Source organism: Saccopteryx leptura, chromosome 4, assembly GCF_036850995.1.
Source record: "Saccopteryx leptura isolate mSacLep1 chromosome 4, mSacLep1_pri_phased_curated, whole genome shotgun sequence".
Lineage (NCBI taxonomy): Eukaryota > Metazoa > Chordata > Mammalia > Chiroptera > Emballonuridae > Saccopteryx > Saccopteryx leptura.
This window is the reverse complement of record NC_089506.1, coordinates 68832272-68904360: the sequence shown is the minus strand read 5'-3', so window position 1 is coordinate 68904360 and position 72089 is coordinate 68832272. Positions and strand designations below refer to the sequence as shown.

General features: G+C 35.7%; 1 non-coding gene and 1 pseudogene across 1 annotated transcript; one reads left to right on the top strand and one right to left on the bottom strand.

Moving 5' to 3' along the window:
- Positions 1–24458: 24458 nt before the first annotated feature.
- On the top strand, positions 24459–25699 carry LOC136404172 (elongation factor 1-beta pseudogene; annotated as a pseudogene).
- A 32333-nt stretch (positions 25700–58032) lies between these two features.
- TRNAG-GCC (transfer RNA glycine (anticodon GCC)) lies at positions 58033–58108 on the bottom strand. The gene has a single exon. It is a non-coding gene; the product is annotated as a tRNA-Gly (tRNA).
- Between the last annotated feature and the right edge of the window lie 13981 nt (positions 58109–72089).

The following is a 72089-nucleotide window of genomic DNA, read 5'->3' as shown; positions in this document are numbered from 1 at the left end:
CCGTGGTAGGGCCATCTGTGCTTAGCTCCCATGACTCCAGTAATGCAGGCAGCCACCCAGACTGCCTTGCGTCAGCACCCAGCGTGGGCAATCTCAGGCTAAGCCCTCTGACCTGTCTGTGGGCCCAGTGCATCTGATTCCAAGAGGAGGTGGAATGCATGCAGATGCTTGCAGGCCCACGTGGTTGCCCAGCGTCCACAATCTCAGGCAGAGCGATGCATTCTTTCTTTTGTTTGAGCACCTCCCCTAACTCAGCTCCTTCGCCTCTATTTCAGTCTTTCCACTTCACCCGGCTCCAAACAGAAGTGCCTCTTCCTCAGATCAATGAAGAAAGCAAAATATCCTGTCCTCCATCTTTTTTCCTTCTAAGTGGATTTTTTTTTTTTTTTTGTATTTTTCGGAAGCTGGAAACGGGGAGGCAGTCAGACAGACTCCTACATGCGCCAGACCGGGATCCACCTGGCATGCCCACCAGGGGGCGATGCCCTGCCCATCTGGGGCGTCGCTCTGCCACAATCTGAGCCATTCTAGTGCCTGAAGCAGAGGCCACAGAGCCATCCTCAGCGCCCGGGCCAACTTTGCTCCAATGGAGCTTTGGCTGTGGGAGGGGAAGAGAGAGACAGAGAGGAAGGAGAGGGGGAGGGGTGGCGAAGCAGCTGGGTGCTTCTCCTGTGTGCCCTGGCCAGGAATTGAACCCGGGACTCCCCCACGCCAGGCCGACGCTCTACCACTGAGCCAACGGGCCAGGGCCTTCTAAGTGGATTTTATCTTTAGCCACCTTTTCGCCCAATGATACCTTTATCTGGTGTGTGTATATTTCAGGTGCCCCTTGAGATTTTTTCTTTGTGTTTAATTGTTGAATTTGTTGAAATTTCAAGGGTAGAGATTGGGAATATCCCTCACGCCACCATTTCTTGGACGTCACTTGGAGAAGCATAATTGATCTATATTGACGTACAGGATTTGGACAACAATCTTGGGAAATGCAATTACCGTTGAAAATCGAATAACACAAATTTCCACTTCAAATGTCTTTCCGAGGGGATTCTCCATGTGGATAGATGTATGAAAGAGATTCACTCAAAAGAAAAGCCACACGCATGCATGCATGCACACACATGCACACCCACCCACATGTACACACACCATGAAGATTCAGAGTATGTAATCACTGGTGGTGAGCACTGAAAGTTCCCACGTTGTTCCGAAATTTGCCTTAGAATCACGAATGTGAGTTTTAATGATTCAAAGTCAAACTCCTTATATAAATCAATTTATCCTATCATGCTGGTTACCTTTCATAAAAAGCCAAATAAAGTGAACAAAGATGGGTGAAACACCAGAGGAAATTGAATGGAAGGGACTCAAAAGCTCACAGAAGTGCTGACATCATCCCAGTCTTTCCCAACTGTCATAATACCAAGAGTTCAGGTTTAGGGTGAGAAGGAGGGCAGAATAACAGAAAAACTTGGCTTTAATTTACCTTGTTAGAAACACAAATAAATTATTAATAAGGTAATAGTGGGGCAGAGGTGAGGAAAGAGCCAGGCCATGTAGGTGCTGGTAAGAAGAAATAAGGGAATATTTCCTAATAATTTATTATACATGAGTAAAATTTTAATTAAGCCAAATTATTGGAAACTTTTTACTGGATTTACATTTTTATTAAATGTGGCTTTAGTAACCTGTAGGAATATTTTGCATATATTGGCATAGATTTTTTGGTAGGATTTCAAAATTACTCTATGTGGCTTTTCATTAGCTAAAGGTTTTTAAATTTCCAAGTTATATTTGAAAACACAGTAATATTTAAAGAAATTATTGACTTTTTAAACTGATACTTTGATAAAATGGAATTCCAGACCTAAGAAAAATTTGTAAAGCAAAGACAAGGTGAACATACTGAATAGAGAAAGATTTAAAGAAATTCAATTGATTCTAGTGAATTTGGAAATAGATTGAGCAAACCTGTCACGTTCCTCACCAAAGCACCTTATCTTCTCCCACTCCCAGTTCTGAATCATCATTATTATAAAGAATAAATAATATATCTGCACAATGTCCAGACCATTCAGATTGATCCGTACTTTACTTTCTCAAGGTTACCCAAACCCCTTTCATTCTTACTCCCAATCATATCTGCACATCCCCTACATTCATGGGTATTTCTACCCAAACGGTATTTTTAACAAACACATATCTGCATATCCCTACACTTTTATCCAACACCCTATTTTTTAGTGATTTCTACAGGCCAGACATTGTCTTAGACACTGGAAAATTTGTTGAGATTCTAATAAAATAAAAGTTGACTTATTAAAACTATTAAACTACTTTTTCATCATCAAGATAAAACTGGTATCTTTGTGGGAAATGGATGATAGAAATAAATCCAGTTGTTTTAAAAATAAACTAGATGTAGGCAAGTTTGGGAGTAATACCTGACATATGAATAAGTCCTATTTGGAGATTCCAATAGTTCTTGTTCATTTCTCACCTTTCTCCACTATTCAATAGCATTTTATTTATTGGTCAATACTTTCTGGAATGTGCTCTTTTCTCTTAGCTTCCTAGGAGATACCCGTTCAAGTTCTTCTTTGACATTTTGCACCTATTTCATTTCTCCTTTTTATAATTCCTTTTTATTTTTATATTTTATTTTATTTTATTTTATTTTATAGAGAGAAACAGAGGGAGAGAGTTAGATGGGGGGGAGAATAGGGAAGCTTCCTGTATGTCCCTTGACCAGGCAAACCCAGGGTTTTGAACCGGTGACCTCAGCATTCCAGGTCAATGCTTTATTTACTGCACCACTGTAGGTCAGGTTCATAACTCCTTAAACAGATGAATTTCTCCAAATTTCTCTCTTTCTTTACTCTCAGTATTAAGGATTACATTATAAATTCTGTAATTATCACCAATTTAATTTTACTAGCATCTCAAATGAAATCCTTCCATAGTTAAATACTTCATTTTCCCAGGTAAACTAACTCTTACCATCCCCATTCTTCTATTTGTGTCTGCTCAACCTGAGAGCCTTATTTAACTTATTGCTCTGGTTTTTGCTCTCTTTCAGAATTAGTTCAGTCTTTGCCCGTTCCATTATTTAAAGAAGTTCTGAAATATTTCTGCTCATCTCTAAAACCCAGTGCTCTTTAGTTTCATGTTGATATTCTAGGACTGGTCCCCAACATCCATTTTTCCTATTGAGCATCCCCATATTTGTAACTCATCTTGCTTGTTTTTTTTTTTTTTAAGTACTTTTCTTAAAACCTACAACTTGTCACTGTACTGCCCCTGAACAAACACAGGTCAGACTATTGATGGTTCCCTGATGTCCACAGAATTAACTTCAATCTTTTGGCACTGCATTTAAGATGCTTCATTGTCTAGCCAAAACTTAAGGCATGATATGTTATATCATAGTACTTGTGTATGTCTTCTCTATTCCCAGGCTAGAATAAAATCTTGGAAGGCATAATTCCATTTTAATCAATCATTGTTCTTGAGTAACATAATGCCTTCCCTGGGATGGTTTGCCTACTAGGTGCTCAATACACATGTGTTGAACAAACAGTTGCATTGGAAAGTCCGAGCCAAGTAAATGCCTCCATCTTTGTGTCCTTCACCTCTTCACTTTAGTAAAAAGCATCTTATAGAAGAAGTACCTTCTTTTTTTTTGAAAACAAATTTAGTGATAAGACCTTTAATTCAAGATATTTTACCTTAATTAAATGTGAGTGGAAATAATTTTTGAGGAAATGTCTTCCTAGCCTTTTAAATTAGAATTAGAATGCATTTTTCAAGGAAGAAAAAATGCATATATTGGTTAGGTATAATTGAAATAATACAATTAATATTATATTTCCAGGCACATAAAATTATAGGTACCATTCAGGGCTCTGGACCCTGAAAACAAAACTGCATGATTTCTATAGAGATATGTTTTCCAAACGTAAAAAAAAATTTACAATAGCTTTTTAATACAACATAGTCATAATTTGGATTCCTAACATGCAGCTGAGATAAATAAAGGGAAATGAATTTATTACAGTGAGTTTTTTATTTTTAAAAAACTCATCAAAGGCTTCTATAAAAATTTGCTGAAAATATTAAAGATTTTTATATGATTTCTATGATACAGTTCTTTCAGGTTTTCCAACTATGTGTTGAAGTGCAATATCCTTACATCATTTTCAGTTTTGTAAGTTTCTAGTATTTAGCTTAAATATAATTTTTAAATTTTTATGTCTTAGCACAAATTTGAAACAGCTCATTGCTTGCAAAAATAGACTAATAAGGTAATAATACTTTTAACATATTTAAACCAGTTTGATGTGAATTTCGTTTAAAATTCTGACAACAATTTAAACTAGTTTCTTTTGGTACACAGCTCATATCTCCTACTCATTGATAATTTTATAATTTTTATTCTTTTTTCTTTAATAATATCATAAATATGAGACATAATTTTTGTAAATAATGTTCCAGATGTTGCCCTACCAGTTATCGGTATAAATGCATTTGCAGGAGTTTAATTGGTACTGTTAATTCGACTCAGGATCCTGTTTATTTTCCTAATTGCTGCCAGACATTGAATGGGTGGTTAATATATTAGAAACCTCCTGTTTTTCTGAACCTTTGCCTTACCCACTGGCAATTTTGTTAGGGAGAAAAATCTGCTTTTCATTTATTTTTCCCTACCTTGAAAGCACTTGCATAAGCTCTGGCAACATTACTTCTGAAGATAGTAGTTAAAATTTTTTTTCCTCTTGCATCTGTCTCCCTGTATGATAATACTGCCTCATCCCATTTGTCACAAATGTGTGACAACTATTATTATCATGTGTTTTATGTAACAGTATAATTCTTATGACAAAAAAGGTACTTTTAAGTTTAATAACTTAACATTGTGAGATACTCACTATAAGCTCCGCATCATGATAACGGAGGCGTGGTTCTGTTGGGGGCAGGCTGATAGATATGTGAAGGGTCAATAGCACAATAAGAGGAGCACTGTAGGACAGATGCCACACAATGGCCTGAAGCATCCAGGAGACTTGGGACATCACAGTGGCTATCCTAAATGTTCTATCTTATAAATCTATCAAGAAGATCTTTGCTTTATGTTTTTCCTATAAATAGCTGATAAGTTAATGTGAAGAAAAAATAATTTAATATCTTTTTTGCACATATTACTTATTTCTTGTCATTTCAATGCTTTTTGATTTTGAAATCATACCTTCAAAAAAAGAATGTTCCTTTCTCCCTGTCTCTCTCATCTCTGTCAGATGAATATTTTGCAAGATATTTAAAAATAATATATGAACAATGTTTTAGTTCAGATACTCAACTTAATAAACTGTATTGTTGGCCTGACCAGGCGGTGGCATAGTGGATAGAATGTTGGACTGGGATGCAGAGGATTCAGGTTCGAAACCCTGAGGTCGCCAGCTTGAGCACGGACTCAGCTCGTTTGAGCAAGGTTCACTAGCTTGAGCCCAGGGTCACTGGCTTGAGTAAGAGGTCATTCAGTCTGCTGTAGCCCTCCAGTCAAGGCATATATGAGAAAGCAATCATTGAAGAACTAAGGTGCTGCAACGAAGAATTGATGCTTCTCATTTCTCTCCCTTCCTGTCTGTCCCTATCTGTTCCTTTCTCTGCCTCTCTCTGTCTCTGTCACACACACACACAAAAATTGTATTGTTGTCTTTGTTTATTCTAAGAGAGAAGTAAAATTGCAATAACCTACTTGGCTACATGCTCCATGTCTACCCAATTAATCTGTACAGATGAATTCAGTGTTTCCGCAGTTTTTAGCAAAGCTTATTTCTTATATGAGAAACTATAAAAAATTAGTCACTAACTTATCATATTTGCTTTTTGATGATTTACTGCACTTTTGATCATTTTCTTATTTTGATTCTTTCTTATTTTCCATGGCCTACTATACTCTCCATACCTTTATTGTAAATGATTTATTACTCCTCTTTCACCCATACTTAATTCTTTACCAGTTTCCTTTATGTCTGGAACTATGATAATATTGCACCTGTCTTATCATCTCTTATCACAATTTCAAAAAAGTTCTGCATTTATTTATTTATTTATTATTACTATTTTTTGTATTTTTCCGAAGTGAGAAGTGGTGGGGGGGTGTAGACAGACTCTCCTATGTGCCCGACTGAGATCCACCTGGCATGCCCACCAGGGAGCGATGCTCAGCCCCTCTGGGGCATTGCTCCACTGTAATTGGAGCCATTCTAGCGCCTGAGGCAGAGGCCATGGAGCCATTTCCAATGCCCAGGCCAACTTTGCTTCAGTGGAGCCTTGGCTTCAGGATGGAAAGAGAGAGATAGAGAGAAAGGAGAGGGGGAAGGGTGGAGAAGCAGATGGGCGCTTCTCCTGTGTGCCCTGGCCAACAATCAAACCCAGGACTTCCACATGCCAGGCCAACACTCTACTGCTGAGCCAACCGGCCAGGGCAAGTTCTGCATTTATTAATGCTAAAAACATCCTCCAAACCAACCCTTCTTTTTGATGTTTCCAGCTCTGTGATCTTGAAACAATTACTTCACCTTCATGACATCTGTGACTTTTATTTGTAAAAACAGGTGTGAACTGGTTGACACCTAGAGACCATTCAAAATGTAAAGATTAATTTTTACCCTACATTACCTGTCTTTTCCTATTTTCTATAAAATCATTCTATAAAGCTATATAATTGATACTGATTTCAGGCAGAAATACCCAAAAGTAGCTATTTTATTACCTAATTTAATACACTGATAGTTTATAATTAGTATCTCTTTTTTAAAATATTTTAATTTGATTTTTATTAACAAATATTGATTTATTCTTTAACATATACTATTTCTAGCTGATGCAAATGAGTAATTTATATTTTCTTAGGTTCTATTACTTCCCTTCTTATTTCTAAACCCTTGGTAAAATCTTGCCCTTATTTCAGAAAATAATGTTTTATAGGCCTCCTGTTTTTATTCATTGTGCTAATTAGATTTTCAGAGTCCTGTATTTTTGTGTTATGATTTAATAAAAATATACAATCTTTCTCTTAAACACACACACATTATACAAGTCTTACAGAGACATATTCAGGTTGTGCTTTTATTTTTGCCACAGTAACAATCTTAATATAAAATAAATCATTTCCTTTCCCCTGCATATGTCAGTGCTTACCACTTGTGTCATTTTCTTCACACCCTTTCACTTTAGAAACAGATGTTATACGCCAACTGGAAGAAAAAGTGCTAGCAGGCATTTGCAGACCACCTGGCTACCTGGGCAGGGTTTTCTGCTTCAATGGCTTGTTTTTCTACCTTTGTGATTCACTTAGTTTTGCTTCTTGCTCAGCACTATAATAATTTCCAACAGCCAAAACCAATTGACTTTGTGCAGTAGAATTAAAGAGGGATGTGATGGATTATGTCACAGGACAACAAACCATATTGACCCTTCTCCATTGAACATTTAGCCTGAAGAATGTTAAATACTTATATGTCAGCAAAGTTCCTTAAGGTTAAATATATATTTACAGATGCAATTGCAAAATGTTCCAAAGAAATAGGATATCCCTGACAATGCTTTGTGAAATTTGTTTCCAATATATGCCCAACCACCTAAGGAATAGAACCTAGGAACATAATTTATATAGCATGGCATATTGTTCTTTACGTAAACAACATGAGCTCTCTTTTCCCTGGTAATAGGAAGCTTGAATGTATTTTGTCTATGTTCCATTCTTACTTTCTTTTTAATCATTTGTATTTCTATTAAGATATCTCCCCAGTTTCCAAAGCTCTTATCTTTTCTCCTTTCTTCTCCATATTCAAATAGTCACCAAATTCTTTGAAATCACTGTTGTATACTTTGTTATATGTATTACTTTCATGGAATATGGCTGTGCTTCTTTATGTAGTAGTCTTTTGTCCTATTAGATATATACAACATTTTGATGGCACAATATCATCTAAAGTTTAGTTCTGGTATCAGTTTATTGTTTGATATTTACAATAGTGCAGACCAGAGATTGCAGGATGTTTGAGTTCTGATTCTATTATGTGTGACTTTAAGCAACTTAAACTCTCTGTGCTGCAGCTCACCCAACTACTAAATAAGAATAAGAGTGACTTGAATACAGTTTGTTAGGGTTAAGTCAATTGGTATATTTAGAGCTTTTAAAATGGTGCCTAGCACCCATCAAATACTAGATAGGACTTTGTATTGTATGAAAACTATCGATGAATTGCCATTGGTTGTAGGACATTGGTTTTTAACCCTCTTACACTTAGAGACCAGTGACCTAGCAGGCCCAAAATGAAAACATACAACAAATAAAGTGCAATCTTACCATGCATAACAGGGCAACATGATACAAGCTGGTGTTTGAAATTTGAGCTTCACAAGTACGATACATTGACTACTACATAAGTTTGTCCAAACGCTTTTTGTCTATTGCACATGATTTGTAAATGCTCTGTACAGTGTAAAAAGGTTGTTCAAATGAACCTGTGAGTTCCAAAGACATGTAAGACAACCTCAATATTATTTTCATCCGTAATACAGGCTGATAAGTGGCAATTGCCCTCAGCATAAGCAAATTCGACTAACATTAGGGTGGTTAACTCTTTTATAGACCAGCAAGAAATTTCTAGCCAGTAGTTGAAAGACACTGCTCTAGGACACCTTAAGGAAATAGTTAAGATTTTTTTGAGATTTCTGCAGCTGTGGTGATGCCACACACACAATTTAAGGTCTGGATGAGAGAAGATGCTGGTTAAAGTTTAATTGCCATTTTAGATACCAAGTGGCTGCCCTAGCTGGTTGGTTCAGTGAATAGAGCTTTGGCCGGGCATGTGGACATCCTGGGTTTGATCCCCGGTCAAAGCATACATGAGAAATCCCATCTGCTTCTCTTCCTCTCCCTCTTTTCTTGATCTCTCTCTTCCTGTCTTGCAACAAGGGCTTAGTTGGCCCAAGTGTCGGCCTCAGGCACTGAGGAAAGCTCATTTGTGAGCATGGCCCCAGATGGGGCTTGCCGGTGGAATCCCAGTCAGGGTGCATAAGGGAGTCTGTCTCTCTACCTCCCCTCCTCTCACTTAGAAGAAAAGATACCAAGTGGCCAATTTGGACAATTTATGAAAAGATATGTTAATGCTTAGATTTTGTTTTTGTTCATTAAATGTATACTAGTGCTTTTACTATTGATTTAAGAAGGAGCAGAGCGCTTAAAATCTCATTGAAACATATATTTCAAATGGTTATATCATAGTTATTTCAAATGTTCAGTTGTTTGCCTCTCCCACTGCACTGTGCAACCTTAAAGGGCCTGGCTGTATAATAGTCCAATCAACAGACACCCTCTGTAGCATAATGCATGGCGTGGAGCAGGTGTGCTGAGAATACCATTGTCAAACATTTGTAAAGTAGACAATTGTCTTACCTTGCCAATCAGCTTTTGCTTGCCTCTTTTAGAAAGTTATCTTCATGTATATTTACTTCCAAGATGCAATGAAGTTGATTGTGAAAGGTACTGAATAAGGGCCTTTTTTACCCCCTCAGCAGGCATTAAAGCAAGATTTGGGACTGGGGATAGCATAATGACTATAATTTAAGCTACTGCATTAGTCCTTACGAAGCGTCTATACATTTAACACTCCATATGGTAATTATAACTTCCCTAGAATGAGTCAGGGTTGTTTCTGCCTTCATAAATCAAGCAGCTGCAACACAGCAGACAGACTCCATCTTAGCACTTCCTCCTAAGACCATGAATGTGCTTAAAAGATTTTTGCAAATTTCTCTTGAATTCAAGTTGTTTGTTAAAAGTGATAGTTTTATGAGACTACCACATGGAAAATGTCTTTCATTCTCAGATTTTCCATTTGTGATATAAATCCACTTTTAGCACCATTTTTAGAGAGGCATTAAAGTTGATATAATAACCCCCAGCTGAGTTTGATAAAAGGAGAGCTTAATTTACAGGTAAAGTACGATTATATGAAATGACAGCTAGGGAAGTTATGAGTAAGACTTGGAAAAAAATACCCACTAACTGCTTGATAATTTATTTCCTGCATTCAATCTTCTGACTTTACAGGGAAAATCTTGCTATAACAAATACTAGTTGTCCAACTACTCTCTTTAACATAATAAATAGACTGTTTTGAAATTACATTAAAATATGTAAACCTACATCTGTATTTTAAATATCTTTTATTTAAAGTGTTAGACAACTTGAGGTGACTATTTGTAATAACTAATGCAGAGACTATGTAATTATACCTATATATATTATCGTTGATGGGACTTAATCATGCCATCTTTTGTGAATTATTTTATATCTCATGACTCAGTTTTATCAGCCATAAAATGAGAGAGTTCAACTCCATGATGATGTTTTGGACAAGAGAACTGGAAAGAGAAGCAGCTTTATACTGTATATGAGAAAACAAAGACCCCCTTTAAGAGAAAAAAAAAAAGTACATTTAGAAATTGTTATGCTGAGTATGCTTTAAGTAAATAGGCAATTAAATGATTTAGAAAATATTAACCAAGTCTTCTTTCTTTTCTCCTTCTCCTTTTTCCCTTTCTCCCTTTTTTATTTTTTTTATCTAGAAGGGATTTAAAACAACAACAAAAAATTTTTTCCTTTGTTTCTATTTGAGAAACTGAAAAGCATAGAGGTTCTGTGAATTTTCTGTGGCCATATACCAACAAACAGTAAAGCTGCCGCTTGAAAGCAGTTGTCCTGACTTCAAGGTGACCGCCCTTTTCATGCCTTCGTTCCAAGACCGTGTCACATACGAGCGATGGGACAAATGTGTTATCTACAAAAGTAGTGAAATAGTGATCAGACAGAAAACAAACAAGCAAGACAATGGGTACAAAATGCCAAACAATGATATACTTTATAATTTTCTGTCTATAAAATATAAATGTCTAATTACTATGTTGTAAACTTGAAACTAATATACTGCTGTATGTCAACTATAATTTAAAATAAATTAAAAATGTACTCTATTTCTAAGATGTATTACTAGCTTTCCTGTGTTTTATTCATTTATAGTTTTGTTTTTTTGAAACTATATTAAAATTACCTAAATGACTCTCCGCCAAGTACTGTAGTAAGTATGGTTCATTTTGATTTAATCAAGCACAACACTTTGTCATATTTAGGATGTATGTCCTAATCTGGATCATCACACATAACTATAAAATTCAAAATATATACCCTGTTCATTCTGAGTGCTTATTGAAACAGTAAAGGGAACGACTATTCTAAATTGACCATAAAGTAAAAAAAATGCATAAAATACATGCCTTTAGGTGTGAAAAATTTTTGAAGAAATATATTAAGTCAAGAAAGAAACTACTGGAATGCATATTAGCTATTAAAAGAAAAGCTTGCTGCCTTCTCAGCCTGAGTCACCACCTTCCTGTGCTGGTGTGGCTTGTGCTCAGTTCTCTGTCTTTCTCACTCCTCAGTCCTCCTGTCACTTACAGTAGATTCTAAGCTTCCATGTCAGCCCACACATAAAGATACATTCATCCTTACCAGGAAGTATATAAAATTTTTATAACTAAAGCAAATTATTTAGTAAACAAGATAATTTTTTTTTGCCAATCAAATCTATTCTTCTATTTGTGTTGCCTCGTCCTCAACTTGTTCAAAAGGCTCTTTCTCGACTGACATTAAAACTACCTTCCTATCCTACCTTGTGGTATCCACATACATCTATTTTATTATCATAGTCTATCTTGTTTCTGACCCTTAAGTTTCTCTGACCCTCAAGCTGTATGTAATTACCCATAGCTAGTTTTGAGTCACAGATTTATTCTAAATAACTCATAACTCTTCTGGCTTGACTAAGAGTTTCCCATCCTTGTCCTAAATCCACAATTATCTGCATTCCATGATTCAGCAGAACATTATCAAATATTTTTCCTCAATGGAGTTGAAGAAAAATATCTCAATATCTTATAATTGTAATAATATATATTTTATTATATATATTTATAGTTTATAAGCATAATAGTGTATTGTAATTGTTTTACAATGACCTAAAAATTTATCAGCTTATTTTTTAAAAACAGCAGTCATTTATTGAGCACTTATTATGTGCCAGGCACAGTAAAACCTTTTTTACATGTCATTTTTTTTAATGTTTTTTATTTATTCATTTTAGAGAGGAGATAGAGATAGAGAGAGAGAGAGAGAGAGAGAAAGTGGGGAGAAGCAGGAATCATCAGCTCCCATATGTGCCTTGACCAGGAAAGCCCAGGGTTTTGAACCAGCGACCGCAGCATTCCAGGCTGATGCTTTATCCACTGCGCCACCACAGGACAGGACTACATGTCATTTCTTGTGATCATCATAGCATTATGACTTGTAGCTATCATGGCCTTAACATTTCTTTTTTTTATTTTTTTTTATTTTTTTTATATAATTTTATTTTTTTAATGGGGTGACATCAATAAATCAGGATACATATATTCAAAGATAACAAGTCCAGGTTATCTTGTCGTTCAATTATGTTGCATACCCACCACCCAAAGTCAGTTTGTCCTCTGTCACCTTCTATCTTGTTTTCTTTGTGCCCCTCCCCACCCCCTATCCCTCTCCCATTCCCCCCTCCCCCCCGTAACCACCACACTCTTATAAATGTCTCTTAGTTTCACTATTATGTCCCACCTACGTATGGAATAATACAGTTCCTGTTTTTTTCTGATTTACTTATTTCGCTTCGTATCATGTTATCAAGATCCCACCATTTTGCTGTAAATGTTCCGATGTCATCATTTCTTATGGCTGAGTAGTATTCCATAGTGTATATGTGCCACATCTTCTTTATCCAGTCATCTATTGATGGGCTTTTTGGTTGTTTCCATGTCCTGGCCACTGTGAACAATGCTGCAATAAACATGGGGCTGCATGTGTCTTTACGTATCAATGTTTCTGAGTTTTTGGGATATATACCCAGTAGAGGGATTGCTGGGTCATAAGGTAGTTCTATTTTCAGTTTTTTGAGGAACCACCATACTTTCTTCCATAATGGTTGTACTACTTTACATTCCCACCAACAGTGTATGAGGGTTCCTTTTTCTCCACAGCCTCTCCAACATTTGCTGTTACCTGACTTGCTAATAACAGCTAATCGAACAGGTGTGAGGTGGTATCTCATTGCCGTTTTGATTTGCATTTCTCTAATAGCTAAAGAAGATGAGCATCTTTTCATATATCTGTTGGCCATTTGTATTTCTTCCTGGGAGAAGTGTCTATTCATATCCTCTTCCCATTTTTTTATTGGATTGTTTGTTTGTTTGTTGTTGACTTTTATGAGTTCTTTGTATATTTTGGATATTAGGCCCTTATCTGAGCTGTCGTTTGAAAATATCATTTCCCATTTAGTTGGCTTTCTGTTTATTTTGTTATCAGTTTCTCTTGCTGAGCAAAAACTTCTTAGTCTGATGTAGTCCCATTCATTAATTTTTGCCTTCACTTTTCTTGCCATTGGAGTCAAATTCATAAAATGCTCTTTAAAACCCAGGTCCCTGAGTTGAGTACCTATGTCTTCTTCTATGTACTTAATTGTTTCAGGTCTTATGTTTAGATCTTTGATCCATTTTGAGTTAATTTTTGTACAGGGGGAGAGACTGTAGTCCAGTTTCATTCTTTTGCATGTGGCTTTCCAGTTTTCCCAGCACCATTTATTGAAGAGGCTTTCTTTTCTCTATTGTGTGTTGTTGGCCCCTTTATCAAAAATTATTTGACTATATATATGTGGTTTTATTTCTGGACTTTCTATTCTGTTCCATTGGTCTGAGTGTCTATTTTTCTGCCAATACCATGCTGTTTTGATTGTCGTGGCCCTATAATAGAGTTTGAAGTCAGGTATTGAAATGCCCCCAGCTTCATTCTTTTTCTTTAGGATTGCTTTGGCTATTCGGGGTTTTTTATAGTTCCATATAAATCTGATGATATTTGCTCTATTTCTTTAAAAAATGTCATTGGAAGTGTGATGGGAATTGCATTAAATTTGTATATTGCTTTGGGTAATATAGCCATCTTGATTATATTTATTCTTCCTAGCCAAGAACAAGGTATATTCTTCCATCTCATTATATCTTTTTCGATTTCCCTTAACAATGGTTTATAGTTTTCATTATATAAGTCCTTTACATTCTTTGTTATGTTTATTCCTAAGTATTTTATTTTTTTTGTTGCAATCGTGAAGGGGATTATTTTTTTGAGTTCCTTCTCAGTTGTTTCATTGTTGGCATATAGAAAGGCTATTGACTTCTGTATGTTAATTTTGTATCCTGCGACCTTACTGTATTGGCTTATTGTTTCTAGTAGTCTTTTTGTGGATTCTTTGGGGTTTTCGATGTATAGTATCATATCATCTGCAAATAGTGATACCTTTATTCTTCTTTTCCGATATGGATGCCTTTTATTTCTTTGTCTTGTCTGATTGCTTTGGCTAGAACCTCTAGTACCACATTAAATAAGAGTGGAGAGAGTGGACAACCCTGTCTTGTTCCTGATTTAAGGGGGAAAGACTTCAGTTTAGTGCCATTTAATATGATGTTAGCTGATGGTTTATCATATATGGCCTTTATCATGTTGAGATATTTTCCTTCTATACCCATTTTGTTGAGAGTCTTAAACAGAAAATTGTGTTGTATTTTATCAAAAGCCTTTTCTGCATCTATTGATAAGATCATGTGGTTTTTGTTCTTTGTTTTGTTGATATGGTGTATTACGTTAACCGTTTTACGTATGTTGAACCATCCTTGAGATTCTGGGATGAATCCCACTTGATCATGATGTATTATTTTTTTAATATGTTGTTGTATTCGATTTGCTAGTATTTTGTTTAGTATTTTAGCATCTGTATTCATTAGAGATATTGGTCTGTAGTTTTCTTTTTTTGTGCCATCCTTGCCTGGTTTTGGTATGAGGGTTATGTTGGCTTCGTAAAATGTGTTTGGAAGTATTGCTTCTTCTTCCATTTTTTGGAAGACTTTGAGTAGAATAGGAACCAAGTCTTCTATGAATGTTTGATAAAATTCGCTGGTATAGCCGTCAGGGCCTGGACTTTTATTTTTGGGGAGGTTTTTAATGGTTTTTTCTATTTCTTCTCTACTGATAGGTCTGTTTAGGCTTTCTGCTTCTTCTTGACTCAGTCTAGGAAGGTTGTATTTTTCTAGGAATTTATCCATTTCTTCTAGGTTGTTGAATTTAGTGGCATAAAGTTTTTCATAGTATTCTACAATAATTCTTTGTATATCTACGGTGTCCGTGGTGATTTCTCCTCTTTCATTTTGGATTTTGTTTATATGAGTTCTTTCTCTTTTTTCCTTGGTAAGTGTTGCCAAGGGTTTGTCAATTTTGTTGATCTTTTCAAAGAACCAGCTCCTTGTTCTATTAATTTTTTCTATAGTTTTTCTGTTCTCTAATTCATTTATTTCTGCTCTGATTTTTATTATCTCCTTTCTTCGGCTGGTTTTGGGTTGTCTTTGTTGTTCTTTTTCTAGTTCCTTAAGGTGGGAAGTTAAGTGGTTCACTTGGGCTCTCTCTTGTTTGTTCATATATGCCTGAAGTGATATGAACTTCCCTCTTATCACTGCTTTTGCTGCATCCCATAGATTCTGATATGTCGTATTGTCATTTTCATTAGTCTGTATATATCTTTTGATCTCTGCACTTATTTCTTCTTTGACCCATTCATTTTTTAAAAGTATGTTGTTTAGTTTCCACATTTTTTGGGGATTTTTTTCCTCTTTTTTGCAGTTGAATTCTAGTTTCAAGGCTTTATGATCAGAAAATATGCTTGGTACAACTTCAATTTTTCTGAATTTGCTGATGTTGTTTTTGTGGCCCAACATATGGTCAATTCTTGAGAATGATCCATGTACACTGGAGAAAAATGTATACTCAGTCACTTTGGGATGAAATGTCCTGTAGATGTCTATCATATCCAGGTGCTCTAGTGTTTTGTTTAAGGCCACTATGTCTTTGTTGATTCTCTGTTTGGATGACCGATCTAGAGCTGTCAGCGGTGTATTGAGGTCTCCAAGTATGATTGTATTTTTGTCAGTTTTTGTTTTAAGATCAATAAGTAGCTGTCTTATATATTTTGGTGCTCCTTGGTTTGGTGCATATATATTAAGAATTGTTATGTCTTCTTGATTCAGTGTCCCCTTAGCCATTATGAAATGGCCATTTTTGTCTCTGAGTACTTTTCCTGTCTTGTAGTCAGCATTATCTGATATGAGTATTGCTACACCTGCTTTTTTTTGGATGTTATTTGCTTGGAGTATTGTTTTCCAGCCTTTCACTTTGAATTTGTTTTTATCCTTGTTACTTAGATGAGTTTCCTGTAGGCAGCATACAGTTGGATTTTCTTTTTTAATCCATTCTGCTACTCTGTGCCTTTTTATTGGTGAGTTTAATCCGTTTACATTTAGTGTAATTATTGATACTTGTGAGTTCCTTATTGCCATTTTATATCTTGCTTCCTGTTAGTTTTGTGTCTTGTTTGATCCTTCTCTTTTGTTTTTCTATCTTTTGTTTTTATTTGGTTGTATTCCATACATCTTTCCTCTGTTGCTATCTTTTTTATCTCATGTGCTTCTGTGGTGGTTTTTTCAATGGTGGTTACCTTTGAATAATGAAAAGGGTCCCTACCCTGTTCATTGTAGCGAACTATTTTGTGAGTACTTTTGCACTCCATCGTCCTTTGCTACTGTTAATCTCCATCTTCTCCCCCCCTTTCTTTTTGTTGTTGTCACAGTTTAAATTTGGTTTTATTGTGTTCTTCTTGGAGCTTTTACTTGTGGCTCTGTTTTTTTTTGTTCTTTGTATCTGATTGGAGAACCCCCTTTAGTAATTCCTGGAGTGGGGGTTTTCTGATGATAAATTCCCTCATCTTTTCTGTATCTGTGAATGTTTTTATTTCTCCTTCATATTTGAAGGATAGCTTTGATGGGTATAGTATTCATGGCTGAAAGTTCCTCTCTTTCAGGACTTTAAATATTGGGGTCCACTCTCTTCTAGCTTGTAGAGTTTCTGCTGAGAAATCTGATGATAATCTAATGGGCCTTCCTTGATATGTTGTATTCTTCTTTTCCCTGGATGCCTTGAGAATTTTTTCTTTGCTGTTGGTTTGTGTCAATTTCATTATGATATGCCTTGGAGTAGGTTTGTTGGGGTTAAGAAAACTTGGAGTTCTGTTTGCTTCTTGAACTTGAGGCTTTAGTTCTTTCCACAGGCTTGGGAAGTTCTCATCTATTATTTGTTTGAGTGTGTTCTCCATTCCATTTTCTCTCTCTTCTCCCTCTGATATACCTATTATTCTTATGTTATTCTCTTTGATGGAGTCAGATAATTCTTGTAGGGCTATCTCATTTTTTTTAATTTTTGAGTCTCTTTCTTCTTCTCTCTGTTGTGCCTCAAGTTGCTTGTCTTCTATTTCACTAATCCTCTCTTCTATCTGACCTGTTCTATTAGCTAAGCTTGTTACTTCGTTTTTCAGCTCGTGAATTGAGTTTTTCATCTCTGTTTGATTTGTTTTTATAGTTTCAATTTCCTTGGACATATATTCTTTGTGTTCATTGAGTTGTTTTCTGAGCTCCCTAAATTGCCTTTCTGTGTTTTCTTGTATATCTCGGAGGATTTTTAGGATTTCTATCTTGAATTCTCTGTCATTTAGCTCCAAGGTTTCCAATATATTAAATTTTTTCTCCATAGATTTTTCCTCATCTAGCTGTGTTACCTCTCTTTCTTTTGTATCCATGATATTCGATTTTCTCTTCCTTAATGGCATCTGAGGGTGGTTTTGTTGATAGTATTAATGAGATTTAATAAAGAATAAAAAGTTTAAAAAAATAAAAAAAAATTGAAAAGAGTTTTTTTTTAAAAAAAATTAATAATGAAATAAAGAAAAATAAAATAAAATAAAAATTTAAAAAAAAAAAAAAAAAGGAAATTATTCCCCCCCTCCTTTTTTCCTCTCCTCTCCCCTCTTTCTTGATAAAATCTTGTGGTGGACTGTGAATTATAACAAACAATGCCTGTGATGGAGGGCCTGAATTGGGGAAAAGTAATAAAGGGGCAAAAAAAAAAAAAAAAAAAAAAAAAAGAAAGAAAAAAGAAAAAAAAAAAAGAGCGTATGGACCCACAAAAAGCAAATAAGGAAAAAATTTGGGTCAAGAATAAAATGATTTGCTTTTAGGTGTTGGTTGTCTAAGAGTTATGATGAGAGGATTAAGAGGAAAACGGAAAAATGGGGGGACAAATTAAAAAAATTACTATTGTATTTAGTGGAACAAGAACTAGATAATATGGAGAGCCAGGGATGGGAGCACTGCTAGTGAGTTAAAAAGGTGAAGTAAAAACCCCCCAAAATGCCACAAACATAAGTTTGAGTCCCAGATAAGATAATTTGTTTGTTATTGAGGTTTGAATGAGAGGAGATGTAAAGGAGAAAGGAAGAAACTAATATAGAGGGAGAAAAGAAAGAGAGAGAGAGAGAAAAAAAGAGGGAACCACTAAAAGAAGAAAAAAGAAAGGAGAGAGAGAAAGAGAGAGTTAAGGGTTTTGGAGTGCAACCCTTATAGAGAGAAAGGAAGAGAAGAGAAAAGATAATGGGAGATGTAACACTTATGGGTAGTGTAGTTCAAGGAGAGGAGAGAGTAAGACCGGTAGAGAGTTAATTGGCCAAATTGGAGGAGGAAAAAAAAAGTATCAAGAATGAAGATAAGAGAAACAAACGAACAAATATAATAAAATGGGATAGGTTATAAAGTCTGCAGATTATTCTTGATTTTGAGAGGTTATCTTCTTGCTTTTTCTTTTCTCTCCCTCTTCCTGGTCGGTGACTCTGTACCCCGGGTTTTGCCCCTTTCCCACGCTCAGGTGGAGGTTTGCAGTTGATAAGTCTCTATGGCAATGTCATGTATTGTGCTTTAGTCTCGTTGGCAGTCAAGGCTATTAGCATTTATAGGCTCCGACAGTGAGAGAGTCCGTGTTCCTGGAGCCTTTCTCCTAGTCTTTCCTTCCTCAATTAGTAGCCTGATAATCCAGCTATGGGGTTGCTGCTGCCTCTGCCTGGATAGTAAGAGGCTCAAAGAGCTGGCAACTCCCCACTCTATTTCCACTCAGCACAGGGCTCTGGGTAAGGCTCAGTCAGTCAGAGCTGCTAGCATAATCAGGCGGGCTTTCCGGCCATTCAAAGACCTCTGGCTCTGCCACTCTGTCCGGTAACACAAGCGGGCGCCCACTTCCGGGGCGCTTGGAGGAAACTCTCACTCACTGGCTGCGTGCGCAGACCAGGATATCCGGCCAGCAGTCTCACGCTCTGAGTGAAACCCCCAACCGCAGGGAAAAGTTGCAGTGTTGGAATTGAGTCTCGCTCCGTCCCCGTGCGCGGCTTTTGCAAGGCACTGGGGCGGCCCGAGATTCCGCTTTGGCCCACACAAAGGCCCCTGACTCTGCCCCTCTGTGCGATAACACGGGTGCGCACTGCCGAGGCACTCGGAGGAATCGCTCACTCCTTATTTGCATGCGCAAACCAGGATATGAGGCCGGCCGCGATTCCCTCTGAGTGAAACACCCTCCAGCATGGAAAATCTCCACCGTTGGAATTAGTTCTCACTCCCTCCCGTGCGTGGCTTTCCCAGGGCGCTGGGGCTGCCCAGAGACTCTGCCCTCGGCCCACAGAAAGGCCTCTGACCCTGCCTCTCCGTGGGGCAACACGGGCACCCACTTCCGGGGCTTAGGAAGAAATCTCTCGCCCACTAACTGCGCACCAACCAGGAGACCGGGTAAAATGTCCGCGCCGCTTGTCTTTGTTTGGGTTTGGCGCGAGTGTTAGCTTGTATTGCCCGGGTTGCCACAGGATCAGATTTTCCTTGGCTTGGATCTCCGTGCCACAGCCTGGTTCAGCCGTTTGTGTCGCGGCCTGGATGTATTCACCCCCTTTGCCTGCCTCAGTTTCTATATTCACAGTTACCAGAGAAAGCCGCCCTGTTTAGGTTAGTGAGGAAGGCGGAGCATTTCTTACTTCCTATTTCCTTCGGGGTTTGGTTATATATTTAGCCAATTTTTCACTCAATCATACCTTTGGGTGTATTGCGAAGCATCTGGAAGCTCCAAGTATAGGTTTTTCTGTTTCTGGTTGAAGATCTTGTTGAGTTTTGGGGGAGATTTATCGGTATCGCTTCCTACCCCGCCATTACTCTGACGTCATCTCCGGCCTTAACATTTCAAATTAGGATACAGAAGCTGGGAGGGGTTAAATTGTTTAGGTTAGCTCTCAGTTATCAAGTGGCAAAGTTACAATTTAAATGCAAGTGCTCTGAACTCAAAAGTTATGTTATGCTGCTATTTATATTGCAGTACCATCCATTTAAATTTTGGTCTAATTCACCGAACAAATTTATATAGTTACTTGGCCTCATTTGAGAACACTTTATTAGTGAAATTTGTGAACAGGTATAGTGCATCCCTGTATCTTTTTGCCTCATCATTATGTAGTTCTTGGAAAATCCTTAACAATATTTATTAACCACCAAAAGTGTGCATTAATTACACCAACAGAAGGAAAGCAGATCATTATCCATTTCTTAATTTATTTTTGATCAAGATTTATAGGTTGGAGTTTTTGAGCCTGTATGAGTTTTAGATGTTCTTTAAAACACCTGAAAATAATACATGTATATATGCACATGTATGTATATCCCATGTGAATTTTAATAGATATATTTATCTCTGTATATTCATTGATCTATACAAATATGTATTCCTTTTGTTGACATATTCAACCAAATCTTGAAGTGGTCTGCGTTCTCAGATAGGCTTAGAGTCAATAGTTCAATTTCCAACTACCCACTATTAGGTGTAAATCAATTCCATTGTTACGTTTTTTAGGCATAAACAACTGGCAGTGAACTTTCTAAATTCATTATCATTTAGTTGCTTTTTCCCACATTATATGGAATCTTAGAGTAAGTTATTGTAATAGTTGTCCTTTGAAATCTTTCTGTGAACACAAATCTTGGTCATCTATCAATCTGAGAATATTTCTTAGAAAGTGAGATGATGTAACTAGAAGAAAGACAGTCTTTTCTACCTCCTTTGTAGCTAGACCACATGAGTGCTCTCTATGCACATTGAATCTACTGCTCACAGGTATTTATGTCTTTTTTAGCCTCAGTTAAAGCGTAGAACGAGCAACAGATATTTCAGAATTTGGTTTGCCGGTAGGTAATGAAGAACACAGAATTTTTTTCTCCTTTTATTCAGGGAAGGTAAAGGAGAAAGCAGATTAAAGTAAGTAGATAAAAAAAAATGGTGGCTTAATATCACTGCAGACAAGCCAAAGGACTTCTAAGAACAGATATTAAATTTTAATGTGTTTGCTTTGTCAACTATAATGCAACAGTATTGGTAACTAATATTTATTAGGCTCTTAATTTGTACCCATTCATTGTATTAATGCAACATGTGTTTGCTCATTAATTTTTCATTATAATTATTTGAGGTAGTGCTAACATTGTACAAGTATGTGACCAAGATCATACAAGCAGTAAGTAGTACCAACCAAAGTCTAGGTTTAAACTGTAATCCATCTTTCTTTCATATTCTTCTGTAAATCCCCCTAGCTCCTCTGCTCTTAGTGTCTGGTCTACAGATAACTACTACTGGTAGTAATAGGAGTAGTGATGTGTTTATGTTCTTGATTTGGAGGGAGCTGTTAGCTTATTTAGCTTAAAACTAAGGGTGAATGGTTGATTTTTCTATTTGCACCAATTCCGGTTGCAGAGATAAAGAATTACTTTCAGAAGTAATAAGAAAAAACAAAAGGGGGTCCTAGCAGGTGGAACTTTGGTGTCAGAAACCTGGAACCAGAGATGACTAAGGTAGTGTAGACTCTAGACTACCCTGAAACCACTCTGTTCTTAACAATCAAGGTGATTGTTAAAAATACAAGTCATACTTAACACTCTCCAAATACCTTCCCACTGAGAATAAAATCCTAAATTCTTTCCAAAGCATCAGGACCACATATAATCTTATGTGTGTCACATTTCTAATCTTATTCTAATTAATAAAAAGATACATATTAGAAAATTTCAGAAACAAAAGTAAACCCTTTGTATCTGCTTATAAATAAATACCTTTCAACACATAGTTTAAGAATGTTTTTTTAGATTTTTATTTATTTATTCATTTTTATTAGAGAAATAGAGAGGAAGAGGAGAGAGAGAGAAAGAGAGAGAGAGAAAGAGAGAGAGAGAAAAGGGGGAAGAGCAGGAAGCATCAGATCCCATATGTGCCTTGACCAGGCAAGCCAGGGTTTTGAACCGGTGACTTCAGTGTTCCAGGTTGATGCTTTATCCACTGTGCCACCACAGGTCAGGCTCAACACATAGTTTAATGTTTGTTTAAAAGCATCTTTTTTTTTTTTAAAGCTAATCATCTTTGAAAGATATTTTCTGAATTTTAGAAAAATATTCTCAATTTGTAAATCTTTGCATCTCATTAGATTTTAAATTTTGTACTCTTATTATATGTCAGATTTCTGTTTTTTAAAAACTACCTTATTGAGGTATAATTTATATACTTAAATTCATCTTTTTTTAGTATACAATTGAATGATTTTTAATAAAAATGCTAAATTTCACCATTATCACCTTATTCAGGTTTAAAACATTTTCATCACCCCAATACCACCCTTTCAAATTTCTTTATAGTTAATCCCCACTTTTACTCTAACTTCAAGCAAAAATGTTAGATTTTAAATAAGCAATAATGCTGGGATGTTTCCCCTATCCCAAGGCCAATGTGAGTCAAGAACAACATTAGGAAAAGAGGATGTGACACCCATTCATTAAAAAAGTGAATTAGGGTAGGAGCAGACTCTGTCTAAATGGCAGAGGAGAATCGGAAAGTGCTGTGGGCAAAGTGTAGGGTAGGAGGTGACTCTGACAGCACTCAGTTGGAATTCAGCAGAAACCCATACCCACTTAAGATAGCAGAAATCTGAAGACTTCAGTGAAAGTCTCTGCCCCAGTGATTATTTAAATTTCAGCCTTGTCTCATAATGCTTAGTATATAACATATTACAATTTGTAAAATATTTCAAAATTGGTTATCAATAAAAATACTATTCAACCTGTATAATGTGCTTTGATTCCATTTATAAGCAATTATATTTGTTCTCTACCTGAACTTTATCCTCAGGATAAAATGGATAAAAAACCTTCTAAGTTTGAAAACAAAAAATTTGAATTCTGATTTAACTTTTACCTTTCAACAGTAAAGTTTTCCATCTATCAAAGGAGTTGATAATATTTACACTTTTGAAAAGATTTTGTCATCTAGATCATTTCTAATTGTCTCTCATTTGGACGACAGCTAGTAGCTTCCTACTTTCTACTCTTTCTGACTCAAAACCAGTTTGTTCTTAACAATCAAAGTGATTTTTAAAAATATAAGTCATACTTCAAACTCTCCAAATCCTTCTTATTGAGAATAAAATTCTAAATTCTTTCCAAAGCATCAGGACCACATATAATCTTATGTGTGCCCACATTTCCAATCTTACCATTTTAGTCTTTGTTCTTACACTCTAGCCACATTATTTATTATTTTCTTTTTCTCCTCTCAAAGATATCTTGATCTCCTTTTATTTTCATATTAATTGTTATTCATTGTCTATATCCTTCACTGAAATATAAGGTTGCTGACAGCAGAAAATATGCTTGCCTTTCTCCCTATGATACCTTTAGTACCCGTGACAAGTGTCGGTACATGGTAGATACTAAGCACAGGAGTATTAAGTGACCCAGCTGTCTGTGAACATATTGATTATTCTCACAGAAGAAATGAAAGACAAAGAATAAGCTCAAGGAGCTTTTTCTGTTTTTAAAATTTCAGTTTATTGAGAGAGAGAAGAGGGAAGGTAGAAAGAGAGAGAAAGAGAGAGAAAAATATCCACTCACTGTTCCACTCAGATGTTCTATTTAGTTGTGTACTCATTGACTGCTTCTCTTACATGCCCTGACTGGGGATCAAAACTATGACTGTGCTATGACCAGATGACACCCTATCCACTGAGCCATTGGGACAAAACCTAAGCTCAAGTCTTTTTAATATTTATAACTTAATCTCAGGTTAATCTACTCACTTTTTAAGTCTCAAATAAATTTAATGGGGGTACTCCTGGCATTGTAACTGGGATAATGTTTGTATTTACATCAGACAATGTGATATATAGATTTTGTGTGCTGCTCTTATCTTATTCATATGTAAATGAAAGCCTCTAGATAACAATAAAGTAATGTAGAAAAGAAGAGTTATAGAAAAGAAGAGCCTGTTTTATCCACTTAGCTCTCGGCCCCGACTGAGTGTGCTTCTCTTTCCTTTGATGCTGCTCAGCTCAAGGATTGGCCCACACCAGGGGTTTTACAGATTTGAAAAGCCTGCCAGCCTCCAGGTGCTCAATGACTACCTGGAGGACAAGAGCTACATCATGGCATATGTGCTGTAAGAAACATATGTGGAAGTATTTGAAGCAGTTTCAGCCTACTCCCTGCTGACTTGTATCATGCCCTACCCTAGTGTGATCACATCAAGTCTTATGAACAGGAAAAGACCAGCTCACCAGGAGTGAAGAAAACTTTGAGCAAGGATGACCCTGTTAATATGGAAGACATCATAGGAGGCAGAGCAACAGATAGTAAAGGGAAAGAATGATGACGTTGATCTCCTTCTATCTGATGAGGAGGAGGAAAGCGAAGATGTGAAGAGGCTAAGAGAAGAACATCTTGTACAGTATATGTTGGAGACTGCAAGCTGACAGGGTCTTTGCGGTTTAGATTTTTGGGGGACAGAGGTGTGGGGGACTGGCAGTAAGCTGACAGGGTCCTTGCTGCCCATCCCCCGCACCTCACTTGCTTGCTTAAGTTGCTAAAGGCTGAGCTCTTCCCCACAACCTCTGATTGTTTAAGTTGGTAAAGGCAATTTACATGCCCTTCCCCACACCTCCATGTCAGCTGTGATGCTGGATTGTTTCTACTAGTCCCATCCCCCATGTCCCTCAGAGACAGTTTCCTTCTTACCCTTTGTTTTGTGAGTTAAGATGTTATGCATGGTGGGGGTTTCCTGCACTGGGGAGAATTCTTGGGTTGCCTCAGAAATGTGACTTTGTATCAGAGATCTCTTTGATTTGCAAATGACTTTGCTTTACACTATAAAAATAAAGCTTTTGGGAGTATATGGTTTTTTTTGTAGGCCATCCGCCACCATGAGACTTCCTGATCTCATCTTTTTTCTTTCTGTGTTTATTTTCTAATCCTCCACTGTTCCCACCTGAGACCCACCAAATTATGAGTCATGCTGGTTTGCGACAATTTTGAGTCAAAGAAAGCCAAAAATTTTGCACTTACTACCAAGTCTTCCATCCTAGTAAATGTGAAACCTTGTGATGACAAGACAAATATAGCAAAATTAGAGAAATATGTCAGGAGCACTCAAGCGGACAGTTTGGTTTGGGGCTCTTTTAAACTAGTTCCAATGAGTATGGAATTAAAAAAAAAACTTAAGATACAGTGTGTAATAGAAGAAGATAACATTGGAAGTGATGTGCTAGAGGATCACTGCTTTTGAGGACTACTTGATTCCATTGATGTGGCGGCTTTTATTCAAACAAGATCTAATATCCGTCATGCATCACTGCCCTTAAATAAAGCTTGAAAGAAAAAGGGACAGGAGAGATCTGGCTCATAAACATGAAGGGGAAACACTGCATCTCAGGGTTTGCATGAGAAAGCTCTACACCTTTGGATGAAGCCAGTGAAAAGTTAGCATAAGTGAAACTCCGGGGAACTTTTTATTTGGGTGTGTATGGAATTTATTCAACTATATAAGATTATTATTTCCTATTAACATTTATTTTTCTATTAAGTTTTCATAGTTTTAAACTTCTCAAAAACTTGGGCTTATGCTTATATTATGAACTTAGCGTTATTTGCTTTATTCTGAACTTATATTATGAACTTAGCTTATATTATGAATTTGCTTTATTCTGAGAAAAATTATGACATTATTTCAAGGGGTAAATGTTCTTTGTATTTTTTTTAAATTTATTGATTTGAGAGAGAAATAAAGGGTGGATGGAGAGAGAGAGAGAGAGAGAGAGAAACATTGATGTGTTATTCCATTTATTTATGCATTTATTGGTTGCCCTTGTTTGTGATCGGGGATTGAACCCGCAATTTTAACATATTGGGACAATACTCCAACCAACTGAGTTTCTCAGCCCTGGCTCCAGGAGAAAATGTTACTCACATTTCACATTGACTTTCAACAACCTGGTATAGTGTTGAGAGATAAAAAAGAGCAGTTGGAAGAGAATATACGTGTTATTTTTCCATACATTGAAAAGTAATTCTACAATATCTTTACAGTGGGAGACTTTGGATGTTGATTAAGAAAGATGTAATAAAAATATCAGTTGAGCCTGACCAGGCAGTGGCACAGTGGATAGAGTGTCCTACTGGGATGCAGAGGACCCAGGTTCAAAACCCCAAGGTCCGCCTGCTTGTGTGCAGGCTCATCCAGTTTGAGCAAGGCTCACCAAATGGAGCTTGGAATCGCTGACTTGATCAAGGGGTCACTTTGTCTGCAGTAGTCCCCCAGTCAAGACACATGAGAAAGCAATCAATGAACAACTAAGGTGCTGCAATGAAGAATTGATGCTTCTCATCTCTCTTTCTTCCTGCCTGTCTGTCCCTATCTTTCCCTCTCTCTCTCTCTGTCTCTGTTATACACACACACACACACACACACACACACACACACACACACACAAATCAGTTGAAATAGTTAATCACTATCAAGAGATAACTTACGAAGCAAATACAGGTGATCATACTTGCCTTGGATTCCCAGTCCAAGTTTCAAAATTTTGTGCCATTCTTAGCTTATCTTTGTGTGTATGTGTGCATGTGTGTGTATATCTATCTATATTTATATATACACATGCATGTATGTATAAATATGTACATATGTATATACATATATGTATCTATACACACATATATAAATATACAAGAAAAGTCATTTTTAAGCATCTTTTGTAATCATGTTGGGCCCTATGACTAGTTCTGGTCAATGGGCTAAAGTGGAATTACCATGTATTATTGCTGGATTAAGCAAACAAAATTAGATTTAATACTTATTAATTATGTTTCCTTGCCACAGTTATGGAGAAGCCAAATTCTACAAATGGCATAGTTAAAAATGAAAGCTAGCTGGACTCCTGATTCACCATTTGGAAAGTGGCTGCTCTGCATTTGTAGTATGTGACTAAGAAACAAGATTTTACATGTCATTGAGATTTGGGAACTTGCTGATTATGGAAGCATAATTTTATCAGTCAAGAAATTGCCAGAAAGCAGTTCAGATTGTTCAAATTGAGCACATTTAATACAGAAAATTGGTTGCACAGATGAGTTGAGAGTAGACACAGCAAACAAAGACAGTAAGGGAACCTAGAGATTAGGTATAAGAATCTGATACCATTGGAGTAGAAAGACAAGGAGAGAAGATGGTATTAACTTAGAAGATAGGCCATATAATGAAAGCAGGGAGGCCTGCTTGATAGAAACTAGAAAGAAGCTAGAACAATAGACAGTGAGGTGATTTTGTGGGAACTAGAAAGAGATGCAATAATGATGAAAGGTAATAGACTATCCACTCTTTCCTTTATTTCTTGCCCTAACGCTCTGTCAGGCTTTCCCACTGTCTGCTCGCATCCAAACCCAGAGGTGAAGGGTACCGAGGTATGTAGTTTCTGTAACATATAGCAAAGCCGGGGAGGAATAGTATGAACCATAAACCAAAATGACTATTGTTGAGCCTAACAACTTAGCCTATTCTAGTGAGCAGACTGACTCTATGGGAGAGAGCACAGAGGAACTGTACTCCTGAGCTCTGTCACGTTCATCTTTCTTTTTGTCAAAACTAGAGAGCCAGTGCCAGTACAGTGTCTCAAAAAACTCTTTTTCCCTTGATTTTGACAAATTCCTAGAGGAGAAGGAAAAAAAAATGTTAGAATGAGAAGAAAGAAGTAGGATAATGTCTTAAACCTCCTACTGAAGGCAAATATCTTCTTCACCTTTCATTTCTCTCTTTTAACCCAACGTACTTCATAGCAATGCTCTAGCGAACTAGGACTGTTGATATTGCTTGTGGGGGAAAAGATAATCAGAGAGCTAAACAATAAGCAAACAAACAAAAGTACAAGGCTTGAAGGCATGTGGGTCTGCCTACTGTGGCAGAGACTGTTGGTTTGAAAATATTTTACTCAGATTGACACTGCACGTAGTGGAAAGACACATTTTCAGCTGGCTAGCATCGAGTTGTGGCTGTGTGACCACTCACTAGTAACCTTGGGAAATTCGCCGGATGGGAACAAATAGCTGGAAGGTGGGCATTTTTCTCCCTTGAATGCTTGAAGCTCCTGTCAGTAGCTCTTTTCAATTACAAAGTAAATCTTAAGTATGGGTGTCATGTTGTTGGATAATGGATTGGAAAGAGAGAGGAGACCTGGGTGTCTGAAGGACAAGAAGCCATCAAACTCTTCCTCTGGAGATCTGCCGTGGAAGCAATACATATAAATGTTTCAACTGTTACTACTTTGGTTTTATTTGTTAAACACAATCTAAATAATCATTACCAATTCTAATACTCTCCCCTTGTTACAGCTTCAATCCATAATCTTATCCAAGGAGAAGAAGCGTATTTTAAGTGATAAAATCTTTCACTCAGTATGGCTGAATATACAAAAGGGGTGTCTGAAATCTGCCACCAAATTGAGGGATTATTGCATGCCCTGTACGAATCTCTAAGAGAATAGAAGGAAGCAGGGAGGCTTTAGCTATTCTGAGGTCAGATCATGCATATTAGTACCGTGTTGTCTTTTCACCTTTCTCTCTGACCTTCCCCCGTCAGACTTCAGGTTTATCTAACGGACTGACTATGGATGGAATGGAGGCTTCGGAGCTCTTTCAAGCAGGCTACGAGAATCCCCTAGTTTAGTCTTACCACAAATCCGTCGTTGATCCTGGATGCAGGCTACAGCTGGCAAAGGAAAGGAAATCCAGAGTTCAAAGTAAGGTGAGGAGGCTCACGGCCAAAAAATCCCATATGCAGAGACTACTTATGGCCTACCCCAGCCCATATGGAAGTTCACTGCTTTTACCATTTAGAGTTCCCAAGAGAGCCTGTCTGGAAGGAGAAATAAATCCCTCTCCCCACTAACACCAGATCCTGCTTGCTGCATGTGGGATATTACTCAGCAGGCGCAGCTGCACTTGCAGTTTTATATAAACATCCGAGGCTTTTCCTAAAGCATGAGTCTCACTCTTTCTTTTGGAGCCCTTTCCTCCTAATTTCAAGTTCCCTGCACATAAACGATCTCCAGAAACTGAGCCAAATGTAAATCATGTTAAAGCGTGAAAAGAAATGGTATTTGGGCCGGGACCCAGGATACCAAACACTTGAATCCTTCCTTCAACCCACACTGTCCCAAATGCAATATGCCTGACAGATATGTGCACAGAGGGCAAGGCCAGGCTAAGGCCTATTATTCACCCATATGTGGCTTTTGCCCTGAATCCCAATGTAATATCACCTCCTTGGGCTGTTACCAAATAAAACTGGCCCCAGACTGGTCTCACCTGCCAAATATGTGGGAGCAGATCCCACCACTACTGACTCAGGGTTTAACTTCACACCAAAACTCTCCACTCGTTAGGACTGCAGCCAAATAACATTTCCTGCCTTTGACAATGACCCATTCTTGATGGAAGACAGATGAATGAGGAGGAGGGAGGAGCTGGTCTCATGTGGTTGGTAGATGTGCAGGGAAAAGGACAGGAGCGTTAGCTTCCTGTAGGAAGCCAAGGCTAACACGTTGTGTTCATGTTATTTCTATTCTCTTGTTGAGGTAGAAAGTCTATGTATACTGCAGCAGAAAAATATTTTGCCTGCGTAACATCCATTCTCACTTTTATTAGTAACAGTTACTTGATTTTGCTTACTCATTCTGACTTTATGTTAACCCTTCCCCTTTGCATCTAGGTGGAGGAATATGTTCATGGTTCATATAATCAGTAGATTCTATTTCTCCAACCACAACAATTTAAAGATGGCAATGAGAACTGAAGAAAACCAATGAGTCTCATTTTTGGAACTTTCACTACAGCCCTTAAAAAAGTCATACTTTAAACTATAATTTCTGAAACTGCTAGCAGCCATTTTGCCATTGTCAAAAATCTGTCTGAGGCCCTGGCCGGTTGGCTCAGCGGTAGAGCGTCAGCCTGGCGTGCGGGGGACCCGGAATCGATCCCCGGCCAGGGCACATAGGAGAAGTGCCCATTTGCTTCTCCACCCCCACCCTCCTTCGTCTCTGTCTCTCTCTTCCCCTCCCGCAGCCAAGGCTCCATTGGAGCAAAGATGGCCGGGCGCTGGGGATGGCTCCTTGGCCTCTGCCCCAGGCACTAGAGTGGCTCTGGTCGTGGCAGAGCGACGCCCCCTGGTGGGCAGAGCGTCGCCCCTGGTGGGCGAGCCGGGTGGATCCCCGTAGGGCGCATGTGGGAGTCTGTCTGACTGTCTCTCCCCGTTTCCAGCTTCAGAAAAATACAAGAAAAAAAAAATCTGTCTGAGAATGGAACCAATGAAGAGTAGAAAGAAAAAAAATATTCCTTAGGTTTTTCAATTTAATTAGGGAACCAATTTTATTTATTTATTTATTTATTGATTGATTGATTTTTTTTACAGAGACAGAGAGAGAGTCAGAGAGAAGGATAGACAGGGACAGACAGACAGGAACAGAGAGAGATGAGAAGCATCAATCATTAGTTTTTCATTGCGATGCCTTAGTTGTTCACAGACTGCTTTCTCATATGTGCCTTGACCGTGGGGCTACAGCAGACCAAGTGACCCCTTGCTTGAGCCAGTGACCTTGGGTCCAAGCTGATGAGCTTTGCTCAAACCAGATGACCTGCACTCAAGCTGGCGACCTCGGGGTCTTGAACCTGGGTCATCTACATCCAGTCCGACGCTCTATTCACTGCACCACCGCCTGGTCAGGCGTTTTTTCTTCTCTCTCTCTCTCTTTTTCTTCTCCCTTCTTTCCTTCCTTCCTATTACTTTTTTTTTTTTTTTTTTGCTAAAGCATATTTAGGTTATATTTCTGTTACCTTTGTCTCATAGAGATTTGCTGTACATTATCTTTTCTGATGAGATTTCTCTCCCACTTACATGTAAATTGTGTGTGTCTGGAAAATGGCTTCATGTTTTATTCATATATACTCTTCTGGAGGGTCTATAGGGTATGCTGGGCACACAATCCAGAATCTGCTCTCAGTGATCAAACCACCATGAGGAACTCTCATAAGTAGGTAATGAAATCAAGGCAGCCTGAGTTCATTTCAGAAAATTTACCCTGGATTTATTTGTCATTCCTGTCATTCCTATAAGAATAATGTTACTTAGGTTGGCTACTCTGTCTTCTTTGAGACCCTCTCTTCTATAAGACAGCAGAAATATCTATCTATGAGTTTCCCTCATTAAATGACAGAGGATTAGTTTGTTGCCATTAGTCAACCTTCAGAAAATGTTTCAGGAAATGTTTATTTTGTACTCATTATTGGGCCATTAAATTCAATTCTCTGGTTGATTATGGTTTATACTATTCATTTTGTAGAACGTTTGAGATCAATGGGCAAAGCATCAGTATCCATATTGTTTTTCTCAGACCATTGGACTTAAGAGTTGGCAGAGTGTCTAACTATAACTTAGTAGAATGTACGCTAGTGAAATGTTGTATGTCCACGATGAAAGAGTGAACCTTAAGTATGTGCTTGAAGCTGTTCAGTGATGTGAAACCAAGAGTTCTGACTTGTAAATGCATTGTCTCATTATTTGTGGGTCTCAAGCTGGCAAATTGAAGAGTTTCTGGCAGTCATTGTTTTCAGAGTAGAATGCTCTCCCTAAGCTAAACACGAAGTCTCTATAACAGTTTAACTTGGTCCTTAGCAGAAGGACAAGGTAATGGCATGAGTAAAGTAGTTACCTTAAACTCTAAAGGCTTTCTTTTGTTGCACTCTGCTCTTTTTTTTCTGGGCCATCTTCCCTTCCTTGTTTCTGGCACTACCTGTCCCTACAGTTCTAACTTAGAAGTCAGAACCTTTCTTTCATTTTATAGAGAAGCTTCCCCTGCAGACTTCCTAAATTTGAGTAGAAAATGAGTCCAGGCCATATTATTTGTTCTATGACAAACAATATGGAAATGCACTGAGCTTTGGTGTTAGGCCAATACCCTGGCTCTTCAAGACCCTGAGAGATGGGCTGTAGTTCTCTCTTAATTCTATGGCATGTCTGGATTTATAATGGGCTAAATTAGTGTTTCCAATCTTTCTACTTTCCAGATACTTTGGGAAAAATTTAAACTTCATTAGCTTAGAAAAACCACACAGAACAGCATGGAATGTTTCCATCATCCCACATATTTGGCTATATATTATACGTAAGGTATCAACACAGCGTGAAATAGCCCCTCATCTCTGTGTAAACGTGCCCAAGGACTTGCTGTCCTTGTGAGCATTTGCATTCACCATGTACACCAGTCCATTAAAAATTTTGATTCTATTTTGGTATATTATGTCTTATTGCCACCTATGTGGAGAATATTAAAGCTGGGATCACACATCATTTTAGCACTACTAAGATATTCTTGATTCATATTATCTTTTGTGAAATAACAAAAATATTGAAATTTTCCAGGACAAGTTTTCTTATGCCTGTGTAAGTTAGCAATAGGAATTTGTACCATAAACTATGTAGGATTTGCATACTTCTCTATTCTGACAAAATTTGAGCTTTGGGACCCATTCTCTTACCTCAGAATTTCACCATTAAGATTACATAGAATCTTTCAGTTTTTCAGTTTGTCTCTGAAATATCCTTTGTTCCCAAGTTGCCAACTGTCTGAGCCTATAAGTGTTTGCTCAGTAGTTTACCATGAGTTAATACTGGATGATATACTTAAGGAGGAGATGAGTAAATATTTCAGACTGACTTTCTCCAATTGTCACTGACTAAAAATAGTGTTTTGCAACCACTGATCCACGGACCAGTGCCAGTTTGTCAGAACTTTTGGACCAGTCTGCAAAGAGTTAACCACCCTGATGTTGTCTGAAGATTATAGACACATGATCTTAGTTGAATCTGCTTATGTTCTGAGTGATTGTCACTTTGTATCATCAATGCAAATACTACTGAGGTTGTCTTAGGTATCTTTGGAATTTGTAGGCTCATTTGAACAACCTTTTGCACTATGCTGAGAATTTACAAATCATGTGCACTAGACAAAAAGCATTTGAACAAACTTATGTAGTAGTCAATGTATCATACATGTGGAGTTCAGAAATCAAGTACCAGCTGGTACCGTGCTGCACTGTTATACATGATAAAATAAAACTTTATTTGTTGCATGTTTACATTTTCAGCCCACTAGGCCACCGGTCCTCAAGTGTAAAACAGTTGAAAATCACTGGCCTGAAGCACTCTTCTGTGGCATTACTTCCTAATACTTATTTTCAGTTTATTTGAATCCAGCTGCTTCTACATACTCTGGGCTCCCAGTGCTTACTCAGATTCAGGAGTTTAATTGAAAATTTCCCTCTTTGGGGGTGAGGATGGATTCAAGGTATGTATATGTATTTTTAACAACTCCCCAGTTAATTATGTATTTATCAATACAACTATAGTGAAAATATATTATAATCCTTCATGTAGGAGGCAAATAAGGATTTTATTAACTAACAGCTTGAAATCTCATAGGCCAGTCTATTTTACAACAGCTCTGTAAGATGGTACAATATTTAATTTCTCATGATATACAAATTTTTGGTACTTTATCTTCTTGGTGATCTCTTTTAGCTGATAGCCTTATTGTGCTAATCAAGCTCTCTAAATATGAATAAATATGATGCTACCAAGATTCCATGGCTCAAGGAGTTATGAGTGCTTTAGGGCAACTAGAACAGGGGAACATTATACTTTATTTTGTAGTATTCAGTATTACTGAAATTTTAAAATGTTCATGAATGACATTTAAAATTAAGAAAATATGAGCCTTGGCCGATTGGCTCAGTGGTAGAGCATCGGCCTGGTGTGCAGGAGTCCCGGGTTCGATTCCCGGCCAGGGCACACAGGAGAAGCGCCCATCTGCTTCTCCACCCCTCCCCCTCTCCTTCCTCTCTGTCTCTCTCTTCCCCTCCCACAGCCAAGGCTCCATTGGAGCAAAGTTGGCCCAGGCGCTGAGGATGGCTCTGTGGCCTCTGCCTCAGGCACTAGAATGGTTCTGGTTGCAGCAGAGCGATGCCCCAGATGGGCAGAGCATCGCTCCCTGGTGGTCTTGCCAGGTGGATCCCAGTCGGGCACATGCGGGAGTCTGTCTGACTGCCTCCCTGTTTCCAACTTCAGAAAAATACAAATAAAATAAAATAAAATAAAATAAAAAAGAAATATAATACTTTTATAACACTAGTGGAGAAATCTAGTAATGTAAATAAGTCTGAAAAACAACAAAAAGTATAAGAAAAATAAAATAAAATTATATACAATTCCATTACCCAGAAATAATCATTGCTGTCATTTAGATGTATTTTTTCATTTTCCTCTCTTCTTTTGCATGTATATGTAATATATTTATGTATGCACCTATATGAGTAGGTGCTGCTTTATGAATATTTAAATTTTTCTCAGATATAAAGTTTTACTAGAAATATTTTTATTGCTACATATTTTTCTATGATATATGCTTACCCACAGACATCATATATACATGTATATAGACTTACAGATTATTTTTAAATGTTTAATATTATAAGTAAAACTAGTACACAAATATTCATGTATATTTTATTGTCTCCATAGAGTAAGTCACCACATTTATTTTCAATCTTTAAATTTTCCAATTCTTGTGATCATACATCACAGCTGAATGCAATAGGTGTATCTTCTACTGTTGGCCCGCCCCCTGGTCTCCAAGAATCTCACGTTCAGTTTCTTCTCTGCACATCATCATCTCACTCTTCTTCCTGTCCTTTCTCACAGCACGGCTCAGGATCTACCATCCGGTCTGGTCTGGTCTCATGACTAGCTCTCACTATCCTGTTACTCACATCTTCTCTCAAGAAAATAAGCTTCTTTAAAGCTTTGTATACAGCCTCGCTCTCAAAGGGAAATGAAGAATTTTCTGGGCATGGTGCCAGTAAGAAGTGTGCACACAGACAAACCAGACCTTCCAGCCCCCACGTCCTCCCAACTCTGATTTTTCCCTTCCAAAAAGTGCTTCCTGCTTTTCCATAGTTATGAGACAGGGGACAAAACGGTCCTGCTTAATATTCAAGAGCTAGTTCACAATCAGATGGCTTTTTCCCAGTAAATACGTTCTTTTCAGCTCCTTTAAATCATTTAACTCTTTCTTGCCATCAATGTTAAAGTTAAAAATTACATCAGAAAAAAACAAACAAGTATGTAATACCTAAAGGTATTTTATAACAGAGATGATCTTTCAGATGAGAAAAGAAATCAAAGATAATGTCGATTCTGTTATATTCTAGACCTTAGGTTTTAACCTCACTCAAAGCACAGTTTTCCAAATTTTCTATTGCTATCTATATAATCCCGTATAAAAGGGCTGCACTGTAATTTCTAGGGCCTGGAGAATTAATTACCTCCTTGCATGTTTATGGATTCTATGGTAGCAGAAAGCTCACATATTGACAGATCATCTTCCCTGAGGGCCCACAAAGTCACTGTAAGTATAGAGGTCATCCCTGTGGGAGGAAGGACCTGCCCTCAGTTAACCTTGGGACCTTGCCTGACAGGTGGTGCAGTGACCTCTGGTGGAGCAAAGGGCCAAAGAGCCATCATGCTCCATAAGGGACAGCTGGGCTGGAACTTTTGAGGACTCTTTTTTTTTTTTTTTTCAAATTCCTTAAGATGCACATCTTGCAATAAAATTTACAAATGCCACTGAGAATATATCCTATTATATATAGTTCAAATTTATACGAACAACCCTGACATCATGTTTTTCTGACTTATTGCAACAGTACTTTTTTCATGAGTGAAAGAATATGTATGTTTGTCTTTGAATTCTAGTAAAAATTCTAGAATATGTGAATTAATTTTGTTTTCCTATTGTGCTTTCATTTGCAAAGAAGAAATAGAAATTTGCTCTTTAAAAGGTACATATTGATATGGGTTTAGATGAACAATATCAATATAATTTTGTAAAATAACAAGTGACTAATAAACTTTCCAATCAATCCCAAGTCACTGTTTGAGCATTTACGAGATATGTGGAATTTGGCTGGTTACTCTTTGTTTTCCCGTTTGTAAAATTGCAATAATAGTCGCTTGCCTCATAGAATTGCTATAATTATTCAAAGAGCTAATGCTGTGAAATTAGTTTTACAGCTACTTAGTTCAGTAGCTGGCACATAGTAATCCTTGGTAACTATTACTAATTACTTTTTTCTTATTATACCTTTACAATTATACTGTGACTAGACATGTGAATATCAATGAGTTGACCAGTATCTCTAGCCACACCAAGTTGTAAAATCTTTTTTCAATTGTGTGTTTACTTTATTGCTTTCTTGATTACCAGGGATAACAATAAGTCATATAAATTACTGTTCAACTTCAGAACATTTTCATACTGTATTTCATCCTCACTACAACTAAATGAGCTAGGTAATAAAAGCTCTGGTTCCCTTTAATAAATCAGTATATGTGGCTTAAAAAAGTAAAGTCTTTTATTTATATAGTATTTTAAAGCTTCTAGTATTAACATCTTCTGTATTAATGGTCTTGCCAAACATTAGAAACAAAGAAAGTGGCAACATTAATATCTGAACTCTTTTCTTCTGGTTCCAAATCACAAACACCCCACTGACCGTCCAAGAACACTCTCCTCTCCCCCAGCTTGCCTGCCAACCCTCTTTATCATGGCTATTGAAGTCATCTCAACTCATTTGCCAATTTTAGGCTAGATTGTTCATAAACCTAACACGTTCGAATGCTCTCCTAATATGATTTCACAGCTACCCCAGATTCTATGGTTTTATAAAATGTTTCAGAACTCTTCTTGCTATCAAAGGTGTAATACGTTTCAGTACATATATAGTAGGCCAGATATAAAGTTAAAACTAGTAGGACAAGAGAGGCTGGGATGTGGACAAAGCGTAGATATTTTGCACCTGCAGGAAGGGAGGGAAAGGGCCACGCAAAAATCTGGGAAAGGAACACTCCTGGGAAACAGAGCAGCAAGTGGCAAAGCTCAGAGACTGTTTGAAGGGCAGTGAGAAGGGTAGTGTGTCAGAGCAGAAAGGGTGGGAGAGAATTTGAGGTCGGTTCAGAAAGTCTAGAGGGCAGAGCAGGTTTTGTGGGGTCTTGAGAACATAGGAGGAATTTTGGGTGGACTGTGACTTTGGCTTCTTTTTATCAATGTTTGAGCCAGGTGGAAGTACGGAAGTCCCAACAGTAATCTCTCCCTCACATTTAGAATTAAGACCAAGGCTGGGCCAATTACATGGAATATTATGATCTGCCTGCTCTTTGATTGATAGAATCAAAGGAAGTTAATATATTAGAGGAAAATACTGAAACAAATACCATCTAGGAGATGGGAGATGTGCAGGGATGGCAGGAGTTTGGAATTTTAACCATTTTCTGTTTCTAGAAATTTCAAAATCTTTAGATTGAATTATCACTTTTTACCTATGCTAGGGCTGGTTTCTTTGTGTTACTTGTCCTAGTTAACACAACTGTCCATTCTTCTAACAACCCATTTAAAAATTATCAAGCCTAGCAATACTATGTAGTTTAATGATAGATACAATACATAGTATTGAACCACACTGTACTAAAAACCAGAGATTTGACTTACTACATGTTATTTTAATAAGCAATTTCAAATGGATAAGTGGACAACAAATTATAACAATAATACTGATAATTTACAAAGACATCTTAGATATTGCCTAACAATCTTGTTGTTCTATAGACTATTTTAAAAAAATATTCTCATTTTATGAAAAACATTTCAAATATTATGCATTTCTATACAATAGTTATACTATTTAAATGTTAAAATCAGTTTGCATGTAGGTAAAAAAGTACACAAACACATCAAAATGTTAATGTATAATACAGTGTTATAAGTGGATTAAAATGTAAAATAAAATAATAATAACAAGTTTTTTAAAGTAGTTTATGGTATCTCCAGTTTAATGAGATTTAAATCAAGACCAAAAATATTTGGAATTGTAACTAAGTTACAAACAAATAAATCGTCTACTTTTAGAGATTAGGAGTCTAATTGGAATATTTGACTCTCCATGGAGAGTCATTCTGTACACATTCAATCTATAGTTACATGGTTGCGAGCTGTTTTTGTGTAGGTTTTTGTCTAGACTTATAAAAATTTTCAATAAAGCCATGGAGACATTGAATTGCTTCCTGTCTCATGGAAAAAATTGTAGAACCCAAATCATGCTGCCTGTTATAAAGTGATTTCTGAGTTTGTGGCCTTTCTTTTGGTGCATTATCTGAATCAAAGAAAGAAAACTAGGAACTATTACTATAAGTGAAAGAATTGTGTAGAAAATGTGTGAAGTAACATTTTTATCAAGTATGAAAGTAAGCAAAATAATTGCTTTATTATAAGAAGCATCATTCTGGAGCCTAGACAGAATCTGGTATTTCTTCACTCATTTTGTGGTAGTACCTTCATAACTCTAAAAAGTAGAATTTTCATTGCATAATGTTGAAAACATGCCAATAAATATGCCAGATCAAGAAATATATGATTTTATTATTATAACTTTTCTGTGATATATTTTAAATTGATTTATTCTTGGAGATAAGATAATATTTACAACATTAAAACATTTAAAATAAATTACAGACAAGAAAATTCAGTCATGGAAGAGTTGTCATAATACTTGTTATACTTCATGTTTTTATTTTTCTGGAAGAGTTACAATAGTTATAATGTGCTCAATCCTAAATAATTATCAGGATGGATTAATATGCTAATTTTAAAATGCCCAGATGGATGGGGATTAGAGTTTAGAGTAATGACTCTGATTCCTTTGATCTCCAATCAAAACACTGTTGAGAGTGAGGACAAGCCAGAGTTTACAGAGGGACTCCTTAAACAGGGCTCTGTGTTAGGGATGAAAACATAAGGGTCAGTTTCAAAATGAGGAAGAACACTTCAAACCAGGAAGTTGTAAAAGTTTATGAAGAATTTTCAGGTTAAGTACAAAGGCAGATACAGAATCAGAAAATAAAAAAATAAATAAATTAGGATGGAAAAAATATTACAACATGCAATGTAAGATTAATAAAGCTGAATTAATCATTCAAATGCTAGATTAAGGTAAGAATTTTTAGATGGGAAAATATAGAAGTAATAATTATACATAAGTAATAAATGTAGATAAAAGAGTATCTCAATCCAGAGTCAGTTTCTTAAGGAAGGGTCTAAGGACAAGTAGGCAGGATAAAATGTAGAAATATCAACACTGAAATATTTCAGACAGACTACTGTTGCAATTACAAAGATGTGTAGGCCAATTCTAATGTGTCTGAGAATCTAAGTTGAGTTCTGCTCTCTGGTCTGGTGGGTACAAATAAATCAGTGGGACAGCACCTGACAATGAGCTTTGTGCCATAAACAATGGCTTCCTTTTTCCTTTGCACTCCAAAAGCTATGACAAAAGTATATTTTATATATTGTAATATAAGATAACATGTATACTGTATGTGTGTAATATATATATATATATATATATATATATATATATATATGTTTATAACAACTAAAATGAAATGATAACATCCCCATTGCCCCCATAACATCCCACAAACTAAGTGATATGGAATACAGAATCCCAATAAATTAATTTATAATGACAAGTTGTAATCATGCCAACTTGATTAGATAGGTCTTTTGAATCTCAATTTCTGACTTTTCCTTAAATAGCAAACATGCTTGTTATTTTTCCAGAATTCAAATATTCCACTGGATAACACACAAAGTCAGAGCATATGCCCAAGAATGATCAGGTTCATTTACTTCTTATTATGTAGATTTTTTGGCTTCTCATGAAAACTTACATAACAATAAAGATTTTTAGGAAAAAGTCAAACTCATAGAAACCGTAGAGAAGTGGTTTTCAGGAGCTAGGGGGTCAGGGAAATAGGGAATAATTGAAAAAAAGTATAAACCTTCAGTTACAAGATCCGAATCTAATGTAAAACATGGTGACTATACTTGATAATATTGTATTGTTTAATGGAAATTTGCTAAGAAAATAAAAGTTTCATGTTCTTATACCCCCCACCAAATAACTACTAACTGTGTGAGGTGATGGATGTGTTAATTAACTCGATTTGGTAATCAAGTGTGTGTGTGTGTGTGTATAAAATCATCAAATCATACAATTAAAATATCTTACATTTTTCAATTTACTTTAATAAGGCTGAAAAAACTGTGCAGTTTTAAAATATAAAAACAATAAAGAGTAAATGGAGAATAGAGTAAATAGAGATTTTTATTTTACAAATAATTACCTTTGTTACTAATAAGAATTAATTCTGGTGTCAATTTAGTAATAAGTTATATTACTTCTGCTATAAAGGTATATTTTAATGTTCAAGATTAACTTTACATAAACTAATATTTAGTATTCTTATATATTTAATTTAAAAGTAGGAGTAGCAAAAAAAGCAGTGGTACATATATACAATGGAATACTATGGGGCCATAAAGAAGAAGGAAATCTTACCTTTTGTGATAATATGAATGGACCTAGAAACTATTATGTTAAGTAAAATAAGTCAGGCAAAGAAAGAAAAATATCATATGACCTCACTCATTTGAGGAATCCAATGAACAATATGAACTGAGGAATGGAATAGAGGCAGAGGCGGGGTCACAGGGACCAGAGGGAAAGTGGACAGAGGGAAAGGGGATGAGAGGTTGGGTTCAGAGAAGGGAAAGAGATTGGTAAAATTATATATACATAACACAGCGTTATAGAGAGGAGAAAAGCCAATCCTGGAGGGAAGCGGGGAGGGCGTTGGGGTAGGGGGGCAATGGGATGTGAGGGGAACACAGGGGTGGGGGGATGTATTCGGTGGGACACTTGAATCTATTTAACACAATAAATTTAAATCAATAAAAATAAATAAAATAAAAATAAAAGTAGGAGTAGCAAAGATTTATATTAAAAATTGAGAACTGGTTCTTCTAACAATCTTGCATTAATTTGGCAATAGTTTGTCATTGATAACTGATAACATCAATTTATTCATGCTAAAACACTCATTTTAAATAATAAAATGTTATTTTTTAAGTGAAATAAATGAGATTATAAAAATGGGTAATTATCACACTGAATTGTCTAGACCCTATGTGTTAAATGTTCAGTTGGTAGTTTATTTTATTTTTTTTTAATCTTCCCTTCTATGTCTGTGGAGTATAGTCTGAGGTGCTGGGCCTCAGTGGAGTAAGGTTCATATCCATCTCTCTCCACTGAAAAGGTTGCTGACCTCAACCCTTCTATGCTCCTATATTCTTGTATGTAGAATAGGGAAATAATAGCACTCACTTTATTGGATTGTTGTAATATAAACGGGTGAGGAAAAATATCTAAATTATTTAATATAATATCCATTATAATAAATAATAAATGTTAGAAATTACCATTTTTACATGTTCTGCACTTCATTTTTCCTCAGATAATAAAAATAAGAATCAGAGAAATTAAGTAAACTTCTAAATCTGCTTAACCCCAGTTCTGTTCAATTTCAAAATCTATCTTTTCCCCTGCTATATCACATTGCCTTTAGACAGTTGTTTCAATTTCTAGTATTGTCTATTTATTTTTTCATGTTTCCTTCTAATTTAATTTTTTAAATAATAGTTTATGCTCAATATTATTTTGTATTAATTTGAGGGGTACAACATAGTGGTTAGAAAATCATATACTTGACAAAATGGTTCTTTTGGTATTCTAAGCACCCATTGTCACCATATATAGTTATTACAGTATTATTGACTGTATTCCCTACTCTGTACTTGACATCCCTGTGACTATTTTGGAACTACCAATTTGTACTTCTTAATCCTTTCACCATTTTTATGCACCCAAACCTCTCCCCTCCGGCCACCATCGGTCTGATCTCTCAACAGAGTTTTACTTAGCTCTATTTCTTAATCTATTTTGTGCCAGCTTCAATAGCGCATTTAACTTCACAAACAATTCTATTTCTTGTACCAAATGAGGTATTTTAAGAAAAATGCCTTAATTTGCTCTTGCCGACACTTCTTAGCAACGGTAACTGACATTATGCCAGCGTCATACCTCAAGCAATTTAAAAATGTTATTATAAATAAAATCCTCTCATTTCTATAGAATTCTCTTTATTATTTGTGCACTAAAAATAATGGAAGCTGAAATAACTGTCCAAGCCCAGGGTTTTGAACTGACGACCTCAGTGTTCCAGGTCGACACTTTATCTACTGTGCCACCACAGGTCAGGCTAGAAGTATTTTTTATACAAAGGATAGTTTAACAGAGGTTATCTATTTTTTCCCTCAATATGACAAAAATGATTTATATATTCTAATAAATGTATTCTTACAATCGTTCCATTCTTCATTCATTCTTCTTTTAGTATTTATTGGTTTAAATCATATTGAATCAATTATTTGTAATATACTGATCAATCTAATATTTGAGAATATAAAGACCAGTCATTTCAGTTTTTAGTTTCTAACCTTTGCTTCTTACTTTAAACTAATTCTCAATTATTCTTTGTTAGGATGTATCAAGTAGAGATAGATACACAGAGGAATTATGAACTACCCTGATAGAGTAACATATTTTGTCACACCCTTTGGTTGCTCTCCCAAGAAGTGTTAGTTTTTTCTATTAAGTTCTCTGTATCTTTTAAAAATTTCTATTATGTAAAATACATTAGACAATGTCAATAACATTTAATAAAATGCTCACTTCATTTTGGTGAGCTAAAAGTCTTTATGAGTCTGTTGGATGTCCTTGTTATTTTCTCATTTTTCAAAGTTAACCTTAGAGTCTATCTAAAATAACATCGTATTATTTCAGTCAAATTTATTTATCTAGCAAAACTCCCAGCAAAGTAACAAAGTAGTTGCAGTAAATAATTTGGAAATATAATAAGAATAGTTACCATTTGTTAAGAATTTAATGCTAAACACTTTGCATTGGCTCATGAGATTTCTACAACACTCAAACCATTTTATAGTTGAAGAATCTGAAGTTCAAGCAGTTTAGCCTAAGATCACATAGCCAGGAAGGGACTGGGACCAGCTTGAAAAAATTCTTAATATTCTTGCCCCAATAACTCAACCAATGATTCTCAAACCTGAGAAAAGAGTAAAATCATGATTTTTGGGTAATGGACACGAACTTCCCCAATTTCATGTTATTTATTTTATGTTATTTATGTATGTGTGTCACTTAGACACTGTCAGTGTCTAAGTTAAGAGATCAAGACTGCATGACAAAAGTAAATCAAATTTTGTCCCTATAGTCCAGTTTCCTCTACTTTAAACTTAGTGGCTTTTGTAACAATTTTTAGAAAAGAAAGCAAGGGTCTGAAGGGTGGTGAGGGAGGTTGCAAAGTGAAGGAAGGAGATTCAATACGGGATATGCCCCCTTTCTCATTGCCCTCTTTGTCCATCTATGGACAATATATTTACATAATTATTTGGACTCTCGTATTTCCAAAATTTATTTAGATGCAGGATTTATGCTGCGTAAGCTTTCTCTGGTGAAAGTGAATGCATGACCTTTTTCTCACAGTAAAACAACAGTTGTTGCAAATTTGTAAGGGCAGGTAGGCCACTCAGAAAAGACTGAATCACAGCATTTTCTTAAGCAACAAATTCATCTCAGGCATCAGCAGAGGTGAATAAAAGAACACCTGCATTTATAGACACAATTCATGTTAATTAAACATGATTGAGGTAGAGATTCAAATGGTGCTTTCCAGGGGCTGAGGGGGGGAGGAGGAGTTGGGAGGTGTTAGTCAAAGGGTACAAAGTTTCCAGTATACAAGGTGAATAGGTCCTAGAAGTCAACTGTAGTGCATACTGCCTATAGTGAACAACACTTAACTTGTTAAGAGGGTAAAACTTATTTTAAGTGCTCTTGTCACCCTCCCCCCAAAAAAAGATAATAATAAATACTGATGGTGGGAGGATACTTCTGAAGGTGTTGGATGTTTATGACATAGATTGTGGATATAATTTCACAGGTGTACCCTTATTTCCAAATCCACTGTATACATTGAATATGCACAGCTTTTTGTATGTCCGTTATACCTCAATAAAGTAGATAATATTTATTTAAGACATAGGAATAATCCAAAACTCAAATCTCTCAGTCTGGAAATAAATCTTATTGAGGAGAAGCAGAGACTCACCAGGTATTTCTGTGACTCTGCAGGACGTAAGAAGGCTTACAAACAGAACTCAAGTGCGAGAGCCATTACTGTGAGGCCCAGGTGAGGGTTTGTTTCTCCAGATGGGAAGTGTGGAAAGGCTCTCTCAGCAGCCCTGCAGCTGTGTCCAGTGCCCTCACCATCTCCTCCTCCATCATCTTCTGTAGTTCAAGCTTCTAGTCTTAGGCACTCATCAGCTTTATTTTAAATCTTGGACATTCACAAGAGAAGGTTTGGGCATGACACAGCCAAGTTTGTAGAATTTGAAGTCACATTATTTATTAATGACTTAATTCTCAAAAAGGCAGAATAACTAACTGAAAAGAGTTTTTGCTGGGGCTTGTTATAACTGAAATGATAAATCAGAGTGAATAAATGACAGGAGACATTTATTTCATTCACATAAATGTTGAACCAATTTTGATATTTTTATGTATTTCTTGAATTGAGAAGTAGGAGATGAAAAAGAAGTTTATATGTGTTTCAAACCATTTATGTTTGAATTGAGAATTATAACATTTAAGAACAAATTAACAAACTAATTTAACTGGCTGTGCTAATACATGTTTACAGATAAACATTATGTTAAATATCATGCTATAAATATGTATTGTGTTTGAAGGAGATAGTTATTTTGTTTGTTTGTTTTAAGGGTAACAACACTGTTGAGAATTCTGTGAAAGCAGAATGGGCTGTCCTCTATTATAAATTAACATAGTATTTAAAGCCAAGTACTTAATGAGTAGATTTATTTGACCTGTGTTACTGAGTATTAGAGCACATTATCTGTATGGTTAAGGTTTATGTCTTAAAATATAAACTGTACTTTTAAACTTTCCATCCCTGATGCAGAAATGAGATGGAGTATATTATATCAGCTAATCTATGACATCTGCATATTATAAACATGCAACAAAGTATATATTGAATGCCTATTAGTTTTATACAAACTTCTATTAAAAACTAAATATTAAGATTCTGTTACCACTTTGGCTCACATTTACATTTTATTTGCTTACTTCCAGTCTCAATTCCCTGCTCTTTCAACCCTTGGAGAAAATGGCAAAGCTTCTCTTCACCTAGTATAGCCCAGATGCTTTGATAGGATGCGTTGTGTGTATTTCCTAAATAAATCCTCACAGGAACCCTGATAGGAAAGTAATTACTCCTAATTTTTCAGGTAAGAAAACTAAGACACTAAAGAAGAAGAAACATGCTTTTGCACATCACTAACAAGTTTAAGATTCTGAAACAGAAATCAGTTCTACATGACTCTGACAATGTGAGTCTTTTTTTTTTTTTTTTTTTTCCATTTTTCTGAAGCTGGAAACAGGGAGAGACAGTCAGACAGACCCCCGCATGCGCCGGACAGGGATCCACCCGGCACGCTCACCAGGGGCGACACTCTGCCCACCAGGGGGCGATGCTCTGCCCATCCTGGGCGTCGCCATGTTGCGACCAGAGCCACTCTAGCGCCTGAGGCAGAGGCCACAGAGCCATCCCCAGCGCCCGGGCCATCTTTGCTCCAATGGAGCCTTGGCTGCGGGAGGGGAAGAGAGAGACAGAGAAGAAAGCGTGGCGGAGGGGTGGAGAAGCAAATGGGCGCTTCTCCTGTGTGCCCTGGCCGGGAATCGAACCCGGGTCCTCCGCACACTAGGCCGACGAATGTGAGTCTTTTTAACATGTACAATCTTATTTTTAACATTTTTAGTCAAAATTTATTTGCATAATAAAAAACTGATGACTATCAACTTTTTATTGTCATAAAGTTTAAATTACTTAGCATCGCCTTCAACCTCCTCCTTCATCCAGCTCGCTCCACATTTTTCTATGTAAGCCTTGCCACTTTTTTTCATTTGTCTTATTATCAATTCAGTAAACACAATGGTATTTCCTTAATAAGCCCAGGTTTTTTTCTTTCCTGTTTAATAATTTATGTTATTCACTCCCCATGGATTATTTTCTACTTATATTTGTTGAAATGATATATTTCATTCAAGTCCTAGGATCTATGCCACTTTTCCCCAAGAAGCCTCTCCTCATCTTCCTTAATCGCCCTTCAGAAATCATTGTCTACCCCCTGGTTTGGAACTAGGGCAGCCTGACCTTATTCTGTGCATCTGTTTTAGCTCCTTTATCAGATTCTTAGAGGGAAGAAACCAATCTTTATATTTTCTGCTGTGCGTGGCATAATCATTGGTACATAGTAGAGATGCAATAATTCTCTTTGAGTGAGTGGTAGGCAATGGAAGAGAGTCTTAGATTTTATGCTTTATTAGTGAGGTCTTTTTGTTGTTGATTTTCATAGAGCTGTTTTAAGGAAACTTGTTCATAATAGGATCTCCAAATGTTATCCTGAGGTTAGATTCTGGAATAGTAATATATAAAACTTGCTTGTAAGCCCATGGAATGCATTCCAAAATGTCAAGGATTCTGGATTTAAAAACAATGATGATGACATTAATATGGAAAACACATGCAGTAATTAAGAATGCATATACTATGTATGTGTGCATGCAATATGTTAGATTTGTTTGGATTGATATATCTACTTCCCAAAGAATAGAACTCATTTGTGACACAGAATGTTAAGATAATTTGTCAGTAACACATGCATTGCTACAAGTTATAACAGTAAAAAAAAATACTATAAATTAAAGCACCCACATGGGTCATTCAACTCAGCTAGCAATACACCTGAATAAAAAAAAGGAAAGCTGGACTTAATCTCCAACCCTGTCATTTCTTTCTTTCACACAAAAAGTATGGGGCACAGGTGGCCAGAAGTCAAAGATCATACTCTGCCTGAATGCTTCATAATGCACAGTACAAATGTATGGGACCTGCTGGGTGAAATCAAAAAGTCACCAGAATGGAGTACCATTTTAGTGACCTGGGTCAAAGGCCATACAGCTTTCAGTGTTTTACAAATGTTTGACAGATTAAATACCCACCTCCTAGGGATAACGAACAGGCCATTGAGCTAAAAGTATTTGCAAGCATTAAAGCTTCATTCACAAATCTCATTATGAGGATGTAGGTCATGTAAGATTAGTGATACAGTTACAATAATTTTTTTCCGTTGTCAAAAAATTATACTCTAGAAAATACTCCCAAGTGTAATTGTAGGTCACCTAATATGAGGACTAGAAAAATAAAGAAGAAAGGAGCAGACAAAAGAGCAACAAGTAGACTTGTCCTTCTCTGAAATATAGCATTACCTTTTTAGCATTTTCCCATATTTTACTGTATGTATATTCTTTTCTTGGATGTAGTGTCATTTCATCTCTAATCTATGTGAATTATTTCCTGATATTCAGCACTTTTTACAGCTTAATATCTCTAGAATATTGACCTAGAATATGTCTAGAATAAAGAAATATTTTGACAAATAGTTTTGTGGTGTTATCAAGTCCATTAAAAAGTTAATGTATGGACAAGTACTTTATAAATATTGTAAACAGTGCTCTGAAATTAAGGTACTATTGCCATGTAACACAACATCTCTTCCTTCTTATTGAACTCCAGAAAATGTGCTCATGAAATTAGTTTTTGCTGTAATATGCATCTCCTTTTTCTTTTTAGTGTTCTTTTATAATTTAGTTTCCTCTGTGACCTTATGTAAACCAATGGTTTAAATTATTGAGTCACAATCACCTGGAGGGCTCATTCAAACACAGATTGCCAGGACCCACCTCAGAATCTTTTATTCAGCAGATCTGGGTCAGAAACTGGTATTTCTAACAAATGTTCAGAGGATGCGGAGGCTGCTGATCTGGAAATCACTGATGGAAACAATGTACCAGCATAACAATATGAAAAGGGAAAGAATTCTCTTACAAATGTGGAAATGTTCGAATATGGCAGCATTGCATATCACGCAGATTTAATAGGAATACTTGTTTTAGTTTCCACTTTCATTTGTATGTTTTATCAAGTAATTTGTCATACTTCCTAAGTTAGTTATTACCAGCAACATTGTTTACTTTGACAGAAACTGTTAAAAGATCTAAAAACTATATTAAAATAATTTTTATGAATTAATATGTTAGAACCCTGCTAACTTTGTTATTGTTCTTTGACATCACAAATAATGTTGATAATGGTTATACTGGGAATAATATGACTGAAAATTCAAGCCATTCATTTTCTAAATTAAACAATGTTTGTCTGCTTGTACTCTTAAAATTAATTATTGTTTCCAGGATTTTATTATGTGCAACTCTTTTCTTTTTTCATCAGAAATGGTTAAGAGTCACTTCTGCCTCTAATGCCTTTGTTTTATATTGATTATTGTTTGCTTTTCTTTCTTCCCACAAGGAAATGCACTTGTCACATAGATTCTGTATTTCTTTACAATAATTCCAGGATACTAGTTTTAACATATAATATGAGAGAAACTGTGCCTAAATTATGTGTTTTTCACATTCCCTTTAGCGGAGGTGAGATGTATCAAGTCTATTGCCAATAACAGACTTTTTATACCAGAACTAATTAATGTTGATTTACTCTAAGAGATCAACGGAGGAACCAGGAATACAGAATATGAATGAACCACTGAACCATTCAGCCCTTAATATTATATCAAAATGTTGCAGGAGGTATTGGTTTGCTATTGCAGGGTAATTGGTTTACCCTTTAGTTTATCACTGATTATGTAGTTTTGCATATCTGTTAATGTTTTTATGTCAAGAGATAGAGGGAAGAATAGTCTTGGTGCCCATAGATTTTAAATTTATAGTAATTAATTCTTATTTTATTCCTCACCATATCCCATTGTAGATTAAAAGTTCATTATTAGCTATAATTTTAATAATTATTCATGCATAGGATACTGATATGCTAACATTTTCAGTTAAAAAATAAGAAAGTATTAGTAATAAGCAATGTAAAAATGCATGCTAATGTGCTTAACTTTGTAATTTAACAACCCATGTAAACATAGATGTGATATCTGTTTTTACATTTTTCAAACTGATATTTATTTTATTTTATTTTCTATATTGTCTTTGTTTTAGACAATATAGAAAAAGCATTATGTAGGGCAAAGGTATGAGTGTAAGAAGTTGTAAAAACAAAATGAGAAAAGAAATTGCAGAAGCATTTTAAGTTTATTTTTTTTCTTATTTCCTTCTGAAAATGTTGTCAAAACAACTAATTCTAGAGAAGAATGCAGTCACAAAGTATATGTTAGCTTGCTCAGTCTCATTTTTCTTCTCTCATTCAGACTTATCCATTCTATCAAAAATTGTAGATAAAATCCTGCTACAATTTACAACAGAGTGTGAAAAAAATCAACTGACATTTCTTTAATATTACAAACAATTTACCATAAGTCTTAAAATTTCATTTTCATTATTTCCATAAATGTGAATTTATTTATTAATTTCCTTCCCCAAATGATTTATATTTTAAACTTGCCTAGTATATTGAAAAAGTTCTCTTTCTTAGTGAAGCAATTCAAAACATAACTGAATAGGGAGAGGGAAATGCACAAAAGTGAGTGTGTGTGTGTGTGTGTGTGTGTGTGTGTGTGTTTCTGAATATGTGGAGAGGTAAATTCCATTCAGAGGAAGTCAGGAAAGATAGCTTGTGAGAGAATTTGTCTCATGGTACGCTCCACTCTGAAAACATATGATCATATTTTATTAATACTACATAGTTGCTTATGTGTTGATGCTGTGTATTGATGTTTAACTGGACTATGCTCCATTGTTCATATCATAGTTTATTTCATTCATGCTTAGTGAATCTTTCTCTTCATTAGACTATAAACCTTGATTCCTTTACATCTGGAAAATAATAAATCCAGTATTATACATATGGCTCTAGACAAAAAATTTTGACCAACTGAATTATTGTCCTATTTCAACCTTATAGTGGTATTCTCTAAAGGGGTAGCAAATAGAGTTTGGTACCATATATCTAGATGTTCCCAGTCAACAAAAAAATGTATAAGGAATAATGCTAAATGTAATATTTGGCTATATTTATGACATGAAATTTCTCTCTTGTTTCAACCACATTCCTGCTTCCAGACATCTAAGCAGACAGAGACCATTTTACAAAAGTTTAAAGTAAATGTTAAAGCTGATTTAAAAATACAGTAATAATTGTCAAGCTGAATGTTTCTATGAAAAAATAGAGTATCATTTTTAACTAACACGTCTTGACATAGTATTTTCTAATAAGGAAGTTTCCTGTGAATGAGTAGAAGAGATTTGGGATTCAATATCCTTTCATAAATCAGCACTCCAAACATGGATTTCACTTTTCAAAATTGAGCTAAGAAAATAAAATCTGCCTAAGTAAAATGCATATTACTCTTGTTCTTATGTAATAATATTAAATACTGTTCACTGAGGTTTGAATAACTAACTCATTGATGTCGTTTTCTTTTTTCTGCTTTATGGGTTGTTGTGAGAGCATGCGTACTTTGAACAGCTGAGGAGAACTGAGAAAATTAGAGTGACACCACCAAGAGCTGAGTGACATCACCAAGAGCCAGGGTGTGGTCAAAACTTTGAATCCCCCCCTCCCCCAGTGGCCTGCTTGCAGGTTATTTGTTGTCTTCTAGATTCTTTTTTTTTTTTTTTTTAAATAGAGACAGAGAGTGAGTCATAGAGAGGGATAGACAGGGACAGAAAGACAGGAATGGAGAGAGATGAGAAGCATCAATCATTAGTTTTTCATTGCGCGTTGCAACACCTTAGTTGTTCATTGATTGCTTTCTCATATGTGCCTTGACTGCGGGCCTTCAGCAGACTGAGTAACCCCTTGCTGGAGCCAGCGACCTTGGGTTCAAGCTGGTGGGCTTTTGCTCAAACCAGATGAGCCCACGCTCAAGCTGGCGACCTCGGGGTCTTGAACCTGGGTCCTCTGCATCCCAGTCCGATGCTCTATCCACTGTGCCACCGCCTGGTCAGGCTAGATTCATTTTTTAAAGTCAGTTTTCTCCTGTTTCTTGTCAGAAAAGCAAGATTCAGTAAATTTTATAAGGATATGAGTTGATAACACTTATATTCTTATCTATAACATAAAGCCAAAGACAATGTCTACTTATTAGATATGAAAATTACCTGGAATTAAATAGATACACCAGAAAACTAAAAGAATTTGCACTTGAGCTATAGTGAGATCTTCGGGCACAAAAGCAGAAATGAGATGAAGGCAGAAAGGATCTGGCATTGGTAGGGTGGTCAAGATCAGCAAATCCTTGCTCTTGGTAGCAAGGGAAGTTTTCCAGTGAGCTGAAGTCACCTTAAGTCCTGATTGAATCCTTTGATGTTCTTTTCTCCACATGTCAGGGTTCTATAGTTTTGGGTTTTTTTGTGATCTGGCCCTGTGTAGGTGATTACTGCTTTCCTTCTATCCATGTGGTTTCTGATGCAAAATTATCCATTACTTGAACTAACATAATGGAGATTCTCCTTTGCAACCATAACAATGGCAATGTTGACTTATTTTGTTGACAGTATTTGCTATAAAAAAGGTGTCAGTATACTGCTAAGTGCATATTTTTACCCAAAATAATGGAATATACTAATGAGTTAGTGTATCAAAGCAAATCAAATGTTTTTTTTCAATTTTAGTTATGAATATATTTTAAATTGTTTTCAATTTTAAAAGAAAATAATTACTGATTACAATATTAGACCAAACCTGTAAATATGCTCCAGTATGCCTACACAAACTTTTCAGTGCTTAATTGAAATATTTTATTATCAAAAATTAAGTTGTTTGCACTGACTATGATAAGGTGAATTATTACAAGTGAGCAACTAACAAACTACAAAAAAAGTAAAAGACCATTAAAATTGAAAAGGAGAGATCAGATGGGGAAGTTATTATCTGGGGTGTGTAAATCCAGTGTTGGACAACTGGAGCTAAAGGAGCTAGGCTGAGCAACTCTAACTAAAATGTACAATTTTGTCATGTCTCAAAGTCAGTAGCCACATCTTGTTAATTGAGCTCCTGAGCACTGGAAGGACACAACTATATGTGTTGTTTATGTCAGAAGGGAGAAAATGTTTTTCTTTTCCACTTTCATGAACCTTTAATGTGATTGGATTTAGATTCATATTCTTTTTTAAATTAAATTTTATTTCAATTACAGTTTACATTCAATATTATTTTGTATTAGTTTCAGGTGTAAGGCATATTGGTTAGGCAATCATAGACTTTACAAAGGGTATTTCCAGTAGAATAGTTCTGCCATATAGTGATGGTGTAATTTTATAACTGTCTCCATTTTCATATTAAAAAACAGATAGCCAAGAAAGGATAATACTTTACAGAGATGCAAATATAGAGTATCTGATACATAGTAAACATTTGCTGAATGTTGAATTATAATAGAAGAGTAAAGATGATCTTTATCTCTCTATAGTCATTCTATCATCTATCTATCTATCTATCTATCTATCTATCTATCTATCTATCTATCTATCTATCTATCATCTATCTATCTATCATCTATCTATCATCTATCTATCTATCTATCTATCTATCTATCTATCTATCTATCTATCTATCTATCTATCTATCATTTATCTATCATTATCTATTCATTATCCAGTCATTATCCCTTCACCTTTTACCTTGTGACTAAAGGCATTCAATATGGACAAAGCCATTCTACCAAAAGAAAACATATATGTCTTCCTTAGCATTGTTAGGCTGTTCAGGAATTTTAGGCAGTCATTTGAATTTGATGCTACCTGTCCTACACTTTGTCCTGAAAATGATCTGGCATGCCTCAATGTGAAAGACATGGTGAGATAGAAACACTTCTTCATGAGTTGAGTAAATTACAATTTTCTTAAATTGTAATTTTCCTCCAGTGGAGTGGAGCGAAGCATTTTTCCTGAGCACCATCATCTGGATTTGTAAGATATCAAATATAAATACATTGTTTTATTAGGTCTGCACTTAGTACAGCTTTGGGAGGACTGATAGGACAAGAGATTCTAAAGGAGGAAAGTAAAATCAGAAAATACAAAAGTGACCACACTAAAATGTAGTTTAAGAAAGAAAGCAAGGCCCTGGCTGGGTGGCTAAGTGAATATAATGTTGTCCCAGCACGCTGGGATGGTGGTGTGATCCTTGGCCAGGGCACATACTAGAAGCAACCAATGAGTGCACAACTCAATGGACAACAATGAAGTGGAACAACAAGTTGATGCTTCTCTGTCTCCCTTCCTCTCTCTCAAATCCCTGGAAAAAAATGTTAAAAAAAAGAAAGAGCCTGACCAGGCAGTGGCGCAGTGGATAGAGCATTGGACTGGGATGCTGAGGACCCAGGTTCGAGACCCCGAGGTTGCCAGCCTGAGCACGAGCTCATCTGGTTTGAGCAAAAGCCCCCCAGCTTGAACCCAAGGTCGCTGGCTCCAGCAAGGGGTTATTACTTGGTCTGCTGAAGGCCCACAGTCAAGGCACATATGAGAAAGCAATCAATGAACAACTATAAGGTGTTGCAATGCGCAATGAAAAACCAATGATTGATTCTTCTCATCTCTCTCCGTTCCTGTCTGTCTGTCCCTGTCTATCCCTCTCTCTGACTCACTCTGTCTCTGTAAAAAATAAAAAAAATAAAAAAGAACTAAAGAGAAAAAAAAAGAAAGAAAGAAAGGGGAGAAGTTGGTGATGAGTGTGGCAACGAGTCTGCCTGGTGGGACTCATGCTTACTGCAATCCCACACACGCACTGTGCAATTGTATGTACATGGATGACTTTAGATAGTGAAGGAGCACATAAAACACTAAAAGAAGAACCAAAATTCTAAATGAACTTCCACGGTTATAATGTCTTATTACATTTTTGTGCGTTTCCTCGTGGTTTGCAAATTACTGAGCATACCAGATGGATGGATTTGCCTCAGAGCCACATTATAAATCATCATGAGAATTAGTTGTGATAGTTACCACTAATGCTTGTAGTCCATCCTGAAATGCTTACTTTCTCTTCTTCCTTTGCATTCCAACTGATCATCAATCACAAAAGCAGCTTGGCCATTTCTCTCTGTCTTGCCTCAGTGAACTCCGACTTTCCTTGACCGTTAACCCTCGCTGGAATGCACACGGCCTGGATGCCTGTCCAGGCCTCTATTCACCTCTCCCAATGAGCCTCCCTTCCTGGCACGGAGTTGCAAGGCAATATTTTCCATCTGTTGAATGAAGAGCATGTCACAGGCAGTTTGATATGGTCTCAGAGACTACAGGAAACCAACGATGCACAACTTACTTTTATTCCACAAGCCCGTGGGAGCCCAAAGAGATAAGAGGCCTTTCTGCTAGGCTGAACAATAAGCTTGGCTTTCAGAAAAAAAAATATTTCTTCCTGAAACACTCAGTATGTGTTATATTCAAGCCAGAAACATTGTGGGTTGGAATAATCTAAGGATGAATCTAATCGGAAGTTATCTTGAAATGTATGAACAAGCTTCTCTTCCATATGCCAGCTGTTTTCTTTCCCTGGAATATTTACTGGATGGAGGATCAGCTTGTGTTTATTATGCAGTTGCAAGAAAGTTTCGTCATTTCCGAAAGAAACTTTGTCTTATTTTCAAGGAGAAGAGAGGAAGGATGGTTGATCCTGAGTTCAAACAGATTTGGAGGCCTCTCATTATATCACATCCTCAAACTAGGGAATATATATTTTTATAAAACATTCAAAAATATTTTATGGCACTATTCATTATCTGAATGTAATAAAATTGTTGAAACAATTTTCACAAGAATTTTGTAACGTATCACAGGATTTGTAATGTATGTTAATATATATGGTTTCTTAATTTGTACATTTGAGCAGAAAATTGAGTTGTTAGGTGTTCTTAACAGATCATTACTTTAAAATCAAAATGAGGAAGAAATAATATTGGTAAAGGAAAAAATGTTATTTAATGATATTTACTTCTTCAAAACATGTCAATTGTATCAGTGTTTCAAGAATCAAATTATGCTTTCTGGGGTGATTTTCATGATGCTTCATGCATATACCCAAACCCACACCAGACAATTTTACTTACATATACTAAAGTATCCAAATATTCTAGCATCTTCTTCTACTGTTTTCTCTGAAATCCCTTTTTAAAAAATTGATTTTGAAGATTAAAATTCTAACCAGCTACAGAGGACATTTTATTAGTTTATATTTCTAAATTTCTTCTTTCAGTAATTTTTTCCAACCTAGTCCTCCAGATATAATTACATCTTAACTATTTTGTGCTCTGAATAGAGTCTCTCTCTCTCTTTCTTGAAAATTCTGTTTTCAACTACAAGATACCTTTTCTTGATGCTGTGCTGATTGTACTCCTCATGTTACCTCACTGTATCTCTACAACAACCTTCTGAGTTTAGTATTATTATCTCCCTTTGCAGATAGGAAAACAGTTCAAGAAAGGCTAAGAAAGTTGCTCAGGGTTACCCAGTGCTAAGTGGTTAAACTGAAATTTGAACCCAAGTGTAATTGATTAAAAAGCCTAATTTTCTTTTTTTTCTGTATTAGTTTTGTGGACATTTTCACGATCAGCTACCAACTACAAGACCTGATCTTAGTCTTTCTAGATTCCAAACATCTAGTTCAGTGCGGATGTTGCCAATCCATTTGATCTTGACTTGAAAGATCTTGAAAGATCTTGGACAAGTTGATTGAAAAGTGGAAAATAAAACTACCACTGGCACTGTTTAGATATTTGTCTCAGTTTTCACAGTTGTGATATATGAAATCATTCTAATATATATATATATATATATATATATATATATATATATACACACAAATACTCAGGCATAAGGTTTATGTGTAGATGTATAGTGTGTAATATAATCACCTACTAATTTTCATATATAGATAATTTATTTTTTTTTAATGTCTATTACTCACAGTTTTCTTCTTTAAGCTCATACTGGTGGTTAAGATAAATATGATTTTTTACCTGATAAATGACCTTTATCTTGTTGGTGTTTGGTTAGTAAAATGCTTTTGCTTAAATTTTTTTTACCCTTAAGATTTTATAAATTACTTAATAGAGTTTAGGTAGGATATTTTTGCAATACTAATTGAGCCATGTTCCTTGTAAGCAAAAAGAGAAAAAAAAATCTTTGAAACCTAAATGTAGTCATGAAGAATATGCGGGACAGTAACTTTGAGACAATGCCAACCATATAGCCTTTGAATCAAAGAAATATTATATAATTTTCTTATTCAAAGTTACTATCAGAAAATGTTGATTCCTAGACAGAAAACAATTAAGATTATGGCTAGATAGACACTTAATACATTTATTGTCCTTATAAAGTTTTATTAACGAAAGCATGTTTTTACCAATTTCAGTGTAACAAGATGTGTGTATGAGTGTGTGTGTGTTTAAGAAGGAAAGTTATTTAATTGTCAAAAGACTCACAACAGTTTGGTTTCTCTTTACAGATCATTTCACATGCAACATTGTGAAAAATAATTATTTTACACTTACTACTAAACAAATAAAGACCTGGGTTTTTGTACCCTTATTTCTTTTAGTTAAAACATGTACCACAGTGACAAAAAAAAATCGCAAGCTCATATTCTTATTTTTAATTGTTGAACAGTGATTCAGATTATGGCTTTTTTATATCGACATTTATTTCATACTATTGATAAGTCATAATGTAAATACTATTTTCAAATAGTTATATTATTTCTCTCTCAAATGTCATCTTAGCATTATAGAGTGCCTAAAACTTCCCCAGTGCATTTACAGAGCCCTGAGAGGGAACAGGAGCAAGAAAAGCTGAGTCTCATTATTCTTTTGAAGTTGAGACAGAAATGAAAGATAAGAATAAGAAATTACTTATACCCGAGCCAGCTTCCTATCATCATTAATATAGTTATCTTTATCTCCAAGTTGTTCATTATTCTGATTTAAAATGAAAAATTGTTGTTTCTTAAAGACACTGTTTTCTTTTGAGGTTACTAAAAACTAAATAATAAACTGCCCAGAAATCTCAAAAATGAATATATAAATGTACTGTGCAGTTTTTATTATGCTTCAAGTGTTTTATCTTTCTCATGTATTTTTTTTTTCTTCTTTTTTTCTTTCTGAAGCTGGAAACAGGGAGAGACAGTCAGACAGACTCCCGCATGCGCCCGACCGGGATCCACCCGGCACGCCCACCAGGGGCGACGCTCTGCCCACCAGGGGGCGATGCTCTGTTGCGACCAGAGCCACTCTAGAGCCTGGGGCAGAGGCCAAGGAGCCATCCCCAGTGCCCGGGCCATCTTTGCTCCAATGGAGCCTCCGCTGTGGGAGGGGAAGAAAGAGACAGAGAGGAAGAAGAGGGGGAGGGGTGGAGAAGCAGATGGGAGTTTCTCCTGTGTGCCCTGGCCGGGAATCAAACCCGGGTCCCCCGCACGGCAGGCCGACGCTCTACCGCTGAGCCAACCAGCCAGGGCTCTTTCTCATGTATTAATCATGAATTACATGTTCACATTTAAATATTTTTTCTAGACTTTGAAATTAAATTAGAATGGCAAGAGAAGCTGATTTTTACTATTTATAATTTGAAGTGAAACTATTTTATATTTTTTTATTGAGGAAGATTTTGTTATACGCATCAATTACAGAACATCCTCCCACCCCCACTAAAAATCTACTTTGGTAAAGTTTATTGAAAAATATACTTTTTGTCACTAATTTCATCACTTAGATTTGGTTAAAAAATGTTTCTGTAAAATGTCAATGAAGTGTTCCTATGTGGGAACAAAAGTATAGCTATCACTCCCCTTTTCTTTACGTACTCAGGGTAGTTGGCTTATACAGATCCTCCATAGCTGCTTGCTATTTTTATTGTGTCTTTTGGAGCCACCGTGCAGCCGCAATGACTGTACCTACAATCTGACCTACGGCTGTACTTCTTCATTTTAATGTTGCAGGCTCAGTTTTATTCAGTGGATTGGGCAGAAAAAAACTGAGTATACAAATGACAACATATTATTCTCTTGAATTCAAAAGGGCAATATTATTTATGCAATAATCTAAGCAAATTAATACAACAGAACTTTCAATCTATCTCATCATGTATTTTGTGCTTTCTGTTCTTTTTGTTGTTGTTGTATGTATTATTTGTATATTTTAAAACCTTTCTGGAAGTCAGGTACAGAGTACCCTTGTAACCCTTGTTTTCAAGGAAGATGCATCCAGCACCTCCAGGGAAATGGCACGGAGAGCCTAGAGCAGGCGTGGCCAACATTTTTTGCCTGCGAGCCAGATTAGAAAGTAAACTTTTTTCACAGGCCGGATGAAATGTTAAAATTAAAAAATGTTAAATACAAAAATGATTTGTTTAAGTAAACAAAATTTTATTATGCAATTTGTTTATGAATAAATGTAAGTGAGTGAAAAAAAATTTAATATACAATATTATTTTAATAAAAATATATTTTAATAAAAATATAATTACATACTGTAAAAATATCCACACTGTATTACAATCAATCAAAACAATATTTAATAGAATGAGCTTGAAGGGGTATATAGCAAATAAAATAATTATTTCGTTTTACAAACAAATGGGCACATTTTCAGTTACCAACTGCAGCTAGTGTCCATGCTACAATGCCACTTGATTCAGCACACTTGACCATAAAAATAACGAATTGTTTGACCTTGGGTGCGCACTGGCAAACTCCACCTAAAAGAATGGGGGTTTCACATCGCCGCTAAATGTCAAACAGTTCATATCGAGTACAGACAAGTACAAAAGTTGTAAATCTTTATAATAGAATTTTTTAAAAAAATAAGTATTGCAAATCCATTCAACCAATTATTGGAAGTTAACCCTAGATTAGTCACATGCGGAATTCTTTTCCGCGTATCACTATCTTCTTAAATATCTCAATTTCCAATAATCAAAGATGCTTCTGCTTCTGAGCAGCTAAGATTTTAAAGTAGTAGAGAATATTAAAAATTTAATTGCGGATAAACTCATTACGTGGGCCGGATCCAGCCCATGGGCTGTATGTTGGTCATGCCTAGACTAGAGGCTTCTTGATCAAATCCTGGTTAAGCATTTTAAGCAGGAAACTCCACCTATGATAGACTGCACAAAAAAATTCCATCTCCAAACTAGAATTTTGTATTTAAAGTATATCTTATGGTGCCTACATGCTAAGTAGTTACAAACAGTTGTTTCTTCTGTATTATAATCTCATTACAACCTGATACATGCTATATTTGCAGGAAAATGGAAATTAAACATACAAACATCTAACTTTTTATATCCACATTTCACAATGATATATACATATAATACAGTCAGTAATCCAAATAGTTAACATATACTGCTCACACAAATTATGGAATATTTTAAAATGAATATGAAGTGATAAAATGTCCCCTAATTTTTGTGAGCAGTCTATATTTTTAAAAAACAGTGTCCAGCATTAAAAATCACAGGATACTTATGAAACTCAGAGGGTAAATCCTTCAACTTATGAAAATAGTTTGACTTTATTTTGGAAATTCTGCCATCATAAATCTAACTAGAGTAATTATTAGTGCATATTAAATTAGCAACTGATATTACTATGATAAAATATAAAGATAAGATAAAAGCAATTTTTTAAAGTCATCCATATATGTATTGAATACTAGGCTATTTACTCTAAGAAAACATATGAAAAGTTGCAGTCTCATTGAGGAGAGAAATGTTAGGCACAGCAAATAACTAGAGAATGATATCTGATAGTATAATATCAGACACTAAGTTTTATATAATGGATTGTCAGTTTTAAAATAATTTAGCATAAAAGAGATAGTAAAAACTGATAGGAAAATTAGTATCTAAGATTTGTCAATATATAACAGAGCTAGAGTCGGATTTGATCAAGTTTTTTACTTTCAGTCTTGCCCCTATGCCAAACTGCTTGTAATTATTTATTCTTAAGAGTACGAATTTCAACAGTTCCGTACATACTGTGTAGGCTGTGGAGAGTCTCTGGATGATGACCTAGAAGAGAGCACTGGTACAGCACTGGGAAGGGTGGGAGTGAAGTACTCACTAGCCTCACTAACTTTCTAGATAAAACATAAATAAGATTCTTTCCTGTTCATTTAAATATTCTCCTTTGAATCAACCAAGACAATAAATAGACTATAGATTTATCCATGTGTTTGGTGTTACTGATCTTAAAGTACAAAATGAACTTTATTACTTCAAAATCATTTTATATAAAGTATATGTATATTTTTCAAAATATCCTAATATGCCTTTTTCATGTGTCTTTACTCAAGGACCTATGAATACAGTCTTTGTTTTACAATTATTTATGCAGAGATTTATCCTAAGGCATAGCTAGGATATGACTAAGGACTGGAACATAGCTTACTATTTATCATGTACATCACATGTAAACACCCCATTTTTTTTCCTTCCTAAAGCTGCAAAGCTATGACAACATACCTCAAAGAGCTACAAGAACAAAACGTCTTCCATTAACAGAAATCAGGCTTTACTGGCCTCTGTGACTATTTGCACCAATACTTTGATATGCTCCTTTTCTATAGAAGAGATATAAATGAAGTAATGCTATGTCCCTGAGACCGAAGCAAATTTCAGTGATGGGGTCAGATGCATTTCTTTTTCTCTCCTGAGTCAATTATAAAGCAGGAACAAGAGGTTAGCATGCCAAACCAATACACCAAAGCCTGATACCAGTAAGACTTTCCTATAGTCTACAGGCAGAGCAGGTATTCTGCTGTTACCTGGCTTTTGAGCTAGTACTGACTTAAGAAGTAGTTGCAGTGTGTTCTATTTCTGACCCTGAACAGGGCTAGCAGCTATCTCATATTGTGTCATTCAACATCTTTCTGATTTACTTTCTTCATCTTTGGACTAAAGATAAGAACATCTGCTCATAAAGGGCAGAAAAAGAAACACAGGTATAAAGACAAGGGTGAAGATAAAATATTAATACTTTTGAAACTTCAGCTATTTGCAAAAAATGCATGTTCCTAATCAACAATATCTTAGTTATAGGTTTAACTGTCCTTAATCCATCCAATTTAAGGTATTCTGTAGTGTAATATCTCATCCTGCTGACAAAAGGAGTGTCTAAAAATATAAAACAGATCATGTTATGTCCATGTTACAAATACTTTAATAACTCTCCCTAACATAATAGAACAGTCTGAACTCTCACTCAGGACATATAAGATTCTTCTCAAATTAAACTCTAATTACATTTATAATTTTATTTTCTACTGCACTTACAAGTACCTGCCAAGTTCTACTCACACGGAAGTATTTGTAGCTCCTAACCCAATACACCATTCCTTCATTGACATTTGTGAATTCCTAGAGGCCAGAGACCGTAGTGTCACCATTTTGTTTCCTTCAGCAGCACAAGCAATACTTAGATATAAAAGATGCTGAGATATTGTGTGTTGAATGAGCTCATAAATAGTGATTAGAGCTTACAAAGTAAAATCATACACTTCATCTCATTAATTTTTGTAACAACACTGTGAATTGGGAGGGAAGAATTAACATCCTCTGTAGGATACTGAGGTTGCTGGAAAATAACTCATTCATCTGAGATCTCCAAACTAATGAATGATATAACCCGAATTCTACTGCCTTTTTGCTGAGTCAGATGCTTTTGTATTAATCCTCATTGTGTCAATAACACAATGCAAACATAGAGAAGCCTTCAATATTCAAAAATCTCAAGCCATTCTACTTACTACATGTTCTAATCTGACTGAGACAAGATCATTTGCAACATAGGTAATCTTGGGGGAGGATAATATATTTTTACCAGTAATGAGGTATTCCTGGTGTGAGCCAACACTGACAAATTAAGCAATGTGTCAATGGAATTATTAATCTAGTATTTTTACTTCTTCTTAGCTAAACGTAGGGTATAAATAGCTAAATTGAAATTTATTGTGGCAGGAAGAAAATCAGTGTGTGATATTAGATGTCAGGTGGAATGCAAAATACTACCTTTTGTTCCAAGCAATACTTTCAGATATTTTTGGAAGAAAATTCCTAAACTCAGGGTTTTAAATTATATAATCCCAGTAGTAAACAATCACTTCTTTCCTTAATTTGTTCTTTATATATGACTAGGATAATTTTATGTGTCAACTTAATTGTGTTGCCCAGATATTTGGTCAGCGTTATTCTAAGTGTGTCTGGGAGGGGTTTTTGGATAATATTAATATTTAAGTTGCCACACTGAATAAAGTAGATTGCCCTCTTTTATGTGAGTGGTTCTCATTCAATCAGTTGAAGACTTGAATAGAACAAAAAAGCTTATCCTTCTGAAAGTAAGGGGGTATTCCTCAGATTGTTTGAGCTGGGAAATTGATCTTTTTCTGCTTTTAGATTTGAACTGAAATGTTAGTTCAAGCTCTTCTTGAGTCTTAAGCCTTCATACTTTCAAACTGAAACTACATCATTGGTTCTGCATCTCCAATATGCTGACTGCAGATCTTGGAAGCCTTCGCAACCACATGAGCCCATTTTTTATAATAGATATAATAAATACAAATGACATATGCATATCATATATATAATATATTATAATAATATATGCTGTATATAGCTCAATAATTTTCAACCAGTGTGCCACAACACACTGGTATTCTTAAAAAAAAATTCTTGTAAGATTTTATTTGATTGTTTTCTAGAGACTGGAGATAAAAACGGAAGGAGATGTGAGAAGCATCAACTCATAATCATTGCTTCTCATATGTGCCTTGACAGGGCAAGTCCAGGGTTTTGAACCAGTGACCTCAGCATTATAGGTTGACACATTATCCACTTCACAACCACAGGTCAGGCAATGCTGCAAGAATTTTTAAAACATGAACTACTTGATTATTTAGTCAGGGGCACTGACCTGTTATTCCTTAGATTGTCAGATTAAAAAAATAACAGCCAACACAAAATTCATCTGGTGTGAATGAATCAAAATCATACCTATTTTTTTTTAGTCAGATCAGCAAAAATATATTTTCAGTGTCTCACAAAATTTTAGTAATTAGTTTATGTTAGTTTATGTGTACCATGAGATGAAAAGTTTGAAAATTACTGATCAATCTATTTATCTATCTATGTACTTACCATTGGTTGTATTTCTTTAGAGAATCTTTGGCCATCCTTGGATTGCATTTGCATAACCCTAATCTCTAACTTTGTAATCACATGGCATGCTTCCTGAGTCTCTGTCTCACATGGCTGTCTTCTCCTCACACCAGTCACACTGAATGAGGAGGCCAGCTTCCTACAATATAATCTCATTTAACTTAACTATTTATACCTGCAACAACCCTATTTCCAAATAAAGTCACATTCTGAGGTACTGGAGGTTAGGACTGACACATGATGTGTCAAAGAGACTTCAGAGAGGATGAACAGGAATAGAATAGATTGCGGTTACAATAGTGACTGGAGAAAATTGATGAAGCCAGGTAATTCAGCAGTTGGGAAAGTGTGAGATGAGTTACACTTCTGGGCAAGTTAATTTTAAACAACAAAAGTATATCTTATTCTTTCTAAGACTGCAAAAGAAAATATATGATAGATGTGAGTACAGGTACATTTGTAAAGTTGGGGTAAGAACTTGAAATAGTTCAAACAGTGATCACCTGTTTTCTCCAAGACAGTTTTCTTTGAATAAGGTAGAGAAAGATTTAAATAGGAGAGTTATAGAAAAACAAAAGGTTTGAAATAAGTTTTGAGGAAGTAAGAAAGAAAAGTGCCTAAGAAAAATAAAAGACTACTGAGAAGCACTAAATCCCTAGGTGAGTACATTTATTTTCAGGCAAATCTGTACACTTGAGAGAATTTATCAAGAAGTGCTCAGGAGGGCATAGCAGTATTAAAATTCTAATATTACTAGGTCATGTTATGAATGATTATACTGCCAGCTTTTTTAGAATTCCTGATAATCCATGTAAAGTGCAAATTTAAATTGTTTTTTCACTTGCTTCTGCACCAATTACTTCCAATCTATCCATCCCTTGGAGATTCTCAAAGAAACAACATTTCTGACATTCTAGTAGCTCTTTCAGTCATTATTCAATGACATCCATCATCACTGTGTACCATACCCCTTGGAGGACTCTTCCATCCAAACTTCTCTACTCTTGTCTTAGTATTTTATTGAGAATGTGCTAATGAGAAAGTATCTATCAATGTCTTAAGAGTGTAAGGCAAGATAAGCAAGGGGCTCTTTAGATCAGTCAAATCTCTGCCCATTGGCTTTGTAATTAATAAGATTCCATTCTAAGAACTGTATTTTTAGTCCCTTCTTCCAATTCAAATACAGAAGGAAAGGATTACAAGTAAATGTTAACTGCTGTTTATACCGTTGTTTGTTCTCTTATTTGTTAATTTTTGTTACTAGATCTTTTTCCAAGAGCACATGTTTACAATGAGGATGGAGAAGAGCGTGACCCACCAGAGTCAAGCACCTGTGTATGCATTTGGAATTAGGAGGCGGGTACAAACGTGAAGGAAAGCAGAGAGGATTACAAGCTCCATGGTTTTGCCTCCATTATGACTGCCAAAGCCATGTTCTGTCCCTTGGCCCGACAGCCACAGCTCCTCTGTTCTCTCAATGGTGTCTGCACAGGTAAAGAGAAGATTCAATTTGAGGTTTCAGGAAGATTAATTATAAGTTTTGTTTGGAGTCTGAATTAGAAGAAAAGATGAAGCATTTGAGGCACATGAAGGTGGTTGCAAAGTGAGTATAAGCAGGTACTTGTGCTGTAAGAGCATTTTAGGCATTCGGAAATAGAGGTCGCTCTGCAGGAAGGTGTTCAGATTTGGAGACAAATTTGTAAATAATTTACATAGAAATGATTTCTGTCATTTGGGTGATAGACTCTTGTATTATTTCCTGGAATTGAAGAAATTCTAGAAATAAAAATGCAGTATAACAGTGATGGGCAACTCAGGTCTTGCACTCTGATCATATAAGGTCTAATTCCAGGAAGTTCTATGTCGCTTTGGGCAAGATGCTCAAAATATCTTCGCCTCAGTAGGCTATCAATAAATAACACAGAGATATGAGTTTTACAGTTTCAGTTGAGGATTAAATGGGACAATTTATATGTTCAAATAAATGTTAGTCACTATTATTATTGTTATTATTATTTATGTATGAAAGTTATCAGGTTGGCCTGTCATCAGTTGTTGGTTTTGTAAACAACTATCAATAACAATGTTCTCTATTGTATACATAGGATACTTTATAAAAATATAAAAGGGGTATTTAATGGCTTTTTAAAAATTACCAGTTAGAGTCAGAAAAAAGCACCTGGTGAATGTTAGTATATTCACAGCCTCCAGGAAATTCAATTCAATGAAAAAAAAGAGAAGAAAAAGAAATCCAATATCCGTCTGGAACAACTGTCAGTCTCCAAAATTGATTTTCGTGAGTGTGGAGTGATAATCTTTTACCCAAGTTTCTTAGAGCCAGAGCTTTATAGGTGGGTTGTCTAGTAGTTCAGTCTGTTTTAAAAGATATTTCTGTAAACATGCTAAAGTGCTTCCTGTCTCAGATCAGTTCTTGCTGAATGACATGGCATTGTACAGTGTGAGTGCCTGGAGCTTAAAATGCAGGAAGCTATAGATCACTGTTAATGAATAAATCATGTGTGTTCCTGCTGTCAATGCTGCTCATGCTTTTGTAGAAGCCAAGGCTAGTGCTGTCAGAAACTATAATGATAAAGAACAATTAAACTATAATAACTAGGTCAGCTATTTAGTATCTTGGCATCGCAGTAAAATCTGTTCTTGTGTATATTGCTTTCTTTTAAGATACTAAAGCCTAACTTAGAAAAAATTAGTTCCTAAAATGTACCTTTTTCTAAACCAGTGTTTTTGTTTGTTTGTTTGTTTGTTTTTCCATGTAGGGCAATACAACCTTCACAAAAGTAAACTATTCAAAAAAATTTTAAAGTTTATTTGAACAAACATTAATCCAAATGAGGCATTGCCAAACTAAAAGTGGCTAGGAGCACCTCACTGTTAGGAGGTAAGAGCAAAGTGTTTAGAGAGAAGACTTGGAGGCAAAGCAAGGAAATTAATTGATTGGCTATAATATTTTTTAACATTTTATTTCTTTAACAATTTTTTTTCTTTTATATGATCCACTCTTAGTACTTTATTTCTTCTTTCCTTCCTTCCATCTTTCTTTTTTTTTTTTTTTTTTTTATGTGACCATCCTTTTATTTTTCTTTTAAACATCTTAATATTAGCCCATTTCCAAACTGTAGGTTTGTTTTTTTTTATAATAATTTTATTTTTTTAATGGGGTGACATCAATAAATCAGGATACATATATTCAAAGATAACAAGTCCAGGTTATCTTGCCGTTCAATTATGTTGCATACCCACCACCCAAAGTCAGATTGTCCTCTGTCACCTTCTATCTTGTTTTCTTTGTGCCCCTCCCCACCCCCTTTCCCTCTCCCATTCCCCCCTCCCCCCCGTAACCACCACACTCTTATCAATGTCTCTTAGTTTTACTATTATGTCCCACCTACGTATGGAATAATACAGTTCCTGGTTTTTTCTGATTTACTTATTTCGCTTCGTATCATGTTATCAAGATCCCACCATTTTGCTGTAAGTGTTCCAATGTCATCATTTCTTATGGCTGAGTAGTATTCCATAGTGTATATGTGCCACATCTTCTTTATCCAGTCATCTATTGATGGGCTTTTTGGTTGTTTCCATGTCCTGGCCACCGTGAACAATGCTGCAATGAACATGGGGCTGCATGTGTCTTTATGTATCAATGTTTCTGAGTTTTTGGGATATATACCCAGTAGAGGGATTGCTGGGTCATAAGGTAGTTCTATTTTCAGTTTTTTGAGGAACCACCATACTTTCTTCCATAATGGTTGTACTACTTTACATTCCCACCAACAGTGTATGAGGGTTCTTTTTTCTCCACAGCCTCTCCAACATTTGCTATTACCTGTCTTGCTAATAACAACTAATCGAACAGGTGTGAGGTGGTATCTCATTGCCGTTCTGATTTGCATTTCTCTAATAGCTAAAGAAGATGAGCATCTTTTCATATATCTGTTGGCCATTTGTATTTCTTCCTGGGAGAAGTGTCTATTCATATCCTCTTCCCATTTTTTTATTGGATTGTTTGTTTGTTTGTTGTTGAGTTTTATGAGTTCTTTGTATATTTTGGATATTAGGCCCTTATCTGAGCTGTTGTTTGAAAATATCATTTCACATTTAGTTGGTTTTCTGTTTATTTTGTTATCAGTTTCTCTTGCTGAGAAAAAACTTCTTAGTCTGATGTAGTCCCATTCATTAATTTTTGCCTTCACTTCTCTTGCCATTGGAGTCAAATTCATAAAATGCTCTTTAAAACCCAGGTCCATGAGTTGAGTACCTATGTCTTCTTCTATGTACTTAATTGTTTCAGGTCTTATGTTTAGATCTTTGATCCATTTTGAGTTAATTTTTGTACAGGGGGAGAGACTGTAGTCCAGTTTCATTCTTTTGCATGTGGCTTTCCAGTTTTCCCAGCACCATTTATTGAAGAGGCTTTCTTTTCTCCATTGTGTGTTCTTGGCCCCTTTATCAAAAATTATTTGACTATATATATGTGGTTTTATTTCTGGACTTTCTATTCTGTTCCATTGGTCTGATTGTCTATTTTTTTGCCAATACCATGCTGTTTTGATTGTCGTGGCCCTATAATATAGTTTGAAGTCAGGTATTGTAATGCCCCCAGCTTCATTCTTTTTCTTTAGGATTGCTTTGGCTATTCGGGGTTTTTTATAGTTCCATATAAATCTGATGATTTTTTGCTCTATTTCTTTAAAAAACGTCATTGGAAGTTTGATCGGAATTGCATTAAATTTGTATATTGCTTTGGGTAATATAGCCATCTTGATTATATTTATTCTTCCTAGCCAAGAACAAGGTATATTCTTCCATCTCATTATATCTTTTTCGATTTCCCTTAACAGTGGTTTATAGTTTTCATTATATAAGTACTTTACATTCTTTGTTATGTTTATTCCTAAGTATTTTATTTTTTTTTGTTGCAATCGTGAAGGGGATTATTCTTTTGAGTTCCTTCTCAGTTGTTTCATTGTTGGCATATAGAAAGGCTATTGACTTCTGTATGTTAATTTTGTATCCTGCGACCTTACTGTATTGGCTTATTGTTTCTAGTAGTCTTTTTGTGGATTTTTGGGGGTTTTCGATGTATAGGATCGTATCATCTGCAAAAAGTGATACCTTTACTTCTTCTTTTCCGATATGGATGCCTTTTATTTCTTTGTCTTGTCTGATTGCTCTGGCTAGAACTTCTAGTACCACATTAAATAAGAGTGGAGAGAGTGGACAATCCTGTCTTGTTCCTGATTTAAGGGGGAAAGCCTTCAGTTTAGTGCCATTTAATATGATGTTAGCTGATGGTTTATCATATATGGCCTTTATCATGTTGAGATATTTTCCTTCTATACCCATTTTGTTGAGAGTCTTAAACATAAAATTGTGTTGTATTTTATCAAAAGCCTTTTCTGCGTCTATTGATAAGATCATGTGGTTTTTGTTCTTTGTTTTGTTGATATGGTGTATTACATTAACCGTTTTACGTATGTTGAACCATCCTTGAGATTCTGGGATGAATCCCACTTGATCATGATGTATTATTTTTTTAATATGTTGTTGTATTCAATTTGCTAGTATTTTGTTTAGTATTTTAGCATCTGTATTCATTAGAGATATTGGTCTGTAGTTTTCTTTTTTTGTGCCATCCTTGCCTGGTTTTGGTATGAGGGTTATGTTGGCCTCATAAAATGTGTTTGGAAGTATTGCTTCTTCTTCAATTTTTTAGAAGACTTTGAGTAGAATAGGAACCAAGTCTTCTTTGAATGTTTGATAAAATTCGCTTGTATAGCCATCAGGGCCTGGACTTTTATTTTTGGGGAGGTTTTTAATGGTTTTTTCTATTTCTTCTCTACTGATAGGTCTGTTTAGGCTTTCTGCTTCTTCTTGATTCAGTCTAGGAAGGTTGTATTGTTCTAGGAATTTATCCATTTCTTCTAGGTTGTTGAATTTAGTGGCATAAAGTTTTTCATAGTATTCTACAATAATTCTTTGTATATCTACGGTGTCCGTGGTGATTTCTCCTCTTTCATTTTGGATTTTGTTTATATGAGTTCTTTCTCTTTTTTCCTTGGTAAGTCTTGCCAAGGGTTGGTCAATTTTGTTGATCTTTTCAAAGAACCAGCTCCTTGTTCTATTAATTTTTTCTATAGTTTTTCTGTTCTCTATTTCATTTATTTCTGCTCTGATTTTTATTATCTCCTTTCTTTGGCTGGTTTTGGGTTGTCTTTGTTCTTCTTTTTCTAGTTCCTTAAGGTGGGAAGTTAAGTGGTTCACTTGGGCTCTCTCTTGTTTGTTCATATAGGCCTGAAGTGATATGAACTTCCCTCTTATTACTGCTTTTGCTGCATCCCATAGATTCTGATATGTCGTATTGTCATTTTCATTAGTCTGTATATATCTTTTGATCTCTGCACTTATTTCTTCTTTGACCCATTCATTTTTTAAAAGTATGTTGTTTAGTTTCCATAATTTTGTGGGATTTTTTTCCTCTTTTTTGCAGTTGAATTCTAGTTTCAAGGCTTTATGATCAGAAAATATGCTTGGTACAACTTCAATTTATCTGAATTTGCTGATGTTGTTTTTGTGGCCCAACATATGGTCAATTCTTGAGAATGATCCATGTACACTGGAGAAAAATGTACACTCAGTCACTTTGGGATGAAATGTCCTGTAGATGTCTATCATATCCAGGTGCTCTAGTGTTTTGTTTAAGGCCACTATGTCTTTGTTGATTCTCTGTTTGGATGACCGATCTAGGGCCGTCAGCGGTGTATTTAGGTCTCTAAGTATGATTGTGTTTTTGTCAGTTTTTGTTTTAAGATCAATAAGTAGCTGTCTTATATATTTTGGTGCTCCTTGGTTTGGTGCATATATATTAAGAATTGTTATGTCTTCTTGATTCAGTGTCCCCTTAGCCATTATGAAATGGCCATTTTTGTCTCTGAGTACTTTTCTTGTCTTGTAGTCAGCATTATCCGATATGAGTATTGCTACACCTGCTTTTTTTTTAATGTTATTTGCTTGGAGTATTGTTTTCCAGCCTTTCACTTTGAATTTGTTTTTATCCTTGTTACTTAGATGAGTTTCCTGTAGGCAGCATACAGTTGGATTTTCTTTTTTAATCTATTCTGCTACTCTGTGCCTTTTTATTGGTGAGTTTAATCCGTTTACATTTAGTGTAATTATTGATACTTGTGAGTTCCCTATTGCCATTTTATATCTTGCTTTCTGTTAGTTTTGTGTCTTGTTTGATCCTTCTCTTTCGTTTTTCTATCTTTTGTTTTTATTTGGTTGTATTCCATACATCTTTCCTCTGTTGCTATTTTTTTTATCTCATGTGCTTCTGTGGTGGTTTTTTCAATGGTGGTTACCTTTGAGTAATGAAAAGGGTCCCTACCCTGTTCATTGTAGCAAACTATTTTGTGAGTACTTTTGCACTCCATCGTCCTTTGCTACTGTTAATCTCCATCTTCTCCCCCTCTTTCTTTTTGTTGTTGTCACAGTTTAAATTTGGTTTTATTGTGTTCTTCTTGGAGCTTTTACTTGTGGCTGGGTTTTTTTTTTGTTCTTTGTATCTGATTGGAGAACCTCCTTTAGTAATTCCTAGAGTGGGGGTTTTCTTCTGATAAATTCCCTCATCTTTTCTGTATCTGTGAATGTTTTTATTTCTCCTTCATATTTGAAGGATAGCTTTGATGGGTATAGTATTCGTGGCTGAAAGTTCCTCTCTTTCAGGACTTTAAATATTGGGGTCCACTCTCTTCTAGCTTGTAGAGTTTCTGCTGAGAAATCTGATGATAATCTAATGGGCCTTCCTTTATATGTTGTATTCTTCTTTTCCCTGGCTGCCTTGAGAATTTTTTCTTTGCTGTTGGTTTGTGTCAATTTCATTATGATATGCCTTGGTGTAGGTTTGTTGGGGTTAAGAAAACTCCTAGTTCTGTTTGCTTCTTGAACTTGAGGCTTTAGTTCTTTCCACAGGCTTGGGAAGTTCTCATCTATTATTTGTTTGAGTATGTTCTCCATTCCATTTTCTCTCTCTTCTCCCTCTGTTATACCTATTATTCTTATGTTATTCTTTTTGATGCAGTCAGATAATTCTTGTAGGGCTATCTCATTTTTTTAAATTTTTGAGTCTCTTTCTTCTCTCAGCTGTGCCTCAAGTTGCTTGTCTTCTATTTCACTAATCCTCTCTTCTATCTGACCTGTTCTATTAGCTAAGCTTGTTACTTCGTTTTTCAGCTCGTGAATTGAGTTTTTCATCTCTGTTT